The sequence below is a fragment of the Pleurodeles waltl genome, chromosome 11 (genome assembly GCF_031143425.1).
Source record: "Pleurodeles waltl isolate 20211129_DDA chromosome 11, aPleWal1.hap1.20221129, whole genome shotgun sequence".
NCBI lineage: Eukaryota > Metazoa > Chordata > Amphibia > Caudata > Salamandridae > Pleurodeles > Pleurodeles waltl.
The window spans coordinates 521,372,650-521,444,738 of NC_090450.1; positions in this window are offsets into that span (position 1 = coordinate 521,372,650).

Sequence of the window (72,089 nt, forward strand, 5' to 3'; positions counted from 1 at the left end):
GTATGCATTTATCACACATATAGAGACCTGGTGGAGGGCAGTCTGGCCAGGGTACTGGCAGGTGCGCAATCCTCACTACCATTCTGGGCATCCTTACCATTCTCCCCAATTGGGGTGTGCTATATCCAAAAATTTATTCCTCCTCAGACTACTATATTTATTTTTCTGCTCTCCCCATCCTAGTGCCTCAAAATATATTTAAAGAATTATGCTCACTCCTGATTGCCTTGATATGGGGCAAGGGAAGGAGATGAGTCGCGCTTGCTAAGGTATATGCACCATTACAGGAGATTGGTCTGGGTGCACCCAAATGATTAGTATTACTATGTAGCTGCACAGCTCAAGTGGCCCACCCACTGGATAGCAAATCATAACGTAACTGAATTGAGATTAACACTAGGGGAACCCTACTCCACTCGGGGACTGGAACGACTACTTGGATCGGGCAGGATGATCACTAAGGCAGCCAAAAATATTGTATTGCAAACGGCAAAGGTGTGCTGGACCAAATACATTCCAAGGTGCTCCCTAATCCCCCTTATGCCCTAGAATTTCCTCTATCGGCAATGCCAGGCTGTGTGGAGCTTGGCTCCCACCCGGACGCTCACAGGTGGATGGAACACAGGCTCACAACATGGGGCAACCTCTTAAATGATAACATACTCTGCACATTTGACAGTCTAGAGGCTGATTATGGTATACCCTTAGGCTCCTTTTTACTCTACGCCTGACTAAATAGACACCTCAACAAGGTATGGAGCAGAGCACATGATGAACCGGATACCTCGAGGGTACTGCATGTCGTACTGACTCATGGGGCTAAATGCCATGCTGTCACATGGTTATGTGCCCCACTATGTGTCGACAAGGCTATGTTGCTTCTCTCACTTCGTACTTATTGGGAGGAAGTACTTGGCACTACACTTGCAGACAAACAATGGGCGCAATGTTTAGCAATGTCCAAAAGAATCTCAATGAATGCCTGCCTCAAATATACGCAATTTAACTATTTACATCATATACACCTCATGCCCGAGAGACTAGCCTGCATGTACCCGGGGTCAACGGACTCCTGTCCCCAGTGCCAAGACACTCACGCTAACTTTGCACATGTGGTTTGGAGGTGCCCCCGACTTACTCCCTACTGGGATGGGGTGGCGGGCTTACTCACTGAGGCCTCAGGCTCACATTTTCTACTACGGATCACACCTCACCCAGTGGCCCGTGAGCTCCTAATAGATGTATAGATCTAGCTCTGGTCCTGGGAAAGTGCAGAATATCCATGAACTGGAAGTCTACTACACCTCCCCCAATGTGACAATGGTTGCTAGACATACACACTAGCATAATAGCTGAAGAAGAGGCATCAAGGACTTCTGGACCAGGACAGAAGACCCCGGCTAACCCTCCAAACTGGTAGAAATATCTGGAAGTAGTGAAAGCAAAGCTTCTCACTGTCCCACACCAGCCACCCATCGCAGGGTGACACAAAGCCAAGGGCAACGACCCTTTATCCTACCCCCTCTCTCTCCCTTGATTTACTCCCCCTTCCTTTTTTAATAGTTAGTGTAGGAAGTTGGCTCTGTATGTGCTATTTCAAAGTAAGGAATAGCATGCACAGAGTCCAAGGGTTCCCCTTAGAGGTAAAATAGTGGTAAAAATAGATAATACTAATGCTCTATTTTGTGGTAGTGTGGTCGAGCAGTAGGCTTATCCAAGGAGTAGTGTTAAGCATTTGTTGTACATACACATAGACAATAAATGAGGTACACACACTCAGAGACAAATCCAGCCAATAGGTTTTTATATAGAAAAATGTCTTTTCTTAGTTTATTTTAAGAACCACAGGTTCAAATTCTACATGTAATAGCTCATTCGAAAGGTATTGCAGGTAAGTACTTTAGGAACTTCAAATCATCAAAATTGCATGTATACTTTTCAAGTTATTGACAAATAGCTGTTTTAAAAGTGGACACTTAGTGCAATTTTCACAGTTCCTGGGGGAGGTAAGTTTTTGTTAGTTTTACCAGGTAAGTAGGACACTTACAGGGTTCAGTTCTTGGTCCAAGGTAGCCCACCGTTGGGGGTTCAGAGCAACCCCAAAGTCACCACACCAGCAGCTCAGGGCCGGTCAGGTGCAGAGTTCCAAGTGGTGCCCAAAACACATAGGCTAGAATGGAGAGAAGGGGGTGCCCCGGTTCCGGTCTGCTTGCAGGTAAGTACCCGCGTCTTCGGAGGGCAGACCAGGGGGGTTTTGTAGGGCACCGGGGGGGACACAGGTCCCCACAGAAATTTCACCCTCAGCGGCGCGGGGGCGGCCGGGTGCAGTGTAGAAACAAGCGTCGGGTTCGCAATGTTAGTCTATGAGAGATCTCGGGATCGCTTCAGCGCTGCAGGCAGGCAAGGGGGGGATTCCTCGGGGAAACCTCCACTTGGGCAAGGGAGAGGGACTCCTGGGGGTCACTTCTCCAGTGAAAGTCCGGTCCTTCAGGTCCTGGGGGCTGCGGGTGCAGGGTCTCTCCCAGGCGTCGGGACTTTAGGTTCAAAGAGTCGCGGTCAGGGGAAGCCTCGGGATTCCCTCTGCAGGCGGCGCTGTGGGGGCTCAGGGGGGACAGGTTTTGGTACTCACAGTATCAGAGTAGTCCTGGGGTCCCTCCTGAGGTGTTGGATCGCCACCAGCCGAGTCGGGGTCGCCGGGTGCAGTGTTGCAAGTCTCACGCTTCTTGCGGGGAGCTTGCAGGGTTCTTTAAAGCTGCTGGAAACAAAGTTGCAGCTTTTCTTGGAGCAGGTCCGCTGTCCTCGGGAGTTTCTTGTCTTTTCGAAGCAGGGGCAGTCCTCAGAGGATGTCGAGGTCGCTGGTCCCTTTGGAAGGCGTCGCTGGAGCAGGATCTTTGGAAGGCAGGAGACAGGCCGGTGAGTTTCTGGAGCCAAGGCAGTTGTCGTCTTCTGGTCTTCCTCTGCAGGGGTTTTCAGCTAGGCAGTCCTTCTTCTTGTAGTTGCAGGAATCTAATTTTCTAGGGTTCAGGGTAGCCCTTAAATACTAAATTTAAGGGCGTGTTTAGGTCTGGGGGGTTAGTAGCCAATGGCCACTAGCCCTGAGGGTGGGTACACCCTCTTTGTGCCTCCTCCCAAGGGGAGGGGGTCACATCCCTAATCCTATTGGGGGAATCCTCCATCTGCAAGATGGAGGATTTCTAAAAGTTAGAGTCACCTCAGCTCAGGACACCTTAGGGGCTGTCCTGACTGGCCAGTGACTCCTCCTTGTTATTCTCATTATTTTCTCCGGCCTTGCCGCCAAAAGTGGGGCCTGGCCGGAGGGGGCGGGCAACTCCACTAGCTGGAGTGTCCTGCTGGGTTGGCACAAAGGAGGTGAGCCTTTGAGGCTCACCGCCAGGTGTGACAATTCCTGCCTGGGAGAGGTGTTAGCATCTCCACCCAGTGCAGGCTTTGTTACTGGCCTCAGAGTGACAAAGGCACTCTCCCCATGGGGCCAGCAACATGTCTCGGTTTGTGGCAGGCTGCTAAAACTAGTCAGCCTACACAGATAGTCGGTTAAGTTTCAGGGGGCACCTCTAAGGTGCCCTCTGTGGTGTATTTTACAATAAAATGTACACTGGCATCAGTGTGCATTTATTGTGCTGAGAAGTTTGATACCAAACTTCCCAGTTTTCAGTGTAGCCATTATGGTGCTGTGGAGTTCGTGTTTGACAGACTCCCAGACCATATACTCTTATGGCTACCCTGCACTTACAATGTCTAAGGTTTTGTTTAGACACTGTAGGGGTACCATGCTCATGCACTGGTACCCTCACCTATGGTATAGTGCACCCTGCCTTAGGGCTGTAAGGCCTGCTAGAGGGGTGTCTTACCTATACTGCATAGGCAGTGAGAGGCTGGCATGGCACCCTGAGGGGAGTGCCATATCGACTTACTCGTTTTGTCCTCACTAGCACACACAAGCTGGCAAGCAGTGTGTCTGTGCTGAGTGAGGGGTCTCCAGGGTGGCATAAGACATGCTGCAGCCCTTAGAGACCTTCCTTGGCATCAGGGCCCTTGGTACTAGAAGTACCAGTTACAAGGGACTTATCTGGATGCCAGGGTCTGCCAATTGTGGATACAAAAGTACAGGTTAGGGAAAGAACACTGGTGCTGGGGCCTGGTTAGCAGGCCTCAGCACACTTTCAATTGTAAACATAGCATCAGCAAAGGCAAAAAGTCAGGGGGCAACCATGCCAAGGAGGCATTTCCTTACACAACCCCCCCCCCAAACGAAAGAGGATGAGACTAACCTTTCCCAAGAGAGTCTTCATTTTCTAAGTGGAAGAACCTGGAAAGGCCATCTGCATTGGCATGGGCAGTCCCAGGTCTGTGTTCCACTATAAAGTCCATTCCCTGTAGGGAGATGGACCACCTCAACAGTTTAGGATTTTCACCTTTCATTTGCATCAGCCATTTGAGAGGTCTGTGGTCAGTTTGAACTAGGAAGTGAGTCCCAAAGAGGTATGGTCTCAGCTTCTTCAGGGACCAAACCACAGCAAAGGCCTCCCTCTCAATGGCACTCCAACGCTGCTCCCTGGGGAGTAACCTCCTGCTAATGAAAGCAACAGGCTGGTCAAGGCCATCATCATTTGTTTGGGACAAAACTGCCCCTATCCCATGTTCAGAGGCATCAGTCTGCACAATGAACTGCTTAGAATAATCTGGAGCTTTGAGAACTGGTGCTGAGCACATTGCTTGTTTCAGGGTGTCAAAGGCCTGTTGGCAGTCCACAGTCCAGTTCACTTTCTTGGGCATTTTCTTGGAGGTGAGCTCAGTGAGGGCTGTCACAATGGATCCATATCCCTTCACAAACCTCCTGTAGTACCCAGTCAAGCCAAGGAATGCCCTGACTTGAGTCTGGGTTTTTGGAGCTACCCAGTCCAGAATGGTCTGGATCTTGGGTTGGAGTGGCTGAACTTGGCCTCCACCTACAAGGTGGCCCAAGTAAACCACAGTTCCCTGCCCTATCTGGCATTTGGATGCCTTGATAGAGAGGCCTGCAGATTGCAGAGCCTTCAAAACCTTCCTCAGGTGGACCAGGTGATCCTGCCAGGTGGAGCTAAAGACAGCAATATCATCAAGATAAGCTGTGCTAAAGGACTCCAAGCCAGCAAGGACTTGATTCACCAACCTTTGGAAGGTGGCAGGGGCATTCTTTAAACCAAAGGGCATAACAGTAAACTGATAATGCCCATCAGGTGTGGAGAATGCTGTCTTTTCTTTTGCTCCAGGTGCCATTTTTATTTGCCAGTACCCTGCTGTCAAGTCAAAGGTACTTAGAAATTTGGCAGCACCTAATTTATCAATGAGCTCATCAGCTCTTGGAATTGGATGGGCATCTGTCTTGGTGACAGAATTGAGCCCTCTGTAGTCCACACAAAACCTCATCTCTTTCTTTCCATCTTTGGTGTGAGGTTTGGGGACTAAGACCACTGGGCTGGCCCAGGGGCTGTCAGAGCGCTCAATTACTCCCAATTCCAGCATCTTGTGGACTTCCACCTTGATGCTTTCCTTAACATGGTCAGACTGTCTGAAGATTTTGTTTTTGACAGGCATGCTGTCTCCTGTGTCCACATCATGGGTACACAGGGGTGTCTGACCAGGGGTTAGGGAGAAAAGCTCAGGAAACTGTTGTAGGACTCTCCTACAATCAGCTTGCTGTTGGCCAGAGAGGGTGTCTGAGTAGATCACTCCATCTACTGTACCATCTTTTGGGTCTGATGACAGAAGATCAGGGAGAGGTTCACTCTCTGCCTCCTGATCCTCATCTGTTACCATCAACAGATTGACATCAGCCCTGTCGTGGAAGAGCTTAAGGCGGTTTACATGGATCACCCTCTTGGGGCTCCTGCTTGTGCCCAGGTCCACCAAGTAGGTGACCTGACTCTTCCTTTCTAGTACTGGGTAAGGGCCACTCCATTTGTCCTGGAGTGCCCTGGGAGCCACAGGCTCCAGAACCCAGACTTTCTGCCCTGGTTGGAACTCAACCAGTGCAGCCTTTTGGTCATACCAAAACTTCTGGAGCTGTTGGCTGGCCTCAAGGTTTTTGGTTGCCTTTTCCATGTACTCTGCCATTCTAGAGCGAAGGCCAAGTACATAGTCCACTATGTCCTGTTTAGGCTCGTGGAGAGGTCTCTCCCAGCCTTCTTTAACCAGGGCAAGTGGTCCCCTTACAGGATGACCAAACAGAAGTTCAAAGGGTGAGAATCCTACTCCCTTCTGTGGCACCTCTCTGTAAGCGAAAAGCAGACATGGCAAGAGGACATCCCATCTCCTTTTGAGCTTTTCTGGGAGCCCCATGATCATGCCTTTTAATGTCTTGTTGAATCTCTCAACCAAGCCATTAGTTTGTGGATGGTATGGTGTAGTGAATTTATAAGTCACTCCACACTCATTCCACATGTGCTTTAGGTATGCTGACATGAAGTTGGTACCTCTGTCAGACACCACCTCCTTAGGGAAACCCACTCTGGTAAAGATACCAATGAGGGCCTTGGCTACTGCAGGGGCAGTAGTCGACCTAAGGGGAATAGCTTCAGGATACCTGGTAGCATGATCCACTACTACCAGGATATACATATTTCCTGAGGCTGTGGGAGGTTCCAGTGGACCAACTATGTCCACACCCACTCTTTCAAAGGGCACCCCCACCACTGGAAGTGGAATGAGGGGGGCCTTTGGATGCCCACCTGTCTTACCACTGGCTTGACAGGTGGGGCAGGAGAGGCAAAACTCCTTAACCATGTTGGACATATTGGGCCAGTAGAAGTGGTTGACTAACCTCTCCCACGTCTTGGTTTGTCCCAAATGTCCAGCAAGGGGAATGTCATGGGCCAATGTTAGGATGAACTCTCTGAACAGTTGAGGCACTACCACTCTCCTAGTGGCACCAGGTTTGGGGTCTCTGGCCTCAGTGTACAGGAGCCCATCTTCCCAATAGACCCTATGTGTTCCATTTTTCTTGCCTTTGGACTCTTCAGCAGCTTGCTGCCTAAGGCCTTCAAGAGAGGGACAGGTTTCTTGTCCCTTACACAGCTCTTCCCTTGAGGGTCCCCCTGGGCCTAAGAGCTCAACCTGATAAGGTTCAAGCTCCAAAGGCTCAGTTCCCTCAGAGGGCAGAACTTCTTCCTGAGAAGAGAGGTTCCCTTTCTTTTGCTGTGTTGCAGTTGGTTTCCCAACTGACTTTCCTGTTCTCTTGGTAGGCTGGGCCATTTTTCCAGACTCCAGCTCTACTTTTTCACCCTGTGCCTTGCATTGTGCTCTTGTTTTCACACACACCAGTTCAGGGATACCCAGCATTGCTGCATGGGTTTTTAGCTCTACCTCAGCCCATGCTGAGGACTCCAGGTCATTTCCAAGCAGACAGTCCACTGGGATATTTGAGGAGACCACCACCTGTTTCAGGCCATTGACCCCTCCCCATTCTAAAGTAACCATTGCCATGGGATGTACTTTTCTCTGATTGTCAGCGTTGGTGACTGTGTAAGTTTTTCCAGTCAGGTATTGGCCAGGGGAAACCAGTTTCTCTGTCACCATGGTGACACTGGCACCTGTATCCCTCAGGCCCTCTATTCTAGTCCCATTAATTAAGAGTTGTTGTCTGTATTTTTGCATGTTAGGCGGCCAGACAGCTAGTGTGGCTAAATCCACCCCACCCTCAGAAACTAGAGTAGCTTCAGTGTGAACCCTGATTTGCTCTGGGCACACTGTTGATCCCACTTGGAGACTAGCCATACCAGTGTTACCTGGATGGGAGTTTGGAGTGGAACCTTTCTTGGGACAGGCCTTGTCTCCAGTTTGGTGTCCATGCTGTTTACAGCTATGACACCAGGCCTTTTTGGGATCAAAGTTTTTACCCTTGTACCCATTGTTTTGTGAAGAGGCTCTGGGCCCACCCTCCTGTGCAGGTTTTTGGGGGCCTGTAGAAGACTCTTTACTATTTTTAGTTTTGGTTGTCTCATCACCCTTCTGCTGGGGAGTCTTTGTGACCCCTTTCTTTTGGTCACCCCCTGTTGAAGTCTTGGACACCCTTGTCTTGACCCAATGGTCCGCCTTCTTTCCCAATTCTTGGGGAGAAATTGGTCCTAGGTCTACCAGATGCTGATGCAGTTTATCATTGAAACAATTACTTAACAGGTGTTCTTTCACAAATAAATTGTACAGCCCATCATAATTACTTACACCACTGCCTTGAATCCAACCATCTAGTGTTTTCACTGAGTAGTCAACAAAGTCAACCCAGGTCTGGCTCGAGGATTTTTGAGCCCCCCTGAACCTAATCCTGTACTCCTCAGTGGAGAATCCAAAGCCCTCAATCAGGGTACCCTTCATGAGGTCATAAGATTCTGCATCTTGTCCAGAGAGTGTGAGGAGTCTATCCCTACACTTTCCTGTGAACATTTCCCAAAGGAGAGCACCCCAGTGAGATCTGTTCACTTTTCTGGTTACACAAGCCCTCTCAAAAGCTGTGAACCATTTGGTGATGTCATCACCATCTTCATATTTAGTTACAATCCCTTTGGGGATTTTCAACATGTCAGGAGAATCTCTGACCCTATTTATGTTGCTGCCACCATTGATGGGTCCTAGGCCCATCTCTTGTCTTTCCCTCTCTATGGCTAGGATCTGTCTTTCCAAAGCCAATCTTTTGGCCATCCTGGCTAACTGGATGTCCTCTTCACTGGGGCTATCCTCAGTGATTTCAGAGGTGTTGGTCTCTCCTGTGAGGGAACCAGCATCTCTGACTATTATTTTAGGAGTCAGGGTTTGAGGGACCCTGTTCTCCCTAGATAGGACTGGTAGGGGGGAATTGTCCTCCAAGTCACTATCCTCTTCCTCTGAGTTGCCACCCTCAGAGGGGTTGGCCTTTTCAAACTCTGCCAAAAGCTCCTGGAGCTGTATTTTGGTAGGTTTGGGGCCCATTGTTATTTTCTTTAGTTTACAGAGTGACCTTAGCTCTCTCATCTGTAGATGGAGGTAAGGTGTGGTGTCGAGTTCCACCACATTCACATCTGTGCTAGACATTATGCTTCTAAAAGTTGGAATACTTTTTAAGAAACTAAAACTGATTCTAGAATCTAATTCAAACTTTTAACAAACTTTTAAACTCTAAAAGAAATGCTAAACAGGATCTAACACAAGGCCCTAGCAGGTCTTTTAAGAATTTAGAAAACTTTTCAAATTGCAAAAATCAATTTCTAATGACAATTTTGGAATTTGTCGTGTGATCAGGTATTGGCTGAGTAGTCCAGCAAATGCAAAGTCTTGTACCCCACCGCTGATCCACCAATGTAGGAAGTTGGCTCTGTATGTGCTATTTCAAAGTAAGGAATAGCATGCACAGAGTCCAAGGGTTCCCCTTAGAGGTAAAATAGTGGTAAAAATAGATAATACTAATGCTCTATTTTGTGGTAGTGTGGTCGAGCAGTAGGCTTATCCAAGGAGTAGTGTTAAGCATTTGTTGTACATACACATAGACAATAAATGAGGTACACACACTCAGAGACAAATCCAGCCAATAGGTTTTTATATAGAAAAATGTCTTTTCTTAGTTTATTTTAAGAACCACAGGTTCAAATTCTACATGTAATAGCTCATTCGAAAGGTATTGCAGGTAAGTACTTTAGGAACTTCAAATCATCAAAATTGCATGTATACTTTTCAAGTTATTGACAAATAGCTGTTTTAAAAGTGGACACAGTGCAATTTTCACAGTTCCTGGGGGAGGTAAGTTTTTGTTAGTTTTACCAGGTAAGTAGGACACTTACAGGGTTCAGTTCTTGGTCCAAGGTAGCCCACCGTTGGGGGTTCAGAGCAACCCCAAAGTCACCACACCAGCAGCTCAGGGCCGGTCAGGTGCAGAGTTCCAAGTGGTGCCCAAAACACATAGGCTAGAATGGAGAGAAGGGGGTGCCCCGGTTCCGGTCTGCTTGCAGGTAAGTACCCGCGTCTTCGGAGGGCAGACCAGGGGGGTTTTGTAGGGCACCGGGGGGGACACAGGTCCACACAGAAATTTCACCCTCAGCGGCGCGGGGGCGGCCGGGTGCAGTGTAGAAACAAGCGTCGGGTTCGCAATGTTAGTCTATGAGAGATCTCGGGATCGCTTCAGCGCTGCAGGCAGGCAAGGGGGGGATTCCTCGGGGAAACCTCCACTTGGGCAAGGGAGAGGGACTCCTGGGGGTCACTTCTCCAGTGAAAGTCCGGTCCTTCAGGTCCTGGGGGCTGCGGGTGCAGGGTCTCTCCCAGGCGTCGGGACTTTAGGTTCAAAGAGTCGCGGTCAGGGGAAGCCTCGGGATTCCCTCTGCAGGCGGCGCTGTGGGGGCTCAGGGGGGACAGGTTTTGGTACTCACAGTATCAGAGTAGTCCTGGGGTCCCTCCTGAGGTGTTGGATCGCCACCAGCCGAGTCGGGGTCGCCGGGTGCAGTGTTGCAAGTCTCACGCTTCTTGCGGGGAGCTTGCAGGGTTCTTTAAAGCTGCTGGAAACAAAGTTGCAGCTTTTCTTGGAGCAGGTCCGCTGTCCTCGGGAGTTTCTTGTCTTTTCGAAGCAGGGGCAGTCCTCAGAGGATGTCGAGGTCGCTGGTCCCTTTGGAAGGCGTCGCTGGAGCAGGATCTTTGGAAGGCAGGAGACAGGCCGGTGAGTTTCTGGAGCCAAGGCAGTTGTCGTCTTCTGGTCTTCCTCTGCAGGGGTTTTCAGCTAGGCAGTCCTTCTTCTTGTAGTTGCAGGAATCTAATTTTCTAGGGTTCAGGGTAGCCCTTAAATACTAAATTTAAGGGCGTGTTTAGGTCTGGGGGGTTAGTAGCCAATGGCCACTAGCCCTGAGGGTGGGTACACCCTCTTTGTGCCTCCTCCCAAGGGGAGGGGGTCACATCCCTAATCCTATTGGGGGAATCCTCCATCTGCAAGATGGAGGATTTCTAAAAGTTAGAGTCACCTCAGCTCAGGACACCTTAGGGGCTGTCCTGACTGGCCAGTGACTCCTCCTTGTTATTCTCATTATTTTCTCCGGCCTTGCCGCCAAAAGTGGGGCCTGGCCGGAGGGGGCGGGCAACTCCACTAGCTGGAGTGTCCTGCTGGGTTGGCACAAAGGAGGTGAGCCTTTGAGGCTCACCGCCAGGTGTGACAATTCCTGCCTGGGAGAGGTGTTAGCATCTCCACCCAGTGCAGGCTTTGTTACTGGCCTCAGAGTGACAAAGGCACTCTCCCCATGGGGCCAGCAACATGTCTCGGTTTGTGGCAGGCTGCTAAAACTAGTCAGCCTACACAGATAGTCGGTTAAGTTTCAGGGGGCACCTCTAAGGTGCCCTCTGTGGTGTATTTTACAATAAAATGTACACTGGCATCAGTGTGCATTTATTGTGCTGAGAAGTTTGATACCAAACTTCCCAGTTTTCAGTGTAGCCATTATGGTGCTGTGGAGTTCGTGTTTGACAGACTCCCAGACCATATACTCTTATGGCTACCCTGCACTTACAATGTCTAAGGTTTTGTTTAGACACTGTAGGGGTACCATGCTCATGCACTGGTACCCTCACCTATGGTATAGTGCACCCTGCCTTAGGGCTGTAAGGCCTGCTAGAGGGGTGTCTTACCTATACTGCATAGGCAGTGAGAGGCTGGCATGGCACCCTGAGGGGAGTGCCATGTCGACTTACTCGTTTTGTCCTCACTAGCACACACAAGCTGGCAAGCAGTGTGTCTGTGCTGAGTGAGGGGTCTCCAGGGTGGCATAAGACATGCTGCAGCCCTTAGAGACCTTCCTTGGCATCAGGGCCCTTGGTACTAGAAGTACCAGTTACAAGGGACTTATCTGGATGCCAGGGTCTGCCAATTGTGGATACAAAAGTACAGGTTAGGGAAAGAACACTGGTGCTGGGGCCTGGTTAGCAGGCCTCAGCACACTTTCAATTGTAAACATAGCATCAGCAAAGGCAAAAAGTCAGGGGGCAACCATGCCAAGGAGGCATTTCCTTACAGTTAGCCACTACACAGATCGGACAGTGACCAGACTGGGGTTGCCTGCAGGCACTACCCTCCCCCATCCACGAAGGGGTGTGGGGGTAACCGCACGTCCAAGGTTGATCAGTTGATTTTGTTAAATAATGGCAATGTATTGTTGGGTTAACTATGATTAGTAGTTTACTTGGGATAATTTGCTGCCATAAAGACACACTATTGGGAAATTCCACTGTAACTACCTATACTATACAGCACATACGACAAGTATTGGAACATAATGCTAATGATACCTAATGTGAATGTCTTGTTTGGTATTGGAATCAATGTCACTTAAATTGCTAATAAAGATATATTTGAAAAAACATTAAAGGCTTCATATGCTGGAAATTTGGCCTAGTTACAAAAAATAGGGGTAATCTATCACATTGGATACCTATGTCAATGTGGCTTGCAATATATGTATGTATGTACCTAGACTGTCAGTATGGCCGAGACATATGTGTGTTTTGTAATGTTGGATCTGAAATTGGTATACTATATCAACTTTTACACGACTGAGGCCTACACTTACACTGTATGACACAAATGAAATTTACAACTATTTCTTGCAGAATTGCTCTAGAAACTAAGGTCTACACACAAGACTTCAGCCATGTGTAACACCCTTCCCTATGAACACAGGATTAGTTCACACATCATTAAGTTTTTGAAGTTTAACTGATACCGAGACTAGGTACACCATTGAAGAAACACTTCTCCCAAACTTAGATGTCATGTGCAGTTTTTACTTATATTAAGTTGTCTTGTGTACCACATGATTGTTATCTTGATTCGTTAACTAGTGAAGATGATGTGATTTAGTCAATTCAATGTGAGGTGAGACAATACTATGTACAGTTGTTCTGTTGCTGCTGCCATTGCAGGATCAGTGAGAGTATGATAGAACGGGAAATCATTGTCTAGACATTGCTGTACGTTGTTCCCACTGTGTGCACATGACACTAGATGCCAGATATTTGACAAAGTGGCACAGTGTAGCACAGCAAGTGACCTTGCTGTGCTGCACTGCACCACTAGGATCGGCCGGAAATGCACAGTATCTCAGCCATACAGTACATTCCTGTCCTTTCCCCTTGCAGTCGGACAAAATGAGTTGTCTGACACAAACCCAGGCACCCTTACACAATGGTGCAAGTGTGCCAACATTGCATGCATGATCGTTTTAGTGAAGGAAGGTGGACCTTCCTGCATGTAAGCAATCCATAGATATTCCTCTATCTATGTCTGCCACAGGATGCCACACACATAGGAATCGGAAGTGACTTAGACAACTTACGTCATTAATCCTTGTTAGGCATCACCTGGGAAGGCATATTTATTTTACGCATTCCCAGGTTTACCATATTTGGTATATGTGACATGTGCCATTAAACATGGGAGTTGCATGGATACACCCACACAATCCCCATGGAACATCTCCCTTACACATAATAATACAACACAGCATTTGGCGCTGTGTTGCAGTGCTCCAGATTTTGTACACCATTCCAAGCCAGACAAAGTGGCTTGGCATGTCATCAAATATGTGACTTGGGAGGCTGCATCACACATTTACCACAAAGCCTGGTGCAAGTATGCAGCATACCACGCATACATGTGCGCCTAGCTCCATTGACAGTCAAAGACTTGGCTATTATGTCATGCATTTCTACATGTTTGTTGGTATGTTGCATATTTCAGATCTACTGACCAACAAGTAGGCCATTAACGTATTGGCCATTCTGGAAGCGCTCGTTGATTATACTGTGCCAGAAGATGTAGGCATCATGCACACTGCCAGGATATTTGGCCAGCACATTGGTGAACTTCCCCAGATGGTCAACGATGGCCTGGATGTTGATGGAGTAGGTGTGCTTCCGGTTCCTGTACCGGTGTGATGTTTCTGCAGGGTGAATCCATGGCACCTAACACATGGGGAAATCCCTCAATGGCATAGAAGCCTTGCTTGGTATCCAGATGATGTTGGTAGGTCTTGGGGAAGAGGAGGTACTGGGGTGTGAGGCAGATGATGGCATCCCGGGCAGAGGATGGGAAGGTAGAAAATAATGTCCAGGATATTCCTGCCACTCTTGCTCTTGTGACCTGGAAGGAACCGGAAGCAAGCATGCAGAGCACAGCCATCAGTTTAACCTGCGGCAGATTGTTGGTGGGCCTGGCAGTTGGTGACAGGAGACTTGTCCCAATCTGGTGGAGCAATTCTATATTTATTTATAGACTCACTGCTGAGCCTATAGAATTTGATAACCTCATCCTCCCTGAGGGTGATGAGGGAGATGCGCTGCCAGAACACACGCTTCCTCCTCCTCCTTCGCTGCCTACGTGGTGGTGGTCTCCTTGGACTCCAAGCTGCAGGATCACAACCTCCATGAAATGGGTGAGCTTGCCAAAGTGCTTTTGTATGTTCAGGTTTTTATACCACAGCCAAGGTGTCATTTCCTATGCCTGGGTTACCGATGCACAGACTTTTTGGTGCATTTCAGGCTTTGCGCGCCGCATACAAACGATGGGTCACACATGAGCAAACCCATAACTATCACGGCATTAGCTTTGTATGATATTGTGCACGACGCATGACTTGCATATTTTTTGTTGTGAGTGGGGCAGCTGGTTTAGACGCAATCTTTGCCTGACGCAAGCCTTAAGAAACAACAGATTTGGGCTACTGCATCATGTCATAAATATGGAGTAGTGCATGCACCAAGGTTACGTCAAACCCTTTGGTGCAAAGGTGGCAAAACCTCTCATAAATATGTCCCTATGTTTTCTATCCACAGCAAATATATTTTTCTAAATATGAGGTTGAATTATAAAGCAGAGAGGGACATGCACAATTTTTGCCCAGGGCCCCACTAAATATTTGTCAAGCCTGGCTGTATATTACCTCTGCATCCTTTTAAAGGACTGGCAGAGAGCTGAATAGGAAACAATTCTCTCAGTCACACTCTGTATAAGGAGAGCAAAGTCATGCAGGCAGGCATTTAAAAGATGGAGAAGCAGTTGTGTGGTGAACTGGCTCCCTGTCAAATACAGCCTGCAATGTTTGAGACGTTTATAGTTGAAACACCTTCAAAGGATTGTTGTGTTATGTGTGGTAGAAAGTCCATGCAAATACGTAGGCTCCGTGAGGGTTCTCGTCCAACTAACATTGGAAGGTTTATTGGTCAGTCAGGAAATCTAAACTGCATTAATGCCAATGAACTATCAGTAATTAAGGATCACAATTTTGCCTGCCAGATACAGTAGATCATGCTAGAACCATCCCAAACAACTTTTGAAATCAACAAGGTTCACGTTGTGGATTCACATATGATTTAGCAGTGGAAAAATGTGAAGATGAAGTTAGTTATGAGAGCTCATCTGTGTGAGTAATGAGAAAAGCTCAAGTTGTGGCTGAAGGAGAGCACACCGTTTTGAAAATTTTGAAAAATACCCAGAATAAGGGGTCCACCAAAAAGTAGGAGCATGAAAAAAGCATCTGGACTACCTTGAGGCTGCTTGCTTCATCAATGAGATACGCATTGCTTACACATCCCTCATATTAGTGATGCACTGAGAAAATGGAAATATTAGGATGCCTGTGGACCATCAAAAACTTTGGAAGCATACCAGACTGTCCCAAACGTGAAGGATGCCGTAGGATGTCTAACCTAATGTTGCTCTTTTTTGTGAATGGCTTGAAAAGTTGATATATCCAAATAACAATGAAAGCTGAAAACTCAGAGAAGGCTGTATTCAGTTCCCCTTACCTCCCCACTATTTTATGACTAATGCTGGATACCACATGGCATGCATAAGAAACTTGCAACCTTCCAAAGGCTTGTGTAGTGAACTGTGATGGATATAAACTTTCCTGAACTGTTTTGTCTAGCCATATGACATCATAATAACTTCAACACTCAGAAGTCTGTGCTGTGCCCGGAGAGGAGGGGCCGCTATTATCGCGCTATGTCAGGTGCCTAGGGAAGCAGACAGCCAGCCTGCAACACGGGATGCACGTGGGAATGCCCCGACCAAGAGAGGGCCTATCTGTGTCCATCCATGCCTGGCCTGGCTGGGCTAGGCCCACTCTCCTGGTTCAGAACCAGAGGTCCTCCTGACGCATAATAAGTACTGTCAAACTTCTCGATTTCAGTATACGAGTTTATATTGTTAACCTCTGCTCAGTACAACTCATTTAGCATGGTGAGGAGGACAGAGATGAGGGCAATTCATTCAGAAATTAGTAATTCCGACATTTAGCTCAGCAGAAGGTAAAACTGATGCCGTAAGGAAAGCCCCTTTGTTATGGAGCTATACCATACTGGACTAGAGTCACCTCTGGAAAATAGGGGCTGGGGTCAAGGTAGAGAGAGAGAACCACTGAACTTAGCAGATTCACAGAAAATAAGAGTTATGTTTGTGAGTGCTCCACACAACCCTTGAATCACAGAGCCAGGAACTTGTGGCCGATCTACCAGAGGCCCCTCCAGCCAATAACTTGCTCCCCTTCCCTGAACAAAACCCAAAGAGATACCACTACATTGAGAGGGGTAACTGGATCTTGACGCCAGAGTCACAGTTCCAAAAAAGGGAAAGGCGACAAGCGTGGGAACGTCTTTCTCTGTACCTTCGGGGGTAGTCTTCATGAAAGATTTGATCAATCCGGATTCTCATTTTTCAGATCACTGTTCAAACCTTTTTAACAAATTAGACGACTTGTTTAAAGGTTTCGAACTGAAATTCTTTATAGAGTCCAAGTTAAATGCCCTTGAAGCTCCAGCCACAGCCCGGTATGATTTAATTCAGCAGGCAGTCCTGTCTACCCAACCAGCAGGTTCAGAGGGCCTTGCATGGCATAGCTGTGCTTTTATACAACAGGAGGCAAGTATACCTAGCCCTGATAACAAGCCTACCAATCTCACACATTTTACATCTCCGAACAGGTTCAATCATTTTGGAAAAGAAATGCCTGTGCCCATTCAAGAAAGGAGGTCAATTATCAAAGGCAGAAATTGTCAGCTCTGGCTGGACTATGATTTGTATTTATATAACCAGAGTTTCAGTGTTTTCATTGTATACTTGTATAAATGTAACACAATCTTAAATGCATTTTGTTATAAGTGCCTTTATGTCTTATACTAGCCTAATAACGAATAAAGAACTGAACTGAGATCATAATGTTTGGAAACACCACATCACATCTCAATCAAAAACTGTTGAAGTTCCTAGACCAATGCCACTGGAAAAATAATAATTTGGAACCAGGGTGAAAAAGTGGAAACACCGACTTAACTACTACTCTATATATACAACTCAGAGATATGTGCTACCTCAGGCATATCAAGTGATCATCTTCAATTCTCTGTGTGAGGGCAATGGGACTATTGGAAGTTAAAGAAATTGTGACATGATCTGCTAAGTGTTCTATTGGCCCAGAAAGTGTACCTCTGTTAATTGATACTGCAAAACGTGTACCAGGTGCATTTAATAAAAGACCTTGCCCAGTAGCTTTTTGGGTCAATCATCATGCAAGAGACAAATAGATTTGGTGTGCAGAAATCTTTTCTGAAAACAAATGTATTGAGTATTTACTATTTATGAGAAACATCTTCAGTTGTGTTATAAAAACATACACCACAGAGGATCAAAAGGCCACGAAACTTTGGAGCAAATTTACAAAATAATAACGCAGCCCGGCACCGCAAGCCATCTTCCAGCCCCAAGCTGCTCCATTAGGAAAGTGTAGGGATACGTTGTATTTACAGCAATACGACGCATCCCTGTACTTTTCTAAGTGCTGGTGCACAATTGGCAGCCTTGCACCAATGCAGCACACTTGCACCATGGTCCAAGGGGGCCTGCATTGCAGGGATAATTGTTTATGTGCAGGAAGGTACTCCTTCCTGCACATAAACAATCATTAATGCCATTTACATACTTCTATTTGTGCTGCAAGATACAGCACACATAGAGGAAAAAATGAGAAGAAATAAAGATATGTCTCCTTGTTGCACACTTTTACACCACGCTTGGAGTGGTGTAGGAATCTGATGCATTCCCTGCCTTGTAAATCTGGGAATGTGTCAAAGTCAATGTATGTGGCCTTGGAACACCCACAGCAACACCCATGGAACATTCCTTATTTACAAGGCCATGAAAAGCCATGCAAGTTGGCTTTGCATGGCCTTGAAAGTATGGGCCGGCACACTGCCCCACTGGAGCGTCAAAATTGTGAAGCTCTGGTGGCGCTTATAAATATGCCCCTTTGTGTACTATGATTGGCTTGTCAGGGTTAATTTTGATTACATGTCTAACTCAAAAGTCAACTTATCACAGAAATGTTGACTCTTGCAGGGAATGCAGAAGCTACAGATGCTATCTGAAATGTGTTGTACAATCAAAATATTTTTCACTTGCTAAGAGCATCGGTTTTTTCTCTTCATTTTATAAAACACTTTGTTGCATTATTGTTCGGTTCACATTATACAAGTCGCCTACATACATATGTGGATTTTGTAGCTAAAAAGTTTTAATTTCCAATACTTATTTATTTTCTGTTATTCTTTGTTTTAATAATTGTTGATGTTTCTTTGAATTCCTCGTTTCAGTACTCCTACAATTTATGACACACACATGGAATATGTCATAATGCCTCTTCTGGTAAACATCAACATTATTTGACCATGCTGTTTTGGCCTATGTGAAATTTAACAAACTTCACAAAGAAATACGAATCTTGAAATAAAAAAGTGAAAACTGGAGTGCAAAACTTAACACTTATACCGAATTGTTTTTACTTGTTAAGTCCTCTCAAGCACAAACCACTTTCTCAGTCTAGGCCAACTCTTTAGACATAAAGCCTGGCGGGTCAGTTAATGGCAATACAAGTGCCCTTGTTCCCACAGAACGTCATTAACATGGCAGTGCACGACGCACCGCTGCTCATCATCGCCCTGTCGATTGGACAGCATCCAGCGAGCCTGCCGGTCCCCATCACGTGAGGACATTAAAGTGATAACAACTCCTTTGAAGTGTGTTACATTAATCACATTCTAACATTTCTGAAAGATGGAGATGGCTAGCACACCTGACCTTAATAAAAGAACACTTCGCTCAGCCAAAATACTAGAGACAAACGCACTTGTCCATGATGAGCACGCAGAAGTAAAACAGGGTTTTGCTCTCACTGAGTGTTTCACCAATTGAAGTTTCATAAAGATTGTTTCTTATAAGCATTTTAAGTCAGGTACAGGGAAATCGTCAATTAAAGTAAAGGAAATGTGTGATAGTGAAGCCGGCCATGGAACAGTGGGCTCCTGACTGGTTGATCAGCTTTAGATGAAGCACGATATTTCTCAACTTTTAATGAATAAAGCCAACTTCTATCCTTCTTAAAAAAATGAATTTCCTAAAAAGGCGTGGGGGGGAGTCAGGAGAAAATATGGGCAGAAAGGAAGCTCTTGGTTCAGAAAGGGCCCTTTTCACTTGATGTAAATCCGTTCCGTAGTTTTCAAGAAATAAAGAAAATCCAAATTTGTATATATAGGGGTGCAAGAGATCTGATTGGCTGCCAACACTTTAGCAAGAAGTGTTGGCAGCCATGTTGGGCCTCAGCGACAGATGAGTCCCTGAAAAAAAGATGAAAAAGGGGCTAGGTTAAGGACACCCTGACCCCGTAGCTCTGGTGCTGGGGCCCCCAAGGAACCCCCCGCCCCCCAAAAAAGTATTTTAAACAAAATGTAAGCAGGAGCCATAACAGATCCACTGAAAATAAATAAATAAATAAAAAAACAGGCTCAAGGGTGGGCCAGGTCCCAGGGCCATTACAATTTTGAATATGGGGTGGCCACCCAGCCCCTCGCAAGCCTGGGGACCGCCACCTCCCTGGGGCATTAAGTCAGCACAATGTAGGAGGGATGCCTGCCCCACCAGCCGTTGGGACCAATACCTCCCCGGGGCATTATTAAAATAGAACCTGTAACCTCTGGTTTTTATATTACCTAGTGGCGGTCGCCACTGGGTAGTTATAGTTAGGACCATGTTTCCATAGAAAAAGCGTTTTTTGACTTGCCCATATCTTTGGCACTGTAATCTCCACGAAATGTTCCAAAAAAAGTGCCCTGGCAATTCTTTTTCCGCATGGAGAGTTTGGGGTGATCGATCAAGCGGGGGCCAAGAAAAATGGGGGTTCAAAAAAAGGTGCGTTTCCCATGTTGATTCCCCCAAGACCTTTAGACATGACTACAGCACGATCTACTGGATGGAATTACACCAAATTTGGCAGAAAGCTTTCGGTACGTAGATTACACTTTTGTTTATTTGGTGTAAATCCATTCAGTAGTTTTTGAGATATTAAAGGAAGTCCAAATTTGTATATCTGTGATCACAGATAATTTATGAATATTCATGAATTTTTTCGAATACATGTACGAGTAGAAGCACTGCAATTGGCTGGCCATAACCTGAACAGAAATTTGTGGCTCTCAATTTAGGTAACATGACATGGTCCCTGGGGCTGAAAAACAAAATGAAAAGTATCATCATTGGTCAGGGTGGAGGTACCCTGACCCCAGGAGTGTGATATAGGGGTGCTTGAGGGTCAAATCACAGGTTTAAAATGATTTTTCTTCACCATGCACGATATTCACGATTAACCAGGAGTAATCGAGAATAATCACGAATAAGCACAAAAAAATATTTTGTTTTAAATTTACAGACTCATTCATACACTAACTCATTCACTCATACATTCACTCAGAGACTCATGCAGCAACTCACACCCTCACTCAGATACTCATGCACCCACTCAGAACCCCTCTTTGACTCCCACACCCACTTTCAGTCCCAGACACTTATGCACCCACTCACTGACCCACGCAGACCTTCATGCACCCATTCACAGACCCACTCAGACACTGACACACCTCTTCACAGACCCACTCAGACACTGACGCACCTACTCAGAGACCCTCACACACCAACTCACAGATCCACTTAGACACTCATGCACCCACTCACAAACTCACTCAGACTCTCATGCACCCACTCACAGACACACTCAGACACTGATGCACCCACTCACAGACCTACTCAGACAGTGACACATCCACTCACCAACCACACACACCCTCACACACCCACTTTTACACCCAGACACTCTCAGACCCAGAGACACCCTTTAGAGGAGAGACAGAATGCACCCCCTCACAGACCCACTCAGATACTCACGAACCCAACCACAGACCCACTCAGACCTTCACACACCTACTCACAGACCTACTCACTCATGCACCCACTCACAAACCCACTCAGACCCTCATGCACCCTCTCACAGACACTCTCAGACACTGATGCACCCACTCAGAGTCCCACTCAGACACTGATGGCCCCACTCACAGACCTTCTCAGAACCTCACACACCCAGTCACAGACTCACTCCGACACTGAGGCACCAGCTCACAGACCAACTCAGACCTTCATGCACCCTCTCACAGACCCACTGAGACACTAACGCACCCACTCACAGACCCGCTCAGACACTGACGCACTCACTCACAGACCCATTCAGACCTCCATGCACCCACTCATAGACCAACTCAGACACTCGTGCATCCACTAACAGACCCACTCACACCCTCATGCACCCTCTCGCAGATCCACTCAGACACTGATGTACCCACTCACAGACTCACTCAGACACTGATGCACCCACACAGACCCACTCAGACTCTCACGCACCCACTCACAGACCCACTCAGGCTCTCATGCTCCCACTCACAGGCCCACTCAGACACTGCCACAACCACTCATTGACCCACTCAGATACTGACACACCCACTAACCAACCCACTCAGACCCTCATGCACCCACTCACAGACCCACTCAAACACTCATTCACCCACTCACAAACCCACTCAGACCCTCATGCACCCACTCACAGACCCACTGATGTACCCACTCAGAGACCCACTTAGACACTAACGCACTCACTCACAGACCTTCTCAGCACCTCACGCACCCAGTCACAGACCCACTCAGACACTGATGGACCAGCTCACAGACCAACTCAGACCCTCGTGCACCCTCTCACAGACCCACTCAAACACTCATGCACCTACTCACAAACCCACTCAGACCCTCATGCACTCACTCACAGACACTCAGACACTGATGCACCCACTCAGAGACCCACTCAGACACTGACAGCCACACTCACAGACCTTCTTGGAACCTCATGCACCCACTCACAGGTCCACTCAGACACTGATGTACCCACTCACAGACAGACTCAGACACTGATGCACCCACACAGACCCATTCAGACCCTCATGCACCCACTCACCAACCACACAAACCCTCTTTCACACCCAGACACTCTCACACCCAGAGACACTCTCTCGAAGAGAGACAGAATGTTTGGATGTGCATGGTGCGGGTTGAGTGGTTATGGGGGTTGGCCACAGGACCTGGCCACAGGGCCTGCGGCCAGCCCCTGCTGCGCATGGCTCGTGCCCCCACCATGCACAGTTATCTGATCAATAATTTTACTGCAGATGTTACAGTGATATTATCAATGATGTTATCAAAGATGCCATGAGTGCTGTAATTTGTGGGGTAATTAGCAGTGCATGGCGAGGGTGCAAGTTATACTTACCTTAGGGCACGAGTTATAGTTACTTGAGATAACTCTAACTATAGCAGGTAAATTTCTATGTTTTGGTACATTTAAAATGTGAGCCTAACTATAACGTTTCTGTAACCTTTGTTTTTTTAAAGTGAATATCTATGTTTTTTTAATTCTATTATTTAACTATAACATGTCTGTAAAACTTTGCTTTTTAGTGAATTTCTATGTTTTTTTAAACGTAAAGTAATTTTCATTACTATACGTTAATCCAACCACCGTCACACATGGCCTTCAGCCATGCGTGGTGGTGGTGGTTGGCCGCTGGGCCTGGCTTGCAGTCAGACCCTGCGGTTAACTCCTTAACCATCCAACCCCACACTGCACACAGCCCTTTGGCTGTGCACGGCGGGACTTGGCTGTAGCCTGTATCTTTGGGTGTGAGAATGGGTGTGAGAGGTTGTATCTGGGAGTGACAGTGGTTGTGAGAGTGTCTGGGTGTGAGTGTGGGTGCATCAGAGTCTTAGTGGGTGTGTCAGATTCTGTGTGGGTTTGTGAGTGGGTGCATGAGGGTTTAGTGGGTTTTGAATGGGTGGGTGAGAATCTGAGTGGGTCTGTGAGTGTCTGAGTGGGTCTATGAATGTGTGTGTGAGGCTGTGTGTGGGTGTGTGAGTTAGAAAATGAGAAATTGAGAGGGAGAGAGAGAGAGAGAGTGAGAGAGATGGAGAATTGTTTACTCTTTGGTGAATGATATACTTAGAATGAGATATTTCTGGACACATTGAAAAGAAGAATTTATATGTCAATTAAAAAGAGTGGGATCACCTTTTATTATGAACCTTAAACTTTAGAAAGAAAATTAAATACAATAGGGAAATGACTACAGACACACCTGGACTAGACCCCTCAACTTTCAGTGTGAGGGTTTGTGACCTTACCCATTATTCCACAGGTGACTTCCTCTTGTGGCATTTTTATTTCTAAGACGTAATTACATGGAGCGACCATTGCAATGACTCTCTCTCTCTCTTCCTTCCATTATGGGGTGAAAGAGAGAGAGAGTGACAGGACCAATGGGGAGTCACAAGGCACCCACAGTCCTAGCCGGCTCCCCACGTCCTGTGGGAGCGGGCATTGCTCCCAAAAGCAGCTCTCTGCTTTAAAAAGCAGCTCTCTGCTTGTGGGAGCAATGTTGTCATCTGTTTCCCTGCATGTATAGTTGTGTGCGGGGAAACAGATGAATGCTCAGCTTTGTGGCAGTGGGAGCTGTTTCACAGCACCCGCTGTCAGAAAGTGGACTTTGTTTGCTTTTGCTTGGTGGGAGCTGTCATCTCCCACCAAGCAAAAGCATGCAGCTATGTACCAAGGATGGGCACCTCGAAACGTTGCAGGAGCCAGCCCAGGGGGAGGCAGTCCCCTGGGCATCTTTGGCTTCTCTAGAGGGGCTGTGAGGCCCACCTCCAACTTTAAAAGTGCCAGGGAGGTGATGGCCCCCAGGGCATGGGGGTCCGAAACGGACCCCATATGTGTTAAAAAATGTGTGCCCCAGGAAGGTGGCGCTCCCTGGTGCTGTGGAGTGGGGTGGTTGTATGCGCCCCCACCTCATTTTTGTTTGAAGCCCTAGGGAGGTGGCAGTCCATGGGGCTGCTAGGGCGGCCACATGGCTCTCTGCATCAAACAAATTACTCTAAAGCCCTGGGGAGGTGTTGGTCCTCGGGGCAGCACGGGGCTGAGAACCCCCCTGCATTGAATTTGAATGAAGCCCCGGGGAGGTGGTGGTCCCCAGGCTGCAGAGGGGCTGTATAGCCCCAGGGAGGTGGTGGTCCCTAGGGCTGCAGGGGATGCGAGCAGTCTCCATGTTCGCTTTGACCAAAGCCCCGGGGATATGGTGGTCCCTGGGGCTGTCAGTGGCCAGGTAGCTCCCCCATGGGACCTGACCCAACTGGGGACTTCATTGAAACAAGCGCAGGAGCAGGTGCTTGGTTTTTATTTATTTTTAAATTTTTGGCAGATCCAAAGTGGCTCCTGCTGAAAAGTTAAAAATAAAATGCTTTTTTTGCTCTGGGGGCCCTCTGGGCCCTTTTTCTGATATTTTAAACTTTTTTTTTTCAGGGACTCAGCTGAAGCCAAGACCCAACATGGTTGTCAACACTTGTGGAAGTGTTGGCAGGAAATCAAATCTCTGCACAAGATTGGGAGGGGTTGCGAATCCTTCGGGTCCCTAGATGTACTAATTTGGATTTTCTCTAATATCTCAAAAACTACTGAACAAATTTACACCAAATTACAAAAAGGGCTCTTTCCGGACCAAGAGCTACCTTTCTGTCAAATTTGGTGTAATTTCGTCCAGTGGTTCAGGCGCTGTTGCTGTTCAAAGTCTCTATGGGAATTAACATGGGAAACGCTCCTTTTTGCCCCCTCTTTTTCTCGACCCCCGCTTGATTGATCAGCCTGAAGCTTTCCACACAGCAGCTGATGTGACGGTCACATTTTTGGTGAAATATTTATGAAGATGTGTCAAGTGGTGCCAAATATATAGGCAAGTAAAAAAACAGCTTTTTCTATAGAAACTATGTCCTCACTATAACTACCTGGTGGTGACCACTAGGTAATATATATATAATAATATATATATATATACATGTATATATATATATATTATAATTTTATATCTATTACCTAGTGGTGGAAAAGGTGTGTTTTTTCTTGCCTATATTTCTGGCAGCGATTGACAAATCTTCACAAAATGTTCCCCCAAAACTATGACACTTAAGTCAGCTGCTGTCTGGAAAGTTTTGAGATGATCCATCAAGCAGGGGTTGAGAAAGAGTGGTGTTCCAAATGTGTTTTCTCCATGCTAATTTCTATCGGGGTTTTGAACAGGATTAGTGACCGAACCGCTGGATGGATTTACACCAAATTTGGCAGAAAGCTAGCTCTTGGTCTAAAAAGAGACCTTTTTGTAATTTCGTGTAAATCCATTTAGTAGTTTTTGAGGTACTACAGAAAATTCAAATTTGTATAAATAGGGACATGGATCCTCCTCAGATTCGCAAATCCATATGCCAACACCAATGTCATGATTGGCTGGCCGCTACCTGAGAGAAAAGTTGCGGCCGCCATTTTGTTAATCGGGACTCAGTTCCCAGCAGGGAAAATAAAGATAAAAAGTGATAGAAGGAGTCATGGTATGGGTACCCTGTTCCCATAGGACTAATGGAGGGGTCTGTGAGGGAACCCTCATGGGCAAGAAATTGTCCGAAAACCTTTTATTTAACCATGCGAGGAGACACGGATCCTCCCCAGGAACTTCTCTGGATCCTTCCCGGATCATCCCTGGATCCTCACTGAGTAACGTAAATTCAGGTGGATTTGGGGTAGATTTAGGGATCCAGAATCCAGTTTAAAATCACTCACTCAGAGATCCGCACACCTACTCACACATTCATTTACACACTCACAAACCCATGCAGCCACTCGCACATCCACTCACAGACTCACACAGCCACTCACAGACCCAATCAGACACTCACACATTCACTTACACACCCATGCAGCCACTCACAGACCCTCAAAACCACTCACAAATCCACTCATAAACCCACACAGTTTTCACACGCCCACTTACATACCCACACAAACCACTTTACACCCACCCACACACCTATACAGCCACTCACACACCCACTCACAGATCCTCAAAGCCACTCACACAGCAACTCATAGAGCCACACAACTTTCACACACCCACCCACACACCCAATTACATACCCATGCAACCACTCACACAGCCACTCCCACTCCCACTCCCACACAGACACTCATACACCCACTCACAAACCCACAAAATCACTCACACACCCACACAGCCACTTACACACCTACTCACACAGCGACTCCCACACCCACTGACAGATCCACAAAATGTAATGCCTGGTCAGACCAGGCGTTAAAGATGCCTACACACTACCACTTAAGGAACACACACAGGAGCATTTGCATCCTCCAGGACAACATGGAAGTGGAACTGCTCCAGCTTGGCACACGCCGCAGATGTCAGTGAAGACAGCAGGTCCCGCCATCACCACCGCAGCAACCCCAAACACCACCACAGCAGCCACAAAGGCAGCACAGAAAGTGGGGGAGGATCTTCAGACAGCAGACAAACATCCTTGGCCTCAGGGAACAAGATGTCATCAGAATGCACCGACTGAACCAGGAGTCCATTGTACGCCTGCCTCTTCACATCTCCACATACATCACAGCAAAGGTGCAAACTCCTACAACTATTCAACCAATGACAAAACTCCTCGCTGTCCTTCATATCCAGGGGTCTGGATCTTTTCAGATAAGAGGCGCACAAGTGACTGGTATGTCCAAGACATCTTTCTCGGTCTTCCTACCTAAGGTCCTGAATACAATCATACACCTCACACCCAACCACATAGGCTTCCCAAACATCCCACAACTGCAGCAGGACGCCAATCAAGGTTTCTACCAAATTGCTAGGTTCCCGCATGTGCTGGGTGCAATGGACTGAACCTATGTCCAACTGGTGCCACCTGCAACAATGAAACATATATGTAGGAACCGCAAGAACACACATTTGATTAATGTGCAGGCCATTGTGGATCACTGTGGGCCCTTCACTAACATCCTAGCAAAATATCCCGGCAGCATCCATGATGCCTACATATTCCACATTCCACTATCAAAGAGTGGTTCCAGGATGGGCAATATGACAGTGGTCTACTTGTAGGTAAGCCACGATACCAATCATTATGCACACAACACACCAACCATGTAGGACAAACAAGACAAATACCACACTAAATACCCCTAGGCAGGGGAACACTAATGTACAACATGCCACACTACACCACTATCATTGCACATCACAAACACATACACCCACATACACATAACACTGCCACAACCTGACTGGCACACCATGTGTGGACAGGTGGAGCTATGTCCCCTTTCCATACAAATGCAGCCCACAAACCACTAAAAGTGTCCACTGGTTGACAAATAAATACAGATCCCACACACATTACACCAAACAAAGAATAGCTCACCTATGTCAATGGCATAGACCATGGCCATTTAAAGAAAGTCACACATATAGGCACAACCCTACATAAATCATGGCGTGCAAGCCTCTGGCAGTACCTATATCAAATGCCACCCAAGTGGTGCCATTACCAACTACATATCATCTCACATATCTGACATACCTGTAGTGTGCACATACAGCTGTCTGCTGCATTGTGTCACACACATAGGAATACAAATGAACCTGCCATGAAAGACCATGGGGCAGAATCATGAGTAATGGCGCATCACGTACTCCAGTGCTACCTTACATGCGCCCTTAGCTCCCCCTACCACCATGTCTGTCCATATACTAGAAATGGTCCACCATGGTGCAGAGTTTGTGCAAAACTGTAAAGATCATAGATGCCACAGTAGGACTCGGTAGGAGTATAGAGGACATACCTGACCTTAAATGCACCATACAGAGGAACCCATCCGACAATAGGACACTGCCTCAAATATGGACTACACAACACATCTTTGCAATGGTTTAACCGTCAGTTTGGAATCAATATGACAATTCCCAGGTCCCTGACCCACTACCCAAGACTGTCATGTCCATCAGCACAGACCTATGGAACCATTTCACAAAGACAGGAGCATACACTATGCAACAAGCAAGTCTGAGTCACCACTCCACCTACAACTGCCATGTTATATTCCAAACCACTATTAAGCTTTACCAACACATCTTCTCTCAATCCTTTGCAGCCGACCAAGGGTACAGCATACAGCCATGGGGAATGACTCCATTTGCCAATCTCACAATGGTGGAAGAGTGTGCATATAACGAAGGGCACAGAAGAACACGCAATGTGGTGGAGAGGACATTTGGGCTTCTGAGGTCAAGGTTCAGGTGTCTTGCCCTGGTAGGAGGAAGCCTCTTGTATGCCCCACCACTGGTATGCAAAATAATACTGGCATGTGCAATCCTCCATAACATATGTATAAGAACAAATGTTCCCTGGGATGAACAGGTTGACGTCCCCACAAGTAGGAGGATGATAATGGTGCAGCTAATTTGGAGGTGGAACAGGAGTTCGCAGGAGGCTCCACATAGTACAGATGTGTTATACATAGTGACTGGACTATCATCATCACATTGTATATAGCACCAATGAAATACTTTGCACCTGAATCTCCTTGGGCTACTCACTCTCCACTGCATATACCATTGGAATGTAACTCAAACCTCAGCGAGCAGGTAAGAAACACAATAGTTACAAGTAATCAACATCTTTTGTAATGTAAGAGGGTCTACTGCCTCCATTTCACATATCAGTGACACATAATTCACGGGCATGTGACTCCTGATGGCCTAGATCCATGCACCACAACATATATTGTGCTGTCAAGTGGGCAAGGTGCTAATTTCTAGCCCCTTCCCCACATCAACACCATGCCTACCAGAATGTATGCAAGGAGGACACACATACGGTAGGGACTGTGATCAAATGGTATTTAAGTAATGTAGGAACTGAATACTGTCACATCTCAGGGAGATTGCTACTTTGCCTGCACGGTGCTTGTGTGACAAGGGGGGGAGCATCGTAGGTAAATATGGACCTTCAGTAATTGTACAGGGATTGTAACCAATGTTAGAGGCAGAGCCTGCACTGTGTATCCATGGGATTATGTCCTGGCACTGCCAATGGGCACAACCATGGCACATGGTGGTCTGTACCTCACTTATGGCACACACATGTTGACTGTGGAGTGCGCTATGGGTTGCCAGACAAATGAAGCAGCTGTGGGTGCAGAATCACTATCCAAACATATGACCCATTGTCAGGATCTAAGAATTAAATGGGACGATGCACCACCAAATAATTGTCTGGGTGGAATGTAGGTATTATAAACTCCCTTTGTACATAAGATGCACACTTTTCACACAAATCTGCTGTCTTGACCCATGCCTACCGCAATTCCAGATAAACATGTGAAGACTGATGTACGGGTGTATGTCTTAGGTAGCATAGGGTTTGCTAGTATCAACAATGTTTGACATGTGTCAGCACGGTTACGTAGTATGCTCTGTATAACAACATATACAGCACATAGCAATACACACCATTCATTGTCATTTACATGCCAGAACAAGTGCAAGGTAGCAACAGTTACAAATGATCTCATACATGTTTTGGGCTCCCACATGGAAATCAGGTGTGGGATGTGCAACTATGTCCAGCAATGGCCAAAGAATGTCAGAGACCCATTAAAAAAATGAATGGGAGTAGTAGGAGCCATATTTGTTGCCTTTGGCTAATGAAAAAAGCAGCACTGAGATGATTTGACACATCAACATCATTCAGTTATGGTAAGAGTTACCTAGATTGTGGCATGCTGGAAGTAGTGCATACCCATGTTCAATGGAGGATGTAGATGGACAGCTGAGAGATACCCACAGATACTTGCAAACACAAGATGGGAGGTCACTTGGTGACGACACACGTGCTGTGGCAGGTATAATGTCATGTGAGTGTGGCACTCAATACATCTCACAAATACCATCAATATGACAGTAACTATCATGTAACCAGTAGTAGGAGATGTGTACATCTACAATTTACACAAGTCACATGTTGCATCCTGTCCATGTATGACCAGACAATGTTACTATAGAAGATGTGTACAAAGTGCAAGCAGCCTAAAGAATGGGAGCAATGTAGGAGACAATATATACCTTACAAAAAATGTGGTAGAACATGGGGAAGGAACACACATAGACCAATACTGAATGTGCAACACATCAATGTCTACATGTGAATATCCAACATATGTACAGAGAAGGTGCCCAGGTCAGTACATAATCCAGTCATATTTGCCACTACCATAAATTGGTAGTTGCCCATCACATGCCAATATGACAGGAGGCAGTGACAGATAACGCCATCTGTCCCCAGCACGTTCCCAAAATAGAAGTCACAACAGATATACAACCCCTAACCAAGCTGCCCATTGAAATTACTAAGGACATCAAATAATGAGACATGTCCAACACATGCAAGTACCCAGTCCTCTGTACATGAGAGGGGAAGGCTGACATCAAGTACCGCAGAGGAAAATGTGATATCCCGGTGCGTTTGATCACTATTGTGCATGTGTCTGTCTGAAGGGGAATGTGCATTGCTCTGCTGAGTAGCAATTATGAAGAGGCTAGATCCCCACTGAAAACACCCCAACACCACTGCTATGTAAACTTATGACATTGTCAGGGGCCTGATGCATGTGCACAGTGGCCTTAGTAATCTGGAGCTCCGTAAACCTGTCCCTTCACATGCAACCATGGGTTTGTGTTACTATACAAACTCTCACAGTAGTGATGAAGAGTATGCTGTCATATATGCCAGACTGCAACACTGCTACACAGGGGTATGCCATTGGATGCAACAGTTAAAACAAACATGATGTGGAAAAATGTGAGTGCCTAGTTGGTGGATATATGCTAGACTGCAACACTGCTACACTGTGCTATGTCATTGGATGCAACAGTCATTACAAACATGATGTGGAAAAATGTGAGTGCCTAGTTGGTGGCATGCACACATATACCACATATTTCAGCACACATGTACCACTTGAATGGCTCAGGCATGGTAATGTATATAGGATTCTGAACAAAAGGAAACCTACCACAAATGTAAGGGCATATGTATCACAAGATCAGTGATTGAAAGAAATTACCTTCACATATGTTCCAACATATGGAAACAGAGGTCGCACTGATATCACAATGCAGGCATTTGTCAAAGTCCAAAATGTGTCCATGCAGGAAGATAGTTATGTGAGGTTTCACAAACCGATCAAACGGACCCATGAACACACCACTGTGGTCATATGTTACTGAAATGACACTACACATATCTTTACACAAACACGGCATATAGCAACCTTCAGTGACACACGTGTACATCACATCTTCTGCAACTAAAATGCATGGGGAAGTAAATGTCACATGTTTAGTAGAGCATCATGAAGGCAAAACCAACAACACACCACATAGTGGACACACATGCACATGCAAATTGCAAGGGGTAATGTGATGTCAACCCAGTCCTAGTCCACTGCGTCCTCAGAGTACAAATTGCCATGGCTGTCACATGCCTTACCGTGTTTTGGACATAGGCCATCATATATTTTGTGTTGCTGGTATGTGTACATTTGTATATCAGACATAACAATGTAGTACTCACACAAATAAGTGTTCAAACACATACGTACACTCATAGTACACATGTGCTAACATGTATGTGGACACAGTGTAGCTACACATGCCCTAATGCACAAGGTATGAGTAATCACAGGCAGCAGAGTCATAAACAAACCTATAGGTTCAATATACCAATTTCACCATATAGATATGACTAGATAGTTACACACGTGTAGCCATACCATAATTATAATGTTGTTGCATAGCCGATGTGAAATGGTAAGTGAATCTGGGTGCACTCAAGGCTTACATTGCAAAATTCCACGCATTTCTATCATGCAGCAAAAATTAACGACGCCAGTGGCTCAAATCTACACTCTGCAATGCTAGAAAATTATGCCTAGCCCGTGAGCGTCTATCACATGTACACAGTCCTTTTCACACACAATGGGGAAAATTAGACGCATCACCATCATGCATCAAAAATATAGACGCAAAAGCCTAAACCTCATACTTTTCTCCACAGATAAAAGGCGCCTGGACCCTGAGCGTCTATTGCACATCCACAGGCCTTTTCACGCACAATGGGTAAAAATTTGACACATGACCGTCATGCATCAAAAAGTAAATATTCATATACCATACTTTTAACCTATGGAAAAATACACCAAGCCCCTGAGCGTCTATCGCATGTCCACAGGCCTTTTCATGCACAATGGGAAAAAACAGATGCATGACCATCATGCTTCAAAAAAACCGATTCGTAACTGGAAACGTGACACACAGGCCCAGGAAGTGATAAAACAGGGAATCCTGTCTGCATACAGGATACTGTGAGTCAACTTTCACTTCGCAGCATTATTGTCTGTGACTGTGTGAGGGTGTGTGGAGCTGGTGCTTTTGGAGTTTTGGAGTATTTGGAGTGTTTTTTGTACCGTGCCCTGTATCTGTTCTGTCGTTTTGTCTTTTAATCTGTATTTTGTATTGTAATTGTTCTGTATCTGCCACTGTATTGTGGGGTGTTTGTCTGGGGTAGGATAGTTTTTTTGGGTAGTTCGGGTAATGTTAGGGCATTTTTTTCTGTCAACTGCATTTGCATTGCATTATGTCAGGGAAAGGGAGGATGGCCAGGATGTCGGCCAATGAGATGGGGGCTTCATTTGGCTGGTCCAACATCACCTCCACATGATGCTGGTACTTTGTGGCCTTGTCATACAGGGCTACCCCACAGAAGCCAGGAAGATGCGGTGGGGCAAGGTGCTCCACTACCTGCCTAGAGCCTTTGCCACCAGAAAGAATGACCATCAATTGAAACACCGTTGGGCTGACCTCATCACAAGGGAGCAAGATCCCCTGGGCATCGAGATTGGTGGAGCAGTTGGTAAGTATCCCTTTTCCATACCAAGTCCATTATCTGCATGTGGATGACAGGTGCTGATATCTTTTTAAAAAAAACAAATGTATTCTTTTTATTGGGTTTTCAATTTAAAATAACATTAACACATTCAGACATCAATGAATAGTATACATTGGCATTACAACCATTTCCAGCCCTGCATTGCATCCAGCATCCCCCCCCCCCCATTACAGGGCACTACCCCTGCCTTGCCTTCAAATAGATAGTTCACTAACATCCCTGTTGTTATCCCCGCCCTGCGCCCTGCCATGGCAACACAAAGTGGCCCATCCTCAGTTGAAGACAGGCAATCAGTAACAATTTACATAATAGCAAACACAGGCCACGCCACCCCCTTATCAATACCATCACAAGCAGTGAGGGTGTGGCAGGTCATCCAGTCCCAGCTGGGGTGCCCAGTTCTTCAGAGTCTCCCATGCATGATCAAGAAATATACTTCCGGTTCTACAGCATTGGCTCGAGTCCCACCAAGTAGGCCTGGAATGGACCCCAGATATCCCTGGGGTGACTGCAACTGAGAAGGAGTTTGCCGTATGTATCTAACTGCAGACTGAAATATGTCATATCTCTTATACACTCCCCCAACATTGGCAAAGGCTCCCTCTCCCAGCTCATAGCCACTTGCCTCTTTGCCAGGAGGAGCCCTATGGCCATCAACTGTCTAGTTACAGGCAGTAGCCACCTGTCATAGCCAAGCAGCGCCAACATTGGGTCAGGCTCCATCAGTACATCGGTAATGAAACTCAATTCCATCAAGACCGCTTGCCAAAAAAGTTGTATGCCTGGACAAGCCCATGTCATATGTAGAAATCCGAATGTGTCCACTGAGCATCTAGAGCACTTTGCGTTATCTTGGAGGCCATACCTGTGTAATCTGGAAGGGGTGTAATATACCTGGTGGAGGTATGTGAAGTGTATGAGTCTATGCCTTCAATTGAGGGAGATGGTTTTAGTTACTGAACAACAATATGACCATTCCTTATCATCTATGATGGCTCCCAGGTCCCTTTGCCATGCTAGCCGAGCTCTGGATACTTCTGATCTGCGCACTTCCTGCGTTATGGCATACAGCCTCGATTTGACGTGGAGTGCTGAAGCAACATTGTCAGGGCAGGGACTGGATGAGGCTCAAGTAGATCGTCCCCCAGTAGTTCCCGCATCCCAGCACATGCTCCATAATAATAGAATCTAATCAGAGGTGTGATATTAACCTTGTCGCGCTGCACCACCTCCCAGCCCCCTAGATTACCTTCCTCAAACATATTTCCCGTGGTGAAAATACCCAAATCCAGTAGCGCTTTAAAAACACCCTGCCCCTGCGTCATTGGGATCCAAGTACACCAAGCCGGAGGCATGGCCAGTGAGTATAGCAAGGAACCCATCTGCATCTCCATTAACTTCTGCCAAGCATATGACGTTGTGTTTAGCGAGTCCAGCATCCCATACCATCGACTCGGCCTGTCAAACAGAGCTCGAGGCAATTTGGTTGGGGCTGCCATCCCCCACTTCAGCCGGACATGTGACAGATCCGAAGGACCATGTACCCAATAGTGTACAAACTGTGATTGTGCAACATGGTAATACGCCTCTAGATCTGGGGCATCCAGACCCCCCATATCATATGGGAGAGTCAGTCTGCCATCTTACTCTGGGTTGTTTACCCACCCATGCCAGCCTGCTCAAGAGAGCTCTTAGACTATCAAAAATGGAGAAGGTGAGGATGATCGGGATATTTAAAAATAAAAGGAGGAACCACGGCAGCACCACCATTTTCATAATTGTCACTTTCCCAGTGAGGGAAAGAGGAAGTTTGATCCAATGTTCAACTGCTTCAGCCAGATGCTGCACCACCGTACCATAATTATCTTGCAGCATGATGGCCAAATCAGAGTGAATTGTGATCCCTAGATAGCGAATGGAGTCTTCCGTTCACTGTAGCGGGTACTCCATTGGTACTGGACCAGTACTGGTAGTAAAAGACAACACCATCGACTTATCCCAGTTTACGTGAAGTCCAGCATGGCTCCCAAACAGTATACCACTTCGCGCAACACCGGTGTAAGGTTCCTTTCTGGATTCCTAACGTACGGCAAGGTGCAATATGGTATTCTCTTAGTGCACAAGCCAATTGCTTGGCAACCAATGCACACAATAGAGGAGACAGGGGTCATCTCTGCCTCGTTCCTCTCTCTATGGAGATAGTAGAGTCACTCTACCATTCAGCCGTAGCTTAGCCACCGGCCGACAGTACCCTGACCAGTTGTATAAATGTATCTCCTATTCCCACACATCCCAGGACTGCCTGTATAAAGCCCCACTTCACAGAGTCGAATGCCTTTTTAATGTCCAAAAAAACAGCAACTTCTTTGACCTTATGGTCTATGCGTTGCATTGCACCAAAGAAGGTTTCTAGATTGTATGATAGATTACGTCCTGGTATGAACCCTGTCTGTTCCACACATACCACTGGGGCAGGAGGGGCGCTTGTTTGCTAGGATTTTGGCATACAGTTTGGCATCTACATTCATGAGGGACAGCAGTCAATATGAGAAGCAGCAATCCGCCAATTTACCAGGCTTTAATAGGACCATCAACAATGCCTAGCGCATAGTGGGAGGAATACACCCATCAGCTGCCAGCTCCTCGAAAAGTGTAACCATGTGCAGTATAAGTATATCCTGGTAGGCCTCATAAAGGCCACCGTGAGCCCACTAGTCCCCGGTGCTTTGCCTACCGACATATCCTTCAGAGCAGCCCTGGTCTCTTCTGGCTGCAGTGGGGCCATTAACAGTTCCCTATGTTTAGCTGTGAGACACAACATGGCCAAGTGTTTGAGGTAGTCTGTGACTGCAGCTTCATCAAACTGCGAGCGTGACATAAAAATCCATATACTAATTGTGGAGCCTCCCCACGACGGACTCAGCATCAGTCCACACCCATCCAGTATCATCCTGGATTTGCAAAATTACATTGTTCTTGTGACTGGGCGAAGGAGTGCTGCCAATGTAGCCCCTGGCCATTCTCCCTCTCCATAGACTCTTGCTATTGCATACTTCCCCATATGCGTCACCTCGGTTTGGGCCACCTATTGAAATTCTATCAATTTGCTGCGTATTGCATTCAACACTTTATCATCCTTTCCTTCCACCAGTTCACTTTCCAGGTCCGCTATTTCTGCTTCCAGCCTGCTAAGACACTTCTGCATGTTTTGCTTTTGTGACACCACATACATATTGACTTTAAATACAGCCCGGACTGTGGCAAACTTTTTCACTGTCCCCACGTTTAATGCAAAGTATTCCTCTACATCTCGACCCAGTTCCACCTTAAACGCTTCATCTAGTAGAGAGTTCGGAGGGAACCTCCATGAAAAGGCAGGTGGGTGGGCGGGGCATGCATAAATCAATCCCCAGAAGTATCGACGAGTGGTCAAAGTATGTGCGTGGCAAAACCTTGCAGACCTGGATCTGGGGGGCTAACTGTTGCAAGCTTAACCAGCAATCAATACAGGTGTGTATATCATGCACCATTGAGTAATAAGTATCATCGGGTATTGATGTGACCAGACATCCATCATCCCCTCCCAATCTAAGATCTCAGTGAAAGCCTGGGCTGCCAACGACAGTCACGTCAGGGGACCTGTTGAGCGATCTCGATCGGGTTTAGCACACAATTTAGATCCCCTCCCCATAACTGCGGTATATCAGCCCACTGCCGTAGTCTGGTGCTGAGGGTGTAGTACAAATTTGGGTCATCATAGCGGGGGCCATATATACCCTCTAGCAACAGCACGAGATTCCCTATAATACATTTAGCCACTCTATAGTGGCCAGCCGGATATGTACACACCTCCTGCAGCCTGATCCCTGCCCCTTTCCCGGCCCAAATGAGCACCCCCCTCTAATGCACTGTTAAACAATCCGCACAGACCTGCTCCTGCATCCTTCACTGCACTGAATCTCCACTGCCTGGGGCCAAATGTGTCTCCCAGAGGATTGCAATATCTACAGTGTGTCGACTCAAATATACTACCACCCTACGGATCTTTCGGGTTATCATTTAGGCCATTAACATTCTCGGTGAGTAGATGCAAAGGCTTAGATCTTACATGACATTCCGTGGATAAAAGTTGAGCGTTAGACATGCAATGTCATAATGAACTTAGCATATCTACGAGCATACAATGCAAGCATCAAACAGGTTGCCTGCCAACTAGTAATATATTCCAGCCAATACCAACCACCTTCCCCCGCCTACCCTGCGCTAACCACAACTTTCGCAATCTGCACTTACCCCACCAAAGCCTCTACAATACCCCATACCCAAAACATACAGCTTAGAAGTGGAGCACACACGGGGACCGATAAGCCAAGCGCTTCAAATCACACATGTCCACTGCTATGGCCAACGGATACATCCTCGGCTCTTTATGCATTAAAGGTCCCATTAAAATAGTTCAATGTCTCACTCCCGGTTGCCAGCACCCCCGCACCACAAGCCCCACTCGGGGGGGCAGCTGGACGCTGCCCTGCAGCTCAATACAATATCCCAGACCACTGCATCTTCTCACTAGCTTACCAGTCACATATATTGCAGTTCGTCCGGCAACAATGACTCATTAGAAACCTGACAAATTGTATCTGGCAAAATGGGTCTCCGCCAACATTAAATGCGGCTGGGCAACCCACCACACCACCAGCTGAACCAACAGGGGAGGTGGTCCCCGCAGTCCGTCGCTGAAACATCGGGAGTGTCATCCTCGCCCCCCCTACCCCTAGCTTCACTCTATATTACCCATTTCCTCTTCTGCATCCCCACTGCCAGCTGCCTGGGTATTCCGTTGGTGTCCCTTGGCCTCCTTCTTGGCGATTACCTGCTGCAGTTTCTGTGGATCAGTGAATGTTAGAAATGGGGTCTTTGGTTGGCAGTCAGGTTACCCCCTGTCCAGGCAAGGACCCTCACTCTAGTCAGGGTAAAAGAGAATCACCCTCAGCTAACCCCTGCACACCCCCTTGGTAGCTTGGCACGAGCAGTAGGCTTAACTTCAGAGTGCCAGGTGTAAAGTATTTGTACCAACACACACAGTAACTTAATGAAAACACTACAAAATGACACAACACAGGTTTAGAAAAATAGAAAATATTTATCTAACAAAACAAGACCAAAATGAAAAAAATCCACAATACACAAGTCAAGTTATCACTAAAAATGCAAAAAGAGTCTTCATGTAAGGCTGTTAGCGTGAAAATGTACCTTGTGCGTGTCAAAAATAACCCCGCACGGGTGAGTGTGCGTCAAAAAGGGCTTGCGATGCGTCGATTTCACTCACAAGCGAGACCTTGCTTTGTTTCTCCTTTAGTCGGGTCGGCGTGCGTCATTTCTTCTCTCCGCAGGAGAGCGATGCATCGATCCGGTCAGCACTCTCGGGTCGAGGCAGGCCTTGTGTCGTTTTTACACACCCAGTGGTGTTTGCGTCAGAAATCCAGCCGCACGGTGATCCGACAACCACACCGCGTGGGTTGCGATCTTAACAGCCTCCGTCAGCGATGCTGTGCGTTGTTTCCCCAGCTCCGGGCGTCGATCTTCCGGTCGCGTTGCAGGCGAGCGTCAATTTTTAGCCGCGAAGCCGTCAGCGCGTCGATTTTACAGCTGCAGATCGGAGTTGCGTCGATCTTTTCCCCGCACAGCAGTCGGTGCGTGGATTTCCAACTCTTGGGCCGCCAGCTTCTCCTTTCAGGGTCCCAGGAACTGGATGGGCACCACTTGGCAGAGTAGGAGTCTCTCCAGAGACTCCAGGTGCTGGCAGAGAGAAGTCTTTGCTGTCCCTGAGACTTCAAAAAACACGAGGCAAGCTCTAAATCAAGCCCTTTGAGAGTTTTTCACAAGAAGAAAGGCAATACAAAGTCCAGTCTTTGTCCTCTAGCACAGGCAGAAGTGGCAACTGCAGGATAGCTCCACAAAGCACAGTCACAGGCAGGGCAGCTTTTCTTCCTCAGCTCTTCAGCTCTTCTCCAGGCAGAGGTTCCGCTTGGTTTCCAGAAGTGTTCTAAAGTCTGTGGTTTTGGGTGCCCTTCTTCTACCCATTTTGCCCTTTGAAGTAGGCTTACTTCAAAGAAAAGTCTGTGAAATCCTGCCTTGCCCAGGCCAGGCCCCAGACACACACCAGGGGGTTGGAGACTGCATTGTGTGAGGGCAGGCACAGCCATTTCAGGTGTGAGTGACCACTCCTCCCCTCCCTCCTAGCACAGATGGCTCATCAGGATATGCAGGCTACACCCCGGCTCCCTTTGTGTCAATGTCTAGTGAGAGGTGCAACCAGCCCAATTGTCAAACTGACCCAGACAGGGAATCCACAAACAGGCAGAGTCACAGAAATGGTTAGAGCAAGAAAATGCTCACTTTCTAAAAGTGGCATTTTCAAACACACAATCCTAAAATCAACTTTACTAAAATATGTATTTTTAAATTGTGAGGTCAGAGACCCCAAACTCCACATGTCTATCCGCCCCCAAAAGGTAATCTACACTTTAATCATATTTAAAGGTAGCCCCCATGTTAACCTATGAGAGGGACAGGCCTTGCATCAGTGAAAAACAAATTTAGCAATATTTCACTGTCAGGGCATATAAAACACATTATTATATGTCCTACCTTAACTATACACTGCACCCTGCCCTTAGGGCTACCTAGGGCCTCCCTTAGGGGTGTCTTACATGTATGAAAAGGGAAGGTTTAGGCCTGGCAAGTGGGTACACTTGCCAAGTCGAATTCACAGTTAAAACTGCACACACAGACACTGCAGTGGCAGGTCTGAGACATGATTACAGAGCTACTTATGTGGGTGGCACAACCAGTGCTACAGGCCCACTAGTAGCATTTGATTTACAGGCCCTTGGTACCTCTAGTGCACTTTACTAGGGACTTACTAGTAAATCAAATATGCCAATCATGGATAAGCCAATTACATACACATTTTGTATAGGAGCACTTGCACTTTAGCAGTGGTAAAGTGCCCAGAGTAACAAAAACAGCAAAAACAGAGTCTAGCACACATCAATAACATGGGAAACAGAGGCAAAAAGTTAAGGGAGACCACGCCAAGGATGAAAAGCCTAACAGTGAAGATTAGGGCCTTTCTATCTACCATCACTCTAAGTCGCGCCAGATAAAGCATATTATAGTCTAGTTTCAAATCGCGGAGATAATGTTTGCCCTGCAAGAATTGTCATCTAGCTTCTTGCACTTGTTGTGTAAAGTCTGGGAAGAGTGATGTTGTAGCACCCTCATGCTGCAGGGCTCCCACATCTTGGGCCCTCTGGAGCACTGCATCTCTATCCCTGTAATTAAGAAGCTTCGCTATAATTGGCTGCACTGGGTCTCTCGGTGGGGGGCACGGCGCCAGGGAGCAGTGCGCCTGTTCCACCACAAACATGTCTGACAAAGTTTCAAAGCCCAATAAATCAGACAATAGCTGATCTACATATCGCTCTATGTTATCGATTCAGGTCAATTCCACTATGCCGACAATGCGCACATTGTTCCTGCGGGTGCAGAACTCCAAGTCCTCTGCCTTAGCCTGCAACATGAGGAGAAGTTTGTTCACCTTCTTCTGTGCTTTCTCTAGTGTATTATGTTTATCTTCCACCTCCGACACTTTTCGCTCACCTGGTCTAAACATTCAGCATGCCTGGCGAGCCTGGCGGATATTCGATTCATCCGGTATTTGAGGGCGTCTTTCTTCCCATCAATTTTTGTGAGGCTGTGTGGCATAGATACCAAGATTTGTTTCAAATCTGCAGAAGCTCCCTCCAGCACCCCCTCGGGTGCGGTTACTCCTTCACCCTGCACCTTGAGAGTCTTCCTCACCTCGAACTGAAGCTTTGTCGGTACTCTGTCTGACTTTCCCATGGTGGTGCTCCCTGCGACCCGTCAATGTACAGTGACTTCACCTTCTAAGATGGATGTAGGGGAAAGGCATCCCTGTAGTGTCAAGCGGAATCACTTGTCTGTGAGGCTACTACAAAGTACACTTCATGACCAAGGCACCTCCATCTCAGTAGCTTACTCCTGCCCAACAACGCACAACCAGAGGGAAGTGAGTGCAACAACACTCCAAGTCTCTCCCCTGGAAGGCCTCCTATCTGTATGCCCCCAGTGATGCTATTGGTCTCTTGGTTTCACCAGGTCTCTGACGATAATGTGCCCTCAGACACCAGTAGCTGTCTCCCTAGGCCACGGGTAATCTATGCATCCCGCGCCACGGGCCTGTCCAATACCTCAGTTCCATAAGTGGGGCCTCACTCCATCTGCTCACCATCTTGACTTTTGGCAGTAGGTTGCAATGAGAGCACTGTCAGGGGCCAATAAGGCCCAGTTTGAGAGCCGACAACTCCGCTGACACCACCCTCCGCCGAAGGCCATCCTGCCCTGCTCATCCAGGATCCCTTGACACACCGCTGGATCCGTTCCTTTCCGTCTTCCAGTTCCGGGTCATGGGCGCAGCTATTGCTGTGCCAGCGAGGTCTACTCCGCCGCCGGCCCTTTAGGGTGGGGCCCACTCCTCTGGGCACTGTGAGGCCTCACGCCTCGCTGCAGCTCTTAGGGCCTCACCCGGTACAGCGGGATTAGAAGCGTCTCCCCACTGAGCCTCTCCGCTACCTTCCGGGCCCCGTTGCTTAATGACACACTCCTTAGGCCCGCCAAGGTCCAGCAGCCGGCAGTGCCCCGCCCACTTGGAGCTCCTCAGACCCGTGGCGAGCACAGCACCGTGCAGGCCACGTCGCCGTTCTCTGCCCCACCACGCAGAACTGGGATCCAGGGGGCCTCTCACGTCCACTGGGCACAGCTACTTCAGCCCCGGGTGCTAACTGCTTTGAAATTGCACCCTTGATGCCAGGATAGTTTAGGATTGACTCCTCGGCCGGAGGAGCTCTCGGCCTAAGCAGCCATTTTGTCACTTAGCAAGCTCCACCCTGATGCTGATAAAGTTGAGCGCTGCATGTTGTGTTGTATGCTGCCTGTATGAAGAGCCCTAGCGCCACCCTAGGGCTGCCATTCTAATGTACAATAATGAAGCAGAGGCAGGGCAGATGTGCCATCTTCCCTGCACAACCATTACAAAGTGTTGTGATGCATGCATAGGGCAAGTCGGTTTTGAGCGGCACAACATGAGGCCTGCACCATGCATCATGTATAGGAGAAGGTCCCAACACCTGTTTGGGGAGCAAATGTACAAGCCTCTCGGAAAAATGAAAAATACCTAAATCCCATTTATCATGCACTTTGAATGGCTTTTGGGAGCAGGTGTTCTATAGAGGCATATAAATGTATCTGATGGGCCCCTCTGTACTCAGCAGAAGTCGTGATGATCTGTTTTGTAGCAACTCCTGCTGAGTACATAATTTTGCTCCATATAAATAGATGCAGTTGAACCCTACCTGCATCATGCTGTGCCTCAATTCTCATTAGGCACACACATGGCGGTGCACAGAGGGCCACAAGGACTGTAGTGATGCACTAGGTGCTGCACCACTGTTGTTCATGCTGCCCCTTTGTTTCATTGGGCCAGGCCATGTAAGGGAGCTTGACTATCCACTGGGTCCAGACTACTAGCACTTTCCTCTTTCTGTACATTGTGTATCACATACACCCCAAACTATGTCTATTACCAAACACACATGTGCTGAATTAGTACCACAGGCCTGCCACATCTTACTGACAGTATGGGGCTACCCTGCATCTGCTCCAACACTGGCACATTACTCAGAAACCTGCACCAAAATATATCGCCCTATTTACCTAAGCTGGTCCACTCTGCAATGTCTAAACTTGCATATTGGGGCATCCACTGACTAGTACCCTGCACCCAAATCCCATGCCGGGCAACAGAGATGGTTGTCAAACACACTGTACTTACCCCCTTGTGGTTACTGTGATGCCCTCAAGCACCCATCCACCTCTGGGTAGGCCACCGCCAGCATGAGGGCCATCAGGGGTCAGGTTCCGATGGGCACCCCTCCTCCATTGGGAGGCCGTCCTCAGCTGGGCCTCTGTGGTCTTCCAGCCCAGCATCTCAGGTCCTCCCACCATTTCCTGCAGTAGGTGCTCCACCTCCTGTAAACCCCTAGGGTCCGCACATCCTTGGCGATGGCACGCCACAACCCTTTTTTCTGATGGGAGCTGACCTGCAGAGGTAACACATATAGTGGGACAGCATTAACCAGACAATCCAGGCTGTCACACATATGGCCTACAAAATGCATTATCCCCTCATCAGGCACACACATGACCCGTACCCCTGCATTAGCGCTGCCACCAGCCATATAACACACTGCCAGCACACACACACCTCCATACAGCCGTCTCGCATGCAACGTACCTATGGTGTACTCACCTGTTGGTCTGGAGGCCCATACAACTGCCCATACAGGGGTAGGACCCCATCCACAAGCCTCTCCAACTCCTCTGACGTGAAGGCTGGGGCCCTTTTCTCCTGTCGCACGAGCCATGGCAGGTTCCAGACACAGGTCACAGCAGCACACGCTGTGGAGATGTCATCCAGTGGAATGTCAGGAATCATGTGATGTGGTAGAAAGAAAATGTCAGTCACCTCCACAGCGGTGAACACCGTCACCACAGGCGTTGATCGTCATTGGTTTCCATACTCCATAGAGGGCTATGTTAGCCAATGAGTAATTGCACGGCGGTGCAGACCGCCTCCCGCCATGACACAAACCCCAGCGGAGTTAGGTCACTTCCACCTGTCCCTGAATACAGGACAGGCGAGTACCATTTTCTAATGCTGGTACACATGTACAGATTGATAAGTGCGTCATTGTAGTCAAATGTTCTCACCTATACAATTCCAGTGGTCAACATACAAGCATGCTCTGTGTAAACTACTGTAGTGTGTTCATGGTTCCTATAGTCACTCCCTTCTTACTTTTGGGTCCCTTAGGTACCAACCACTGCAGAAGAACAGGAGGAGGAGGCAAGCACCCGTGTATAGACCTCTTGTGGACTTTGCTACACTGGAGGACAGGCACATCATACTCACATATTGTCTGGACAGGTCCACAATCACAGAGCTGTGCGCACATTTGGATCCTGATCTGCTACCTGCTATCCATTGCAACACAGTAATACCCCCTCTTGTGCAGGTACTCTCAGTGCTCCATTTCCTGGCAACTGGCTCTTACCAGGTGAAAGTGGGTTGGCTGCAGGAATGTAACAGCCAATGTTCTCTATTGTGCTTGCAGGGGTTTTGGCAGCCTTGCTTAAACACATGTGCAGCTATATCACATTACGCCAGGTAGATGATTTACCCACTGTGAAGGCTGGATTCTATGCAATGGGACATCTACCACAAGTAATCGGGCCATTGAAGGGACCCATATTGCCTTATTCCCCCCTCAGGGCCATTGAACAAGTGTACAGGAATCGGAAGACTTTCCACTCACTCAATGTCAAGATGGTGTGCCTTGCTGACCAGTACATCTCCCATTTCACTGCCAAGTATCCTAGGTCGGTGCATGATGCCTTTGTCCTGAGGAATAGCAGTGTCCCACAGCTGATGGCACAACTACAGAGGCACAGAGTGTGGCTAATAGGTGAGCCTGAGCCCCCACCCAATGCATGTCAGTGTATGCATTCATGAGTCATAGCCATGCCATTGTGCAGGGCTAATGTGTGTCCCTTACTTCTTGCAGGTGATTCCGGCTACCCAAACCTGTCCTGGCTCCTGACCCATGTTAGAAATCCAAGAACAGGGGCTGAGAATAGGTGCAATGATGCTCATAGGCGTACCAGAAGGATTGTCGAAAGGACCATCGGGCTCCTGAGGGCTAGGTTCAGGTGCCTCCATCTGACAGGTGGATCATTGTGCTACTCCCCTGAGAAGGTCTGCAGAATTGCTGTTGTGTGCTGCATGTTGCACAATTTGGCCCACAGACGGCATGTGCCCTATCTGCAGGAGGAGGGGGGTGACAATGCACCTGTGGCAGAATGGACACTGAGGACAGTGAGGAGGAAGAGGAAGAGGAGGAGGATGTGGACAACAGGTCACATTTGATACTGTAGTACTTCCAATGACACTCAGGTAAGACTGTTGAACTATACATTTCTATGTTTTAGTGTTGTGCTGTGTGACTGTAGTATAATGCAAGTCATTACCTTTGCATCCCACCTGACTGTCACCTATCCCTTCCCTCATTGTAGATGTTGGTGCTGTTCCAACAGTGTACTGCTGTGATGTGTACAGACTGCTGAGACATATTTGTAGGATGGGTCAACATGTTACTGGACATTTACACAGGGTCATGCAGTTCATTACAGTTCTACACATTGTACTTTACCTGTAGATATAGCATTGTTACTCAAGTTGTGTCCAACGGTGTTTATTGAAAATTGGTTTACAATGGAAAGTGCAAAAGAGTGGGGTGATGGTTGGGAATAGTCCAGTGTAGTGGGCCAGTCTGTTTTGTAGCACAGGTCCAGTGTCCAAGGGGCCATAGGAAGGGGGGCAATGTCTGTTCAAAGTGGACAAGGTGACACGGTGGAACACAAGGGGGACATTCAGGAGGGCTTTATTTCCTGGCAGTGGTCTTTGTCTTGGCAAGTGTCTCTGGTGTCTGTCTGGGTCGCAGAGACCGTGGATCATCTTCTGCAGCGGGAGGGGTGTTGGTGGCCTGTGGGTCCTGTGCCTGTAGCTGCAGCAGATGTGGAGGGCTTGTCAGTACACTGGCTAGTGGAAGGGGGCCGCTGGTGTGCTGTGTAGTCCCTCATGAAGTTGGCTATGTCACCCAGCACCCCTGCAATGGAGACCATGGTAGTGTTCAGGGCCTGCAATTCTTGCTTGATCTCCTTGTGGTGTTCCCCCTGCAGTCGGTGGTTCTCCTGCATGATGTTTATCCCCTGACCCATCTTGTCCTGGGATTGTTGATATGCCCCCCGGACATTAGTGAGTGCCTCCTGGGCAATCGGTTCCCTGGGCCTCTCCTCCCCCTGGCGCACAGCTGTCCTCCGACCATCCCTGGCCTCTTGTTCCTGTGTCCCCCGAACAGTGTGCCTACTGCCACTGACCCGTGGACCCTCATTGTCTTGTCTGTGAGGTGTGGACTGGGGTTGCTGTACAAGTTGGCACACTGCTGATTGACGTGTCCTGGAGACAGAGGCCTGGGCTCACTGGGTGGCTGCTGTGTGTTGGGTACTGAGGGGGGAGGCTCTGTGGTTTGACTGGGTGTGGGCTGGGTTGGCCGACTGACCAGTGGTCCCTCATGGGCCAGGGAGTTCCAGAACTCCAGAGTTGCTGTCACTGGGGGCATCTTTTGGTGGGAGACTGAGTAGCCGTGGCACCTCCTGCCACTGAGATTGGCTGGGGCACCTGTGGGGATGTAAGTGGTGAAATATGCTACATGTCTGTGACATATTCTGCATCCCTAGCTTCCCCTAAGTTATTGCTCTCACCCTGCCACCTTTGTTTGTGTATGGTGATGGATTGTGGGATTGTTAGATCTCCATGCTGTGCATGCATTGGTGGTGGGTGTACATGCAGGGCTTGAAGGGATGTGCATGCAGTGAGTATGGCATGCAGGGCATGGCATTTAGGTTTGTTGATTGTGGTGGTACACTGTGTGGGATAGAGTGGGGTGATGGGAGTCATAGTGGGGGTCGAGATGGTATGCAGGTATGGGGGGTGATAGGTAGTAAATGTTGACTCACCAGTGTCCAGTCCTCCAGCAAGTCCAGTGAGTCCCTCAGGATGCGGGATTGACAAGACTTGCTCCCCCCCTGCTGTCAGCTGTGGGGGAGGAGGTGGGGGTCCATCTTCCTGGCAATGGATATCTGCTATACCTGTGCTCCAAACAGCTGTGGCTCTACCCTGACTCCTCAACCATGACCCGCAACTCCTGATCGGTGAAACGGGGGTGCCTTTGTGGGGACAGTGGTGTTGTGTGGTGTGTGTGTAGGTTGTGCAGGGGTGATGTGTGATGTGGTGGGGTGTGTGGTGCCTTTCGGCTGAATTGGTAGTTGTGATGTGTGTGCAGTTCTCTTTTGGATTCTACTCGCAAAGTGTAGCCATCTTGCTGTGTTTGCAGAGGTTTGTGGATGATGTGGGTGTGTGTTTTATAGTGCTGTTGGTGGGTGTATGTATTTGTGGCAGGTGTGGGTTTTTTGTTCTGGCCAATGTTGTCTTGTTTTGCTTTTGGGTCATATCCGCTGCTGTGGTGTTCATCGCCAATGATTTACCGTTGTTGAATGTCCATTGCGGTGATTGGTGGGTCATTATTTGGAGGACGTCGTTTTGGTGGCTTAACGGTATGCGTGGTAGTTCCGTCAGTTTATCACGTTCAGTGGGTCTGGCAGATTTGTGGTTGTGGCTGTTTTCTGTCGGTTTTGTGTGTATGTGTCATAATCTGGTGGATGGATGTTCGCCTCTGCAGCGGTATGTTGGCTCATTACGACATGTTGGTTACCGCCACTGTCATAATGAGGGCCTATGTGTGATTGACTGATCATCGATGTTTGTCAGTTGCTCTGATCTACCACTAGGGTGACTTGCTCATTCAGCCTAACCAGTTGATAATAAACAATGTCAACCATTAACTGATATCACTAAGCAATGTTTTCCATTCATGTCTTGCAGGTGGACCTCCACCCTATACCGTTGGTGAGGTGGCCAGATTTGAAGACCCCGATGCAGCCAGTCAGTGTCATTTTGTGAGTCATATGTGCCAATCCAAGGTTTGGTGTGAGTCAGTCTGATGTGTGGAATGCTATGAATAATGGTTTTGCCTGGCCAAGGATATGATATCATTGAAGTTAGGATGGTGACATCCAGTCTGATGGAATGTTGAACATTGATAATGGCTTGGTTGTAGCACAATGGGCAATGTGTGCAGGCATGGAATTGTGGGTATTAGGAAATTGAATGGCTGGCCACATATTCTCAATGTCTATCAAGATAGGTGTCAGAGCAGCTGTTTATGTAAATAGCATGCCTGTTTACAATAACTTTGTCACAGCACTATTGACAGCACTGTGGGCCACACATAGCTTACACTTACTCACAAGATAGTACACATGTAGGTTATATATTTAGAGGTATCTAGGGGGCTTATGTAGGAGAAACTTGCACCACAGATGCCTCAGTGCCCTTCAGATATATATTGAGGCTTTAGTACTGCAAGGACCCATATTGTGCTGGACAACAGTCAGAACTGTAGAGAATTAGGAGACAATTGAGCTCCAGATGGTTGTGGGAAAGTCAATGAATTTTCCCAAGTCAGATCTCAGCACAATTCACAACATGGTCCTGCCACCATGATATTTGTGAGTGATAAAGGTCACATCACATGTGCATATGATGTGAATGCTAAGTGCATGTCTGGTACTTTGATGTCTGACATGCATGTGCACATGATGTTCAATGTATACGAATACTGTGGCAGCACCCAGTGCAGTGCCAAACTCACTGTGGGCCTAAGAGCATCCATACAGCCACCATGTGTGTGCTGTTTTACACATGTAGCACAACAGCACAACATAGCACAGGGTACGGGGCATGAGTTCTGTAATGTGCAGACAATTTTGATGTGCAGGTCAGGCTTTGCCCAAACTTTCTGGGGACATTGCATTAGTTGTACATGTGGGCACATCATGGGCAATGGTGTGTCCCCTTGTTACATATGCTCAGGCCAGGTCTCAAACCAGGGCACATGACTGAAGATTTACCAAACCTTAGAATAGCCGGTGGGAAGTTTCTATACCCCCTATTATATGGCCCCCACCTTGCATCCATGATGGCTGGGCACGCCTTGATGTTTCACCAGGGGTGTCAAAGTGGTGGATTACTTGCAAAGCCCCCCTTATGGACAAGGACAGAGGAAATCCAGACTTGTTGGGGCACGTGATCCTCACAAATGTGATAGCACAAATGTTGATCAAGGACAATTTAGTCCACTCATCTCTGGGCTCTGATGGTCAACAATGGATAGCCGTCATCCCAGTAACATGTACATGATACCGTAGATGGCTGGTAGGAAATAGTCCTAGATAAGGAGTAAGTCATTGTTGAGGAATGTGTGGTGGCCTGCATGTGTCATCTGCAGATGCAGTGTACATTATGGCCCTCATTATGACAGTGGTGGTAAAACCTGCCTACCGCCGTGGCTGCAGCTGCCAAAAGACCATCGCTGCGGCTACCAGACATCTGCCATATTATGACCGTAGCAGAAATTCCGCCAGAAGGATGCGGTCATAGGAGCAGATGGCAGTAAGGTGGCGCTGCTAGACCACCGCAGACCGTATCATGCCCCATGATACAGCCTGGCGGTGTTCTGCAGGCAGAAGCTGCTGCTGACAGCAGTGCCCCGTCCCGTCTCCTGCCATAGGACCCCCTGAAATCAGGTAAATTGGGTGCTCCGACAGAGGAGGGGGGTGGGGGTGTTGTGTGTGTGTGTATGTTTGTGTGTGCGTGAATGCGGGTGTGCGTTGCATGTGGTATGTGTGTGCATGTGTGGATGTGTGAGTGCATGTATTGTGTGTTGTGTGAATGCGTGTGTGCTTGTATGTATGTCAGTGTGTGTGGAAGTGTGTGTGAATGGATGTATGCATGAGTGGGTGCATGTGGGTATGAGTGTATGAGTGTGTGTGATGGTGCGTGAAGGTGCATGTATTTTGGGAGCAGATCTGGAGAGGGAGACAGTGGGGGGAAATCTGGGAAGGGGGCGGGGAAGACCCCTATCAGTGACAGGGAAAGAATTCCCTGTCACTGATAGTGCCTACCGCCATGGTTTTCATGGCGGTAAGGAGGCCACGAAAACCATGGCAGTGGGTGGGGTCATAATCCCGCGGGCGGGATTGTGACCTCCACCTGGCTGGAGACTAAAGTCTCCAACCCGGCGGCTGTTACCGATGTGGCAGACAGAGTGGTACATTGGCGGTTTGGCTTGAGCCAAACTGTCAATCTCATATTGTGGGGAAATGTACCACCAGCCTGTTGGCAGTACTTTTCTCCATAATACCGCCGTCCGCCAGGGTCCTAATGAGGGTCTATATGTCTGTTCAACCTCCACCCAATGCTGTATGTGATGCTTGATTCTCCTCATTTTTCAGATGCCAATATGACACCTGACCAATGGCATGCATTCCACAAAAGGGCTGGAAGTGGATGTTGGATACCACAGGATGGGAAGGAGGTTCCACAACGAAAAGGCCACTGCGGAACGGCCTGTGTTCGTACATGGGGGATCTCCACAGCAGCCGCAGCAAAAGCAAGACAATGTTGGCAAAGCATCAGGAGCGTAGGGGGCCTCTGCAGGATCAAGCCCCTCCATGTCAGCTGCACCTGTTAGAAGCCAGGCACCTGTGCAGCCACCTGCTGCAGTCATGAGCAACCAATTTGAAAGGGACTTGAGACAGGACATGGCCAACATAATGGCCAGACTGGACAGTTTGGAAAAGGAAAGTGCTGACGACAAGAAGAAGATGTTAAAGTTCATCAAGAAAAAACTGACAAATATGTAATAAGCTTGTTCCACAGCCTCCCAGTTCATTCCCCTCTCTTTTTACTGTTGTACATAGTTTTAGATCAGGTTTTATATGGGTAGTATTAGGTTAGAGTAGGGTAGGCATAGGTTAGATTAAGTATAGTTGGGGTGGGTTTTTATAAAAAAAAATATTGGTGGGGGGTCATGTTGGGGTATTTGTGTATAATATATATATATATATATATATATATATATATATATATATAACAAAAAAATATATAGTTGTTTAGGCCATAGGTTAGGTTAGTACATGTGTAGTCATAGCTTGTGTTGTCCTACTTGTGTCTTGTCTCTTAAGGGGGACAATGTTTAGAGTGTGGTGTTACATGTGTAAGAAAAGTTTAGAATAGGTTAGATAGGTGTAGTTGTAGTTAAGTTAGCTTAGGTTAGTTTAGTGTAGGGTAGTTTTTAGGATAGCAGTAGGTATATGGTTGTTTAACTTTTACAATAAATCATGTTTCTATTAAACTAGTTTTTTTTTTCAAAGTTTTCAAAGTTGATAGAGTGTCTGGGAGTTCTCATGTGTGCACTGGCCAAGTTGGAGGAATGGCCTAGGATATGCTTACCGTCTTGATTTCCAAGGATTACCATGTGCATCCCCTTTGACTAAGGAGCTGTCAGATTGGCTGCTAAATACCATCAACTAGTCCATACATTTGCCATCCACTGTTCCAACCATTCACAATGTGCATTAATACTTTATCTTGGACAGGTAAGTGTGGAACTTCAACTGTCATTGGTGGGGTCCTGCAGTTTCATTGTTGGCAAGTGTGGCACAACTGACAACAGGCAAAATTGGAACTGTATCCTGCAACACTGACAGGAGCCCATCCCTCACAAGGTTAACTTCTTCTGTACCACACAGATAAGTTGTACTGGTACGCCCATCTGGGTAAATTACCATTGACTTGGTTCTGAGCCATACACCCCATATGTCAACTTCAAAAGATATCTGTTCAATATTTGTATAGAATACTCAGTAAGTTGGTCGTAGCCAACAACACCATCATTAATTTTTCTCATGTTAGTATCCTAGTGTGTGGCTTTGTGTCTGACAGTAATGCACTTGTGTACTGATATTCTGTACTCATTGACATGGATTCACACAATGCAATCATTTAGCTGAGTAGATGGATCACAGTAAACGTAGAAATTCTACATGTATACAAGGTGCTTTATTTACAGGTGCATCTGTATTCACAAATGCTATAACAGTGTCCAGTTCACAGACCCCCATGAGTGAACATTAGCCATATGTAGCACAATCCGAGTCTAGGGTTGAGGGACATGTCATGAGACATGGAGGAAGTTGCAAATTGCCAGTTGGTGAGAATGGAGACAATTACAGTACATAGCAGACAAGTTGGGTGAAGAGAGCACATTTCCTACTGTCACAACACTGGCACGTTCTTAAGCCCAGAGCTAAAGAGATACTGTCCATGTGGCTCAGACTGGTCTTACCGGGTGCTTTTACTTGTGAATGTTATTCCTTCCATATCTTCATCCTCTGATGTGTGTGGTGCCTTCTGTGCCATGGCTAATGCTGTTATAGAGGCAGAGGGGGCCACACACACTTCATGGGATGGGTATGTGGATCAAAGGTCCCTGCAGCTGCCATTTGTGGGAACACATAGGACATCACTGCAGCAAGGAGGAACTGCTGATTGTTTAACACCGCAGCAACATCGCAGTGGTAGACATCCATGTTTTCCCTGAGGGAGGCCACTTCCCATTGTATGGACTCTAGGCTCCATTCTCTCCCACACCAGCTCCCGCTGGACTCCTGCCACTGTCCTCTGAAAGGTGATCCCTAGGTCCTCAGAGTCCAGGGCTGTGTCAATACTGGCTGGTTGTGTGTGTGTGTTGCTGGGTGGTTCATGTGGAGACCGCGCAATGTTGTGTCCTTCTTGCGACTGGAGGTGGTGTCTGGAGGGATCCTGGGACATCCTGGAGAGTCTGTTCATTGATGGTTGGCAGCTGGTCATCCATCTCATCTGTAAAATCCAGGACAGGCAGCTCGACAGGAGGTAAGCCATTATCCTCTGCAATGAGATGGCGTAAAGTCAATCTTAGATTGTTGTAGCTGTTGACATGGCACATCATTTATTTGCTATTGGAGGTTCAGTGACATGTTACTGACCCAAGATTGTAGTGGTACAGTATGTGTTGCATTGTGCTTCATGCATGGGTCAAGCTCACAAGGAATTATGGGGCATATTTAGGTGCCCCAAGCACCACCTGAATGTCACTTTGGTGAGGCTCTGGTGGTGCAATGCCCTGTGCAGTATTTACAAAGTGGCGTAAAGCCACTTTTTGTCGCTTAATGCCACCTTGTGAATATGGCCCCATTCACAGGCAGCACTTTGCGTGGCAAATGTGTGCAATGGGCGTTGCTGTGGGTGTACCACAGCAACACCCATTGTGTTTTGAGACTGACTCAGATTTATGAGTTTTCGTAAACCAGAAGCAGTGCCAAAATCTAACGCCAGACCAGGGGTGGCGTTAGCATAGCAAAACAATGCTTACATTTCTCATTGTTTTTTGCTTTGTCTATGTGTGCTGCATTCTGCAGCACACATAGAAAAAGCAAGTTGCCATTTAAGTTTGTTGTTGTGCAAGACGGTGTTCCTTCTTGCATAAAAACAATCTCCCCCTCAAAGCAGCCCTCCTTGTACTATGGTGCAAGGATGGCTGTGTTGGGGCACAACAGCTAATTTACCGCTGGCGCAGGGGGAAACACAGGGGTGAGCCGTATTCTGATAAATAAGTCAGATCCCGGCATTTTGAAAATGACGGTGTGTGATGCTGCCTAATTTGGCGCAATGCCACACACCGTCATTTTCTGTTTAATCTGAGCCTCTGTCTAGTCAGATGGTGAGATTGCAGCTACTTGTGCAGCTGCACACATGATGTTCACAGACATGCTCCATGTGTTGTATGTTTTTTTTTTGTGGCCATTCCCATATGGCGCATATGGTTGTCTCTGAGTTGTTATGGGTTCACCCTGTGTGGGTTGTGTTCCACAGGTCACAAGCTTTAGAGCAGATTTTTTCTCAAGTGGCATGGCTAAGGGCTTCACCAATGTGTTGCACGACACTGCACCAGTTTAGATACGCAGGGATGTGTCATGTTTACTTGAATACGGTACAGCCCTGTAATTCCCTCTGCACAGATTTGTTCTCCCTGCACCAATACAGGCATTGTTGCAGCATGATGAAGGAGTGCCTGCCTTGAGGGGATGATTTGTTTCTGTGTAGGGAGGTGTCCCTTTCTGCACAAGTACAAGCTAATTTTGCTAAGATGACATTCCCATGTGTGCTGCAAGATGCAGGACACATGAGAAGGGCAATGCGACAAGAAGGAAGGGAAGCATTTTGGCCAGATACACCACCCTGACACCACCGCTGGGGTGCTATTGACTTCCGTTCTAGTATCTGATGTCTAAGTTGTGTAGGTACAGGAGCTTTGACAATATGCAATGGTTGTTGTCATGGCACAGCCACAGCCACACTATTTGCACATCCCTTCTAGGCAATGTGCTGCATATTTAAATGGTGGAGTATAGCCATAGTGAGTGGTCCATATCCACGTTGTGTATATGTTGGAGTGCATAGCACAACGAAAGCTTAAGCACAAGTGTGACTTGGGTGGGGATGGCGGGTCTTGATTCAGGGCCCATGTGTCCTGATGCAACCCTTTAGCATCACTGAGTGTGTTCTATGTGCCTCCCCCTTCTGCCATTTGTGGAATTCCAAATATTCCCCCAGCAACTTACCCTGCATTTGTGGTGGTCCTTCGTAGTCTGCGCTGTCCTGCGATTCCAGTGACAACTCCTCCGAGATGACTGCTGCAACCATCTCCTCCAGCTCATCCAGGTCATCCTGTGGTATGGGACTTCCACCTACAGTCTGCAGTGTTGCCTTTCAGTTCCTGGACAGTTTCTCTTTAGTTCTGTGCTTGCAATTGTGCCAGTGCTTCTTGCACTCGGTGACAGTCCTCTTCACCTCTGCCACGCTGTTGACTTCATCTACTATTTCCTGCCATATTGCATCTCTCCTACCAACTGGCAATTTGGAGGTGACGAAGAGCTGGTGTTGGTGTACCGTCACTTCTCTGACCATGATGTCATGCTCCTCCTCACTAAAGCGACACGTCCACTTTCTTTTCTCCTTTTCTAGACCCTCCTGGCTGGTACTTGGGTGACTGGGATCTCCCTGGGGTCTCTCCTGGCCTGAAAACTCCATCTTCTCTTCAAATTGCAATTTTTCCTGCTTGTGCATTTATGTTTGACACCAATGCGGTGAAAATGGTGCTAACCCATTTTGTAATATATTTACGTGCCGCAAATGGTCTAGTGCCACTTTTGCAGCATTAGCGTCATATTTCCTTGTGGCATCTCGCAATACTTAACATCATTTTTTCTATGCTAACCATTCCTTAGCATCATCGTGCATCATTTCTTAAATATGGCGCACACATGACACTAGGGAATGATGTTAGCTCATGTTAAAAAACATTTTTCTTAAATATGGGCCAGAGAGAGAAAAAGTCTCTTAAGGATTGCTTTTGTGCATGAAGGTGTCCCTTACTGAGCAAAAGCAATTCTGACTGCAATGTAGGCACCCTTGTGCCATGTTGCAACTGTGCCTTCATTGTTACTAGGCCGTGTGTGCCAGCGCAGGGAGAGAGCAGGAATGCACCTTATCTTAGTAGGTACGGTGCATTCATGCCCTCTGCATGTGATGTAGCATACCACAGCAAGTTGTCTTTCTGCATTGTGCTGTGTCACATCTTTGTTACTCTGCTCTAGACATTGCATTTTATCGTTTGAAATGGTCAACTTGAAGCAGTTAAGCCCAGATTTAAGAGGGCCTAGTGCCTCCTTGAGCCACATTAGTATCATTTTGTATGATGCTAATGTGGTCCAACAAGACCAAATTCGTCACGCCATATTTATAAAGTGGTGCAACGCATGCATTGCGCCACTTTGTCAACCCTTGTGCCACATTATAATGTATGCAGGGTGGCGTTCCCCCGTTAGGAGGACCTCAAAAATGGTGGAGTGGATTCTAAGAGACTCCACTGCACCATTTTTTTTAGCTATTTTTAACGCCTGAACAGAGCGGGTGTCAAAAGGGGGCATAACATTGTTTTCGATGGGCTCCTATGTACTCTGCAGGATTAGCGTGAAAGTGTTGGCGCTAATCCTGCACAGTACCACAATAGCATCAAAACTTTTGATGCTATTGCACGTACCCTGCACCATGGTGTGCCGTATACGCACACCTGGTGGTGGTAGGGAGGAGCTAAGGGGCACAAGAAGAGTGGCACTGCATTGGATGCAGCACCACTTTTCTTAAATTTGGGCCTTAGGTTAATCTCTTGCAGGAGGAAAGCTACAATTACATCAGTCTGATGACTTTGGTAGGGCATAGCACAGATTGGGAGAATAGCATGAGAATGCTTTGTTAGCTCTTTAATCTATAGCTGAGGTTATGATTTTCAGAACATGTGTTTCCTTCCTCATCTCACTAGCATGTCCAACAAGGACAAGGGTAAATATATTTTCATAATTTGGGCAGACGATTGTGAAAGCTAAATTCACCACAAAAGGTAAGCATTGTGAACCACTCAGGAAGGACGTGATAGGTCCACATTTATTTAGTCCATGCGTAGGCAATGATGAACCCATTTGAGAGGATCATGCTAGATTTTTAGATGTCCTGCTAGAATAACGCTCTACTAGTTAAAATGTGATAGAACTAAGGCTTAAACGACTTGTCAGAAATTTTTACAGTGGCAGGTTATGTAGACATGTATAATGTACAAGAATGCATCACAAATTTAAAAAGGGAGTTGCTAGCAGATGAGTCTTGAGTCTTGACCTGAACCACATCAGAGATTGTGCTTGGCGAGAACTGAACATGGAACATTTTCACTGTAAAATACAGAATGTGCTAGTTTATTAATGGGCAAAATGATGTATGTTTTGTATGATTCCTATGGTATAATATTAATTGTGTGGTAGATTTTTCTGAATGTGCAAATTTGGGTGACAAATGATTTCTGTATACTAATTATTTTTAAGATCAATGCAGTTGTGAATGAAGAATTATTCATGTTGCACTTGAAACCAGTTTTCTTGGGTGCTTAGAAATGTGTTTAGTATTGTAGTTTAGTTGTGCCGCATTTTTGCAGAGACACCATTTTATTAATATAAATGCTGTTTTGGTATTCTGTTTATCTTTCTCCTGCTCATTACACCTCCACATCAATGTCTTCTCTGCCCCACAGTCTTCCAGAGGACAAGGCACTGTGCCGCAATTGGTTATTTTCCTTAGAAAGCGTGAATTGCAAATATAATGTGTACCGAATGTATCATTCTGAAGGACACTTCCACTTGCAGTTCCGAAGTAGGCTCACTAGCATAAACTGATGCATGAGTCTTTGTTTGAAAAATGTTTCATATTGTGTTATACAGCTCCGGACTGCTGAAGAAGATGATAGAGTCTCACTTTTCCTTAGAAATGGGTTAGTGTTATTTTTTTGTTATGACAATCTTTATTCTGATTTGCCCAATATGTGTTATCACTAATCATGCCATGGTGCATTTTATAAAATGCATTTAAAAACTACTATATTGAGGGGTGAGCCAGGGACTTTCCTATTCTAATCTGTCCATTAGAGAGCTTTTACTGAACATCCATTTTGCTAAGGTCTCTGTAGGAAGCTGGCCTGGTGTGTGGTTGGTGCCTATACCAGGTTCAGGTATCCCCTATTAGTGTAGTGTAGGCAGTGTCTAGAAGCCAGGCTCTCCAGAGGTAGCTCTGGATGAGTAGCTAAGGCTTATCTAGGAGACATGCAAAGCTCATGCAATACCACTGTAGTCACACAGCACTTATACACATGAAAGAAAACACTCAGTGTTACAAAAATAAAGGTACTTTAGTTTAGTGACACATTTACCAAAAAGTACTAGATAGGCAACCCTCCAATAGGAGGTAAGTAAATACATTAAATATGGACACTAGCAATCAGAAATAGGCAAAAGTTGCAATAGAAAACAGTGTAACAGCAATATTCAATATTGACCCTAGGGGGAGCCCAAACCATATACTAATGAAATGGAAAGCGAATGCAGGACCCCCACCCAGGTAAGTGGGATCTGTGGAGGGGAGCTGGAGGAACTAGGAACCCCAAAAGGTAAGTACCACAGTGCCCCCCAGCGAAGAATGGAGTAAGAACTTTTTTTCCCCAAACCACAAAAAGCACTGAAAGGAAGAATAATGCACCTCTGTCCTGCCATTTGATAAGTTTTGTTTTGACCAATGACTTTGTGTTTCACCACTGCGCATATTAGTTGCTCAATGTTCACCAGTAGCACATGGTATGTTTTGTTCAGTTTAGCCGCCTATTGGCTTTGACATGGCATTAGCCATTACTTTCTGTATTCAGTTTAGCCGCCTATGGGCTTTGACATTGCATTAGTCTGTATTCTGCCTATTGGCTTTGACATGGCATTAGCCATTACTTTCTGTATTCAGTTGAGCCACCTATGGGCTTTGACATGGCATTAGCCATTACTTTCTGTATTCAGTTTACCCGCCTATGGGCTTTGACATCGCATTAGCCATTACATTCTGTATTCTGCCTATTGGCTTTGACATGATGTATTCAGTTTAGCTGCCTATTGACTTTGACATGCTATTAGATATTCTGCCTATTGGCTTTGACATGCTGTATCCAGTCTAGCCGCCTATTGGCTTTGACATTGCATTCCTATTGACTTTGACATGATGTATTCAGTTTAGCTGCCTATTGACTTTGACATGCTATTAGATATTCTGCCTATTGACTTTGACATGATATTATATATTGCATTTTGTATTCAGCTTAACTGCCTATTGGCTTTGACATGATATTAGACATTGCATTTTGTATTCAGCTCCGCTGCCTATTGGCTTTGACATGATATTATACATTGCATTTTATATTCAGCTCAGCTGCCTATGGGCTTTGACATGATATAAGACATTGCATTTTGTATTCAGCTTAGATGCCTATTGGCTTTGACATGACACTAGACATTGCATTTGATATTTAGGTTAGCTGCCTATTGCCTTTAACATGACATTGCATTTGATATTTAGGTTAGCTGCCCATTGCCTTTAACGTGGAGTTAGACATTGCAGTTGAGAATCCAAGCTGTATTTTTTCAAGCTGTGTTTTTGCACCAGAGAACCAAGATGTTTTGCTCTCACAGTAGACTAGACCTGATAAGAGAGAGTACATGGGCGTTGTTTTTCCTCGCTTGAGCTTGGGAACAGGAGTAGTCTTGGAGACCTGGCCAGTCTCCAAAAGGCTTGCTCAGTTTCCCAGGTCTGAGAGGAGGGGGCACACCTTTGTAACGAATGTAACAGGCTGCAGAGAGTGAGATTCGAATCTGCCGGACCTCGTGCTGGAGCTTGGCGCCAGCTGCCAGCATCCCGTGTGGGTAGATGAAACTCTTTCTCGCGGCTGACAGGGGTCATCAGCTTGCAGACCTTAGAAAGATGTAGCTGTAAATAGTTCCTACACGGTGAAGTATTTGTTTTGCTTTGCATTCAATATCTTATAAATATAACCTGCTGTGTATATTGCAAACTGATATATTTTGTTTGATTAACGCGGACTTGAAAGCTACTAATTCGTCATTCATATAACAACAATAAAAGTCTTCTTTGACCTCAGAAGTACATTTCTGTTGTGTTATGTTAGTGCTTAGAAACTAAATAAGAGGAAAGCACTACAATTGGTACCTGGAGTCGTGGGGTCGGTCATTAAGAGGTGATTAAAAGGGGTTTGACGAGTTAGTAGATTTCTAAGTGCACACTTTAAAAGTGTAATTGTTTTTTTGTTGTTTGGAGAATTACAGAAATTGTTTTCTGTTTGGAGAATCACAGTAGCACGGCAGACCATGTCTGAGAATACATGTGTTGATGAACTGCCTGATGGTGCTAAGAAAAACTGTGAATTATTTTCTGTTTGGGGAATTACAGAAGAAAATGCATCTGTAGCTAAAATGCCTGATGTTGTTTTGAGAAATAATTCCCATTGTATATATGTAGAAAAAGTGTGTTTTGGAAGTAATGATGACAGAAAGGTCTGGATACCTTTATCTGCTTACAGAGAAATGCAGGAGAAATGTAGGAAGTTGGAACATGAAAATAGGAATTTACGTGAGCAAATTAGCCCGACTGAAAGTTATAAAAAGGCTGTTTTTGAAGAATCTTTCTTGTCCCATTCCAGTAATGAGGGGGTTAAGACAGCTCCGAGCTGCACTGAGTTTTCGTGTGAGCCAGGGTTTTTGGCAGCCAAAATGCATTCCTTAACTGATAACACGGACGAGAGAGACCAGAATGTGATTTACGAGTTACCGTTACCGTTGCAAAATGCACAAGTAAAACGAAGGATTTTAGAGCAAGACACCCCGAGTTTCATTAGCTTGTTTGATTTTTGGAAAAAGAATAGCCCTCATTTGAGAGAAATCCTAACACTTTTGTATATGGTCACTGTGAAAAATAATATGCAGCTGTGTGATTTGGCAAATGAAATAATGCAGACTTTAGGTTTCTGCGCAGTGCAAGAAGGAAATACTTATGTACATGTAAATCAAGAACAAGGAAACAAAATAGTGCCCCTAGCTAGAATCATACAATGGATCTGGTACTTGCAAGACAGGGCTAGAGTACCACAGATAAAAGAATTACCAATGAAATTGTGTGCACCATTTGAATTCGTGTCTACTGAAGATAAAAAGCATGTTTGTTTTACTAATGATTCATTGACTGAAATGTTGCTTTCTGGCACAGGAGAAGGAACAGCGTTGTATAATGTGTGTCAGATTTTAAAGCAAGAGCTATGTGAGATGTGTCATTTTTATGTTGATTTTTGGTTCTTTGATAATGTTTTAGCCACATGGCTTGTACCTAACTGGTTCAATTACCTTGCAGATGTTAATGAGAAAAATTCAGAGAGAGAAGTGTTCACCCAGAATTCTGCCTTAGTGGGGATGGCTAAGTGGGTGCCCCAGAAATGTGAACAACTGAGAGAAAAAGCCACTTACAGGTGGGCAGAGATGAGAGAGATGCACATTCCCCTAGATTTGATAAAAACTGTGCAGCATGCACAAAAGCAATCTGTCATGCAAGCAGTCACAGAGCAGTTGGGGAGAGGAAAGTTACCAGATCAGAAAGGGCAAATTGATCAGGTTTTAGGGAGAGTGATTGCTGCAAATTACCAAGGAAAAATCGAAATTATGCTGATACCTAGAAAAGAATCTGATTCATTCATACAAATTGGAGACAGAATGGCCCAACTTGACAAAAATGCAGTGAATGGAGGTTTGGTAAAGAAGGAGTCTGCCCCAGCCCTTCTGACAGTGCAAGAAAAGGGAAGCTGTGGCGCAGCAGATAAAAACCTCAGTGCTGATGTGTGGGCTGAAGCCCCAAGTGACCCTCCAGAACCTGCAGAAAATATAACAAAGGGCCTCAAAAACGTCCTGCTGATTATAAAACAGGGAAAGAAAGAGGAAGGGTGCAGTTTAAATGAAAAATGTTATTTGCAAGAAAAGTCATACTTGTTTCTTTTGCAGATCCTACCACGTTTCGCCACTGTCCCTGAGTGCGCTGTGTGGTCCCCCTTCCGGTGTGTGCGTGTGGGGTCGGGGAAGGGACCGAATCCCCAACCTGAACCTGGCTGAGTAAAGTGCCAGCACCATGGATCCATTTTGCGCAAACTGCGCCTTCAGTTCAAGTTCAACTTGTTTGCTGTGTTTTTTTTTTTTTTTTTCCCTCTCGTATGGAACTCTGACTTTTGCTTACCTTCCAGAAAACCTTTCAAGTGGACCGTGCATCTTTACATGAGCAGAACTCATGCCACATCAAATTGCTAACACTGTTGAATTAGAGACTCATTCAGAGAAAAAAAAATTGCTCAGTCTTTTCTATGTAGATGTATCTGATGTGAAAGGTTATGAAATCAATGTGTTAATTCACTTCTATTGCTTTACAGGGATTGCTTTGATCATAATGTTTTTTTGTGCTGATGTTTTTTTTTTTTTTTTTTTTTTTTTTTAAATATGAGATATGTGAAACAAAAATTCATTGGTCAAAGGGCGGAATGTCCTGCCATTTGATAAGTTTTGTTTTGACCAATGACTTTGTGTTTCACCACTGCGCATATTAGTTGCTCAATGTTCACCAGTAGCACATGGTATGTTTTGTTCAGTTTAGCCGCCTATTGGCTTTGACATGGCATTAGCCATTACTTTCTGTATTCAGTTTAGCCGCCTATGGGCTTTGACATTGCATTAGTCTGTATTCTGCCTATTGGCTTTGACATGGCATTAGCCATTACTTTCTGTATTCAGTTGAGCCACCTATGGGCTTTGACATGGCATTAGCCATTACTTTCTGTATTCAGTTTACCCGCCTATGGGCTTTGACATCGCATTAGCCATTACATTCTGTATTCTGCCTATTGGCTTTGACATGATGTATTCAGTTTAGCTGCCTATTGACTTTGACATGCTATTAGATATTCTGCCTATTGGCTTTGACATGCTGTATCCAGTCTAGCCGCCTATTGGCTTTGACATTGCATTCCTATTGACTTTGACATGATGTATTCAGTTTAGCTGCCTATTGACTTTGACATGCTATTAGATATTCTGCCTATTGACTTTGACATGATATTATATATTGCATTTTGTATTCAGCTTAACTGCCTATTGGCTTTGACATGATATTAGACATTGCATTTTGTATTCAGCTCCGCTGCCTATTGGCTTTGACATGATATTATACATTGCATTTTATATTCAGCTCAGCTGCCTATGGGCTTTGACATGATATAAGACATTGCATTTTGTATTCAGCTTAGATGCCTATTGGCTTTGACATGACACTAGACATTGCATTTGATATTTAGGTTAGCTGCCTATTGCCTTTAACATGACATTGCATTTGATATTTAGGTTAGCTGCCCATTGCCTTTAACGTGGAGTTAGACATTGCAGTTGAGAATCCAAGCTGTATTTTTCCAAGCTGTGTTTTTGCACCAGAGAACCAAGATGTTTTGCTCTCACAGTAGACTAGACCTGATAAGAGAGAGTACATTGGCGTTGTTTTTCCTCGCTTGAGCTTGGGAACAGGAGTAGTCTTGGAGACCTGGCCAGTCTCCAAAAGGCTTGCTCAGTTTCCCAGGTCTGAGAGGAGGGGGCACACCTTTGTAACGAATATAACAGGCTGCAGAGAGTGAGATTCGAATCTGCCGGACCTCGTGCTGGAGCTTGGCGCCAGCTGCCAGCATCCCGTGTGGGTAGATGAAACTCTTTCTCGCGGCTGACAGGGGTCATCAGCTTGCAGACCTTAGAAAGATGTAGCTGTAAATAGTTCCTACACGGTGAAGTATTTGTTTTGCTTTGCATTCAATATCTTATAAATATAACCTGCTGTGTATATTGCAAACTGATATATTTTGTTTGATTAACGCGGACTTGAAAGCTACTAATTCGTCATTCATATAACAACAATAAAAGTCTTCTTTGACCTCAGAAGTGCATTTCTGTTGTGTTATGTTAGTGCTTAGAAACTAAATAAGAGGAAAGCACTACAACCTCCCTGACAAGACTGCAAGAAACCAGCAGTGGATTCCTGAAGTCGAAGACCTGGAAAAGAAGGGGACCATGTCTAGGAGCTGCTGAAGTGTCCGGGGGTAGCAGGAAGAGTTCCTGGAGGATGCAGTTGATGTACCATGATAGATGGGTGATTGGAGTTTGTCTGTGGCATGGAAAATCCACCAACAAGCCTTGGCAAAGGCAAGAGTTGCAGTAGCCAAAAAAGTGGAGCTGTGGGAGACCAGCAAGGTCCAGGAGGACTAAACCCACAGAGGAGGATACGAGGGGACCCTTAGCAATGTAGACAGTCCACAGAAGAAGAGGCAGCCCCCACAGAAGACCCAATAGAAGAGGACCCAGAAGTCACAGAGGAGCCCATGCAGAACAACTGAAGAAAGGCCCCATGGCGCAGGAGAAGCACGCAGAGTGTTGTACATCACAGGGAAGAGTGCTGGAGGCTGGGGGTACACAGAGCCTGAAGAGCCCTTGGCGAGATGCTAACAAGCCTTGGTAGCCGCACGAGACACGGTACCTGGGGGTACTATCCTGCGTGGGAAGGCAAGGGCTTACCTTCACCAAAGTTGGACAGATGGCAGAGAGGACCAAGGGGACCAGTTCAAACCACCAACTGTGATGAAGGAGATCCATGCAGTCGGTCATCGTTGGTGCCTGCAGATGCAGGGGAGTGACTCCTTCACTCCAAGGGAGACTCTTTCTTCCTTCTTCCTTCTCATGCAGACTGAAGACTTGCTGCCCTTGAGGATGCATAGCCGGGGAAATGTTGCAGAAGCTGGAAGGAGCCATGGAAACAATGTTGCAAGTAGAGTCTTCGTCGTGTATGCAGATTGTCGGTTCCTGAAAGGTCCAGTTGCAGTTCCAGTGGCCAGAAGTGAAAGCAAAGGATGCAAAGGAATCCTGCTGGAGTCTTGTTCATCGAATCTGAGGAACCATGCAAGAGGGAGACCCTAAATAGCCCTGGAAGGGGCTAGCCAGGTGACCACCTATCAGGAAGGAGCTCTAACGTCACATGCCTGACCTGGCCACTCAGATGCTCCCAGAGGCCTCTGCCCACCTTGGATTCAAGATGGCAGAAACAAGGGACCTTCTGGAGGAGCTTTGGGCACCACCCCTGGGGTGATGATGGACAGGGGAGACGTCACTCCCCTTTCCATTGCACACTTTTGCGCCACAGCAGGGACTGGAGGTCCCCTACCACATGCCAACAGGTTTATGCAAGGAGGGTACCAAATGTGCCCTTCAAAGTATACCAGTGGTTTCGGGAGGCTACTCCTCCCAAGCCATGTAACACCTATTTCCAAAGGGAGAGGGTGTTACCCACCTCTCCCAAAGGAAATCCTTTGTTCTACCTTCCTGGGCTTGAGATGGTTAAGCAGCAAGAGGGCAGAAACCTGTCTGAAGGGTGGCAGCAGCTTGGGCTGCCCGGAAAACCCCAGAAAGCTGGTAGGAGCAATGCTGGGGGTCCTCTAAGGAGCACCCAAAGTGCATGGAATCATACTTCCAATACTGGCAACAGTATTGGGGTATGATTCTGACATGTTTGATACCAAACATGCCTAGGTTACCATTATGTAGCCGGACATAGGTAGTGACCTATGTCCAGTACACGCGTTTAATGGTGTCCCCACACTCACGAAGTCCAGGAAAATGGAACTGGAGTTCGTGGGGGCACCTCTGCTCATGCAGGTGTGCCCTCACATGCAGGTACCTGTACCCTGCCCTCTGGACTAGGAGGACTTACCATAGGGGTGACTTACAGTGACCTGGTGCAGTAACTTGTAGTGAAAAGGGTGTATGCACCCTTTCACGCAGGCTGCAATGGCAGGCCTGAAGATGAAGTGTGCATGGGCTCCCCATGCGTGGCATAATACATGCTGCAGCCCATGCGAGACCCCTGGTGCCCCAATGCCCTGGGTACATGGGTACCATATACTAGGGACTTATATGGGGGCACCGGTATGCCAAATGTGGGGTGTGTGTGGTCCAAGCAACCAAGTTTAGAGAAGGAGAGCATAGTCACTGGGGTCCTGGTTAGCAGGATCCCAATGAATACAGTCAAAACCTACTGACAACACGCAAAAAAGTGGGATAGCCATGCCAGAAAGAGGGTACTTTCCTACAGTCTCTATACATTTCTATATTAATTTGTGTTGCTTATTGAGACTTAGAATGATTCTGTTTCCTCACTATGTACTCTGTATCTGCGCCTTCCTGATTTTGCATTTATCTGTATTGCCTATTTTGAGATTTTGTAACAAAATCCTTTAACTTTTGCTATGCTATAGAACACTATAGACTTATGGGGTCCCATGTCGAGGAGGATGGTGACTCCTATTGCAAGATCAAGGGTGCAGGAGCTGAGCCACCAGAGGTAAATTATGAGTTATTAAATATTGGAGAGCAGTAAAATATTGGGTTCGGCTCCCAGAATTGGGTTTGGTGTTTATTCTGAACCTATTTATTAGGGCATTGCTTTGGTGATTATTGCCACCTATAGTAGGCTATACATGGCTGTACAACTCTGGTGAGCTATACTCCTATCTGCTATTAAATTAAATTTACTTTGTGTTTAGCACAATGACAAATATTGCATCCCTTTGCTAGCGGCGTAATTTGTTTTGTTGACATCTGAAATTACTTTTGTAGTTATTTGCGGAGACTATTTTGCTTTTACCAATTACAAATGTGTGGTAAGAGAGGGTGGCAATGATCATTTTTATAAAAGAAAACCAGGGAACATTTGTGTATAATCTCAAAAGTAATTGTACGAAAAAAAAACATTCTGCTCTGATATGCAGTAGGTATAATAGATTTTGTTCCTAGCTGAAGAATTGATATGTATATATTCCGAAGAATTGATGATACACCTGCTACATTTTCTATTCAACTGAATGTGCGATGTTTGTGGCTTAATTATTTGATTGTTTTACAAAATACGGCTCCTGTTCATTCCACTTGCTTATTTTATTCAGAGGTTTATTGATTATTTGAACAAGAAACAAACGTATTTTTGCATGGGATAGATGTGAAAAGTTTGTGTTTCACACATCAGTTTTCTTTAAAGGGCAAATGTGGCACGGGTAAACGTTTGCCGTGTTCTACCTCCTCATTAAATTTCACACCTAAGAGGACTTTTTTACACAAGCTCCAAAGAACACTCAACTGGCGAGTAATCAAGTCTAAGGATCTTATTTAGAGTTTCCCACAAGGGAGTAAGGTAGGCCCCTGCAACCCCTGCTGTGCAAACGTTCCCTCAACCTTCAGGAGCTCCCACGGGTTTGTTTGGTGCAGGGGCACTGCCTCGAAGAGTGTCAGATATCCTGCGCCCTAGGCTATAATACACTTGTAAAATGGTGGGAGGGACATTCGCCAGATCTGTGATGGTGTACCCCATGCCAAACTCTAAGACGCTAAATCCCATCTGTATGGCAATACTCAAAACAAATCTGAAGTTATTGACCTGTGCATGGAAAAATATTTTTAACTGGGCCCCTGGTCCTGAGTTTAATCATCCCCATTCAACTATGAGCTGTCCTCTGTATTTGACTGATGATTTTGTTTTATAACAATCTCTCTGAGCTAACCCAAAACTTAAATCCTAGCATGCTGACATGGCAATGAGGAAAGTGCAATATCAAATCGACCTCTAGATTGGTAATGAAATACTTGTAAACATAAAAAAGATCTGTAAGAAAACAGGGTTTGATGTTCGAAGGGCTATTGTGGTAAAAAAAACCATCAATCTGCAGAATCAGAGGCTTCAATAAAGGCTGAAGTCACAGTGCACTTAATTGCTAGTAAGAAAAGTCCTTCCTTAAAGAGGAGGCTGCAACACTGCGGGTTGCAGTGATGTTACCTAGTATTTTGCAATTGAGGTTACAAAGCATTGATAAATCAACAACACCAAATGTGAGTGGTAACCCTTTTGCACTGTTTGTTGTTTCTAGTTTCTGAGGCATGATGTTGAGTGGCTAGTCTTTTCAGCTTATTGGCTACTTTAGAGTTGATTTGTCCAAACTTCATCTCCGTGTGTTATGCGGTGTTCTTAAGCAGCTAGTACATGTGGAAACACTATTTTGGATGACTGATGAGGTTTTGGTTTCATTGTGACATTACGTGTGTGGGCTATACTTGATTTTCTGTCCTTAGGTTTGCACTTGAGAATGATCAAATAGATATTTCTGTGCACCAGCCGGGCACCATATTTATGGAATGATGCAAGCTGGTGCAAAGGGCAGGCTAGTGTAAAAAAAAAAATGACGTTAGTCCTGTGGGACTAGCGGAATGGAAGAAGGGGGTTTTGCACCAAAAAATGACGTTAGGCAGGTTAGAGTAAAAAAAAATGATTCTAACCTGCCTAGAGTCATTTTCTGATGCAAAACCATCCAAACCACATGACTCCTGTCTTAGAAAAGACAGGAGGCATGCCCACCACACCAATGGGCAGCACAGGGGACCAGGGTCCCCTGGGCATGTCCATTGCACCCTGTGCCATGTATGGGGGCCCATTTCAAGGCCCCTTATGACACTTTAAAAAATAAAATAAAATATTTACCTGTACTTACCTGGGATGGGGTCTCCCATACTCTGCTGTCCCTCTGGTGTGGGTGGGGGTGTCCCTGGGGCCTTTAGAGGGCACCTGTCCCTCATTCCATGGTGTTCCACCATGGAAATAGGCCCACAGGTCCCCTAACGCCTGCCCTGACCCAGGCATTAAAAAATGGGGCAAAGCAAGCTTTGCACCATTTTTTGACCCCTCCTCCTTCCCGTGCACCATTTTTGCAAAGGAGTATAAATATGGCGTTAAGGCCATAAAGCCATTTTTTCCACGTCCAAAAAATGACTTTAACTCCATAAATATGGAGTTCGTTTTGCACCGAATTGGAGTAAAACAATGACGCAAATTCGGTGCAAACAGAGTATAAATATGCCCCTAAATGCCCAGAAGGTCACATGCAAGCTATAAGATCAAAAATTAAACAGGGAACACAGAGCCTTTTGCTCCTTTGTCCCTTCCACAATGAGACACCATTTGATGTCAAAACAAAAAAGGAAACACCCGAAGTTCCTGGACAACCAGAAAAAAAGATACAACCTACCAAAGAAACAGGAAGAGTAGAAAATGTTACAGAGATGTGTTGCAGGAAACTGAGAAAAATTATCTCCACCTCAGCATCTTTGCACTTTACTACATAGCAGACAAATCAAACATTTGGGGCAGGGAGAAAAATGAAAGCATTGGGAATCAGAAGATGGAAGATCATTAAAAGAAATTCCACAGTAGGGAAAATATAAAATGTGTAAAAAGTTCATAAGTGGCCATTTGCATCTATAATTGCATAAAACAGTATAAAAACCGAAAAACAACATCCTCCCAAAATGATAAAAAACTTCCTAAACCAAAAACGTTCTGTTGAGAATGAACAACAAAACTCAATGAAATAGCTTGTCTTTAATAACCTTTAGGCCCTGGATGAATCGTGCAGGTAAAAAAACGTTCTGTTCAAAGTCATGCCATTGATAATTTAAATGTTGATGAGATATGTAGTCTGAGTTGTAAGATCATTTATGACAGTTATAATTTTACCTATCACGTCAAGGTTGAAGTCATGAACATTGCATTTGGTGTGCGAGCTATGGTTTGCATGCCTGTTTACGAGTTCTGGATTGGGGAGCTAACCATACAGATGGTTTTCATGGCTGCTAAAAATGTATAGCGAAGCTCTGATAAGTTTTTTTCTTTTACTTTGAGAACTGAAAGGTCGTTTTATATTTTAACAATGTGGACTTTTGTTTGGAGACATAAAGAAAATGCAAGTGGCTAACATACATGTCAAAGTGTCTGTAGTTTTCAAATTGTACGTTAACTCACTGATTGTGGAAAAGTTTACATTTGCACTGGACACTAACAAATGTTTTCTTGCCTTAACTGGACAGAAGACAAAAGAAAAATAATGTAACTATTATGAAAGCCACACAACGGAGAGCTAATGCTACATGATTCGTAAGTGTGCAAGCAAGTCTCCCCTATCAAATATATTTGTCCCCGACCTATGTGGCAGGCTGAGAAGAGAGAAAAACAAAAAAGCCCTGTGCTCCTGACCCACCTGGCCTGGAATGACCAGAAATGCTAATGATAGTTTCCAATCGCCTTTCCAATGGCTAGAGGGAATTCATTTACTCCCTCCATGGATGTGTCTAAGGCAGTGGTCTTCAAACTTTTTAATGCCGTGCCCCCCCACTTGAAAAATAAAAATCATTGGGCCCCCCTCAGAATTTTTTACAAATATTTTAGAAAGATGGCAATGTTTAAATAGGTTTAAACATATTTAAACATTGCAGTTAAGTACTGTTACCTTTTTAAAACTGCAATAACATGCTTCTGCTTAAAACAAAGGCATGTTATCTGTATAATATTTCTTTGGGCTGGAGGTTGGCGCCCCCCCTAGGATCACTTGAGGCCCCCCAAGGGGGGCCCGTCCCCAGTTTGAAGACCTCTGGTCTAAGGGGTGGGCAGATAACAATGAACCCTATGTCCTCCAACTCACCTAAGAATGACAAGGCAATTTTAATTTGTGCTGCAACTGTGCTTTTGTTCCTCTACCTTGACAAAGGATAAGGGTAATAATAGCACGACCTCTCACAGTAGGAGGGGAGAAATGTTTATTTATCTTGGTCTTGCCCATAAGAGCAGTCACAGCTCGTGGGGAATGGAAGGGACGGGGCGGCGCATGGAGAGGGGGGAGGGAGGAAGGGGAATCAACATTATATTATTTTATTTTTTTTAAACAACCCACTTACCTGTACGCCGCCGCTCCACTCCTTTGTCTCCTTGGCTTCGTTGCTGTAGGCTCAGAGCAGTGGCAGGATTGGCTGGGAGTGCCCCTGCATAAGTGGTAGGTGGGAAGAGCGGGCAATCGGCCACGCGCCCTTTTATCCTCTTCCCGAATAGGAACGTGATGCAGGGGTGGATTACAGGTGACCCACTCCTTTTGACCCGTACAGTGTGGAAAATGGAGGAGCAGGTCACCAATTAGGGGGCATTTGTCACCCACCCATATGCCGTATTTCCAACTAAGAACAGGGTGCAGGGGTTGGGGACAGGTGACCCTCACCCCTCCTCTATGACCCGCACAATGGTGAGGTCCACAAAGGAGCTGGTCACGGGTTACCTGTCACCAGTCCCTTTACCATATTCTCAATTGGGAACAGGAAGCAGGGGCCGATTATAAACATAATCCGTCATGCTGCGGGCCATAGAGGAATGAGGAGGGGCAGCTCCACCATTAGTGCGAAGTAGAGTCCCCTCCCTGCCAGCAGTGGCAGCGGCAAAGCCTTTACAAGAAAATGATAATAAACTGCACTCCCCTTAAGTGTGCATTTATGTTTGGCCGGCTGTCACGGGCCGGCTAAACACACAGGCACAGTGTGCTCTCTCCAGCCCAGCACTGTGTTGCCATGGCTGAAGAAAGCATGCACACACTCACAGTCTGCCTGGGAGCGCCCTGGCTGGGCGCTCCCGTCCTATCCTGACGCTACTCTGAGCAGCGTCAAGATTGGCTGCAGGGCAGGCTGGGAGCCGGTGCCTGCAACGACGAAGCAGAGGAGACGGAGGAGCAGAGCGGCGCGGCTGTGTACAGGTAAGTATTTTTAAAAAAAATTGTTTAATGTTTATTCCCCCGCTCCTCCGTGCACCGTTCTGCTCTTTCCATGCCTGCGACTTGGAATGAGTGCGCTATTTCCCATTCTTGTACCTGTTTCCCAGGTGGAAATGGCATAGGGATGACTGACAGCTTACTGGCTCTTCATACCTTTTTGTTATTTTTAAGGCTCCCCCCGCCCTTGAATAAGGCGGGAGGGGAGGGATCAGTCACGCCTTTCTTGCATCATTTGGTTAAGGCAAGGGGGGGTGGAATAAATAACCTTCCCAATGTGCGTGGGGGCTTCAAACTAGAATGCACCCAGAGGTTTATACTGAAGCCCCATTCCCTCCCTTTAAAAAAAAAAATACATCTCTTCCTCTGTTCACAAACATCCTGAGAAATGTTTAAAAAATGAACTTTTTTTTAACATCTCTCTTTATGTTCATGTACATCATGAGAGTAAAAAAACAAATGGTCTGATAGAAGAGGGATAACTCACACTCTCCCCAGGAGAAATCGACACTAGCTGCCTGCTAGGAACAAGGCCACACATAATGGCTACAGGGGACTGAGGGGTTCATTTTGGATCTGCAGGAAGGGTGGTGAGACTCAGTGGAGCAGCAATGGCAGGGTTGTATGGCAACGAATTACTGCAGGGGCAGCATGGGCACACCGAGGGGCTGTAGGGGTTCAGGGTCACAGGGAGGAAAGCAGGGTGTACGGAGAGTGGCTGCAGATGGGTCTGGGGGAACAAAGAATGGCCAGCTGCCATCATGCACACATCCAGCATTCTACACCCAGCATCATATGCCAATACGCCAATCATCATGCATCTGAGCAATTATCGTCAGTGATCTACAACGTCAAACATATCTCTACATGCCTCTTTCACTGCACGA